We start from the raw sequence: 72,089 nt of genomic DNA, 5'->3' as shown, positions 1-72,089 counted from the left end.
ATCCCAGGAAAGTAACTACTCTTGAATAAGATGTTGTTTACTATTGAGGTGGAATATGGATCAAGCTTGAATGGTTCTTCAAGGCTTTCCTCCATTTCTAGTGTGCAAATTGCCTCCGCGACGAATCCCAGATGTCCTCTTCATCATTATCATGGTTTATTTCCAAAAGTGATTGATCATCTATCGCTATTTTAAGAGGATAAGCATGTATAGTCATAGGAAGACCTTGATAGTTAAACCTAATCATTTGGTGGAGCGAAGATGGTATTGCTCCAAGCTCATGTATCCAAGGACATCCAAGAAGAAGGTTAAATGTAGGTTTAATGTCCATGACATGGAATTCAACCATCTTTTATATTGGGCATGTGGTAATTGGTAGCTTAACGGTCCCACCCACCGATCTCCTTGAATTGTCATTGGCCCTAATACTTTGTGTTGTGGATTAAGGCCTAAATATTTCGCAGTGATGGGAGTACATTTACGGTAAACCCATTGTCAACTAAAGTAAGAGGGATGTTCTATCCCTTGCACCCCACAGTTAGATATAGTGCATTGTTGTGGGTAACGTCTTTTGAGAGCAAATCATCACTAGTAAAGGTGATTGATTTGTCGGATTATTCGCTAGTAAGAAAGCTAACGAGATCCCGTGGAGTTGTGTCCGTACTTACAGAAAAATTAGTTAGAGCATTCATAAGAGAATTCATATGTTCTTTAGAAGTACTTAGGAGTTCCCAAATGCTAACATTCGCCTTAGATTGGCAAAGCTGTTTAACCAATGGATCTTCTACCTCAGGTGGAGGTGGTATTGGATTTTGAATTTGATTTTGAGTGGTCGAAGATCCAATTGGTTGCGCTTGATAAACTCGCCTAGAACGAGTTGGATGATCTATCTCGTTTGGGTTAGTTGTAGGACTCGTGAACCAACTTTCTTCTAGAAGCTTTGGATGTGCCTCCATTTCAAGATGCTCTATGAGTTGTGCTTGATGCCATTGTTCATCTAAGGAAAGATTTGATAAATCTTGTGACTTCCCAAGAAATGATCCTAATCAAGCGCTCCACCTATTTCATTTTAGAGATAAGGTGGAGGTGGGACGGCAGCATACTTAGAGACATATAAGTCTTGGAAGTCGTCGTCCCATAACCCACACACTTCATTAGTTGCCCCTATGAGTGTTGTGGTTAGAGGGTCCCTATGGGAGTGATGTATTCAAAGGATTGAATGTGTCGCTTCCCATATGATCCTCATCAATGTGAAATAGCCCTAATGGGGATACATTGTTGTTGGATTTAGGCGTGGGAATTCCCCCGTCGTCTACTAGATCTTGAATTTTGTGCTTTAGGACAAAGCAATGTTCGGTATCATGTCCAACACCTCTATGATAAGCACAATAGGCATAGTCATCCCATTGAGAGTTTCTTTTTTTTGGATGAGTGGGTGGCGTTGACCTTGTTGGTGTGAGCAATCCTTTTTCATTTAGTTTTTCTAGCAACTCTTTATAGCTCATAGGAAATTGAATGAATCTTCTTTCTTTTGTCCATGTTTTTCAAGGGTCATTATATCGCATTATGCTATTATATTGCGTGGAAGTCGCAAATACGTCAACAGAGGATGAAGTGTTATCATTCCCCTTTTTTGTAGTTGTTCTTAGGTTGATGATGATGAGGCTTATTTGCCTTTTCTTTAGCAAGATCATCTTCAATCCTAGTAGGCACAGAATAGACCTTTTGAAAAGTGTCTAAACCAAGGTACCGTATATGTTTGTTGTAATTTTCATGACAATTGTCAATGAACTTTTGTACCAACTCGAGTTCAGGTGGCCTTTGGGCAAGGTGGGACGCCTTTTCTCGTCATCTACCATAGAAAGTAAGGAAACCTTCATCGTCGCCTTGCTTAAGCATTTCAAGTTCAGGAAAAGTTGATTTGAACTCTACATTACTCTCATATTAGGTAATGAAAGCCGAAACTACATCTTCCCATTATGTTTTGAACTTAGCATCTAGCCCATAGTACCACTCTCTCGCGGCTGGGTCTAGAGATAAAGGGAAAGTTAAAGCATAATGTTTTGAGTGTTTTTGTCCCTAGGGAGAGTTACAGCTCGAAGACTGATCCGGTGGTTCCTGTACCTGCAAAATAACGGAGACTCCGGGTGGTTGGAGCTCCACCTCCGACGATCAAGTTAGAACGTGTTGGAGAATACGAAAAGGTGCGGAAAAGTAGAGTAAGATCTTCTCGGATTCCGAGAACAGGTGCTTTCTCTGATGTAAGAGAATGTAGGGTTGTTGTAATAAATGTATCTGCCCCATAAATGGGGGAAATCTACCTATTTATAGGGTCATTGGGAAAAGTGCCCTTTCTTAGGTCATTCTGACCTAATTTGGTAGGCTGCGCCGTAATACGGCTTTCTCGGGATTTAGGCCAAAAAGGCAGCCTTTTCTCCCATTTGTTGGAGTGGCACGTGTCATTAAGTGGGAGATCCATTTGGACCTCCCGGAGGCTGACACGTGTCAGCTTCTTATAGGGCCACGTGTCTTGGGTAATTTTACCAAAAACATTTGCCCCTCATAGATGTGACGTGGCTTGCCATGGGGTATCTGTGACATTTGCCACACATGCATTGGGTGGTCAGTTTTATTGTTCACCCATCTGGGAAAATTACAGGATTACCCCTGGATTCACCCTCTATAAATATTATCATTGCCCCTCATTTTTCGCATATTCACGAAAAATTGCTTGAGAGAATCTTTGACATTTCCCAAAAGAACTTTCCTCCTGCTACTTACTTTCAATCGTCTGACACAACCAGCTCAAGAAACTTTCAACAGTACTTTCACAAGGTAACTGTCTGCTCTTTCTCTCTCTCTTTATATTTCGCTTTTCCGTCTGTGTTTATTTTTCCCTTTTTATCAATGGTATCACAAACACACACGGCACGGCCTAGGATAGCCGTCAGCCGGTCACCTGGGACGGCTGAATCTAGGACTAGGGGTGTCGCCTGCCCCAATCTGCACTCGTCCCCATATCCGATCGTGTCTGTGTCTGTCCAGGACACTATGGCCAGAACTAAGAGGACAGCTCAGGCGTCCAATGATGAAGAGGACGAGAGTCCTATTAGGGTGCCTAGGAATGAAGTCTCCTATAATCCTTCTTGCATCCCAACTACGTCGGATAACCCTATTTTGGATGAGTCATAAAATAAGTCTAGCGAAGAGACATCCGGCTCCGGACAGGGGTCCTCTGACGTAGGGAAAATGTTGGTCGTTATCTAATCTTCCCTAGAGCTAAACAAATTTATAAACACTTAACAAACCTAAATATGAGTATAGAGGCAAGTCAAGGGTCGAACCCAAAGGAACGGTAATGTTCAAGCGCTCTCAATTATGCGCCTAAGCTAGGTTGAAGCCAAAGATAAGAGAGAAAACTAACAACTAACAAACAAACAACCAAACAAATAAAACACTAGGGAATGGGGATCAACAAATAATCATGACAATTGTAGTAACTCGGGAACAACATGCAAATCAAAGGTTGCGAAGACTAATGGTAAAAGCAATCAAAAGAGCTCAACAAGCTATCTCCTAGAGGTCTAACTAGCGCCAACTACAAGAGACTTTAACTAGGAATGTCACTAACCGAACTTAATCGACAATTGTGAGCTACAAATCAATGGTTCGTATCAATGTAGACTAACAATGCAATCTAGCATAATTCTCAAGGCCTAATCGAATTACACAATCTCCATTAATCACTTTAATCTCAACAATTAATCAACACAATTCCCAAATTAAGCACAATCAATCAATCATCCAAGTTTCACCCAATCCCTAGCCAAACAACTACTTAAGAATCATCATCTAATCAACAAACAACTAAGGAAATCAAGAATCAACAATATATCATGAACAACTACACTAATCAAGCATCAAACATCAAAATCAACCTAAACAAACATGAATATTAAACAAAGCAATAAAATGGGATAGAGTTAGAAATGCTCATTGATAATAAAGAATATCTTCAACACAATTGTCACCATTGAATCTTCAATCTCTCAATCACCATTGAAATTCCTCACTTTCGCTCTCTAAATCTACTCCTAAACTAACCCTAAAACTAGAGAGATAAGCTCTCAACTAAGCTAAAAATATGATCAAAAATATGTCTAGAATTGCCTCTAATTCGGGTTACAAGTAGATATTTATAGGAGGCGTGAAACGAAACCGAGCAAAAATAGGGACCCGGAGCGGCGCGCCCGCGCCCGTGGATTGCGCGCCCGAGCTCCTCTAGGTTCCTTCAGTTCTTCTTGAGGCTTCGTGCGTTCGCTAATGGCTTCGAATGAGCGCACCGAATGATGATGATGGACACTAAGGAGGCAGATCCAAAAGAACTTGACAGTGGGTTCAACACCACTCCTTCATGAGAGCGCGGCTCGAGAGCGCAAGAGCTAGAACTTGGAGAATCCGCTTCCTTGCAACTTGAGCTTTTGCAATGCTATAAGCTTGCTCTAAATGCACCTTCTACCTTAGAAAACCATCAAAATCAAGACTCGAACCTCGTACAATACCTACAATCACGAAAAGAGAGCAAATAAAGGAGAAAAGACTAGAAAAACCACAGAAATGCACAAAACCACAAAATAAGAGAGAAAAGGTAAAACAAAGAGCAAAAGCATGAAACTAAGCATTTATTAAGAAGAAAAGCTATAAAAAGAAGGTAAAAACAACCTAAATACTCATCAAATTGGTGCCATTTATGACACCCATCATAATCCCAGTCGGATGCTATCTCAGGTAGCTCTAAGAGCGAAGAAAGGCCGCCTGAGGCTGTCGAAGTGGAATCTGAGGGGGAGGCCGCCTTTGTCGAACGAGGCCAGGAGGAGACTTCTTCCTCTCTTCAAGAGTGGTACACCCCATACTTTACTCACATTTTGGCTGCAACTCAAAGGCTCATGCGGATAGAAGAGATCTGGGATACCTATATGATGGGGGCCGGCTATAAAATAAATGTCCCAGCTCTTGACGACATAGTCGTCTGGCCGCCTGGCCAAAGCTATGGGGATTCTTGCTTTGGATGTTATGCGGCCACAATACATGCGGCCATTCAGTTCCCACTGGATCCAGTCGTCGAAAGGATCCTTGATGGGTACCACCTGGGGGTATGGCAGCTAGCACCCAATTTTTGGGTCAATATTTTAGGATACGTGTCCGCCTGTAGGATGCAGGGAGTTAAACCTTGGTTTGAGGCATTCGCCCATATGCATTACCTAAGTAAGGCTCCCAAGTCATCCGGCTGGTACACTTTATCTTGTAACAAAGGTTACATGATGACTCTAGGGAAAGAGAATAAGTGGAAAGATTGGAGGAATAAGTTTTACATTATCTCTTCCCCATACATCATCCGGAACGAAAAATTCAACTCTTGGAACCAGAACCCTTATCTTTTGGGTCAAAAAGCAATTCTCCCGCCTGTGTCTGATGAAGGCTGGGATCAGATTTTGACGCCTGGGCTGTTTAAGGTTGAAATAAAAAACGGTACAAAGGGGATCTGAGAAGGAGATCATCCCAAATAGCTACATCCCTAGATTTGAATGGCTTATGGATCCCTTTTCCTGGCCGCCTGTGGCCTAAGCACAGAAAAAGGAAGAGGTGGGCAGCCGAATAAGTGTTTTGTGGAGCATTTTGTTAAAATTTTACTTTGCTTTTTTTACTAATCACCTAGTCGACCTATTTGCAGAGGAAGCTATGTCTCAACTAGACCCCAGCAAAAAGCCCGGCAACTCAGCCACCGCATACTGCCAGATGGTCCAGCAAGAGAGCCAGATCTTCAAAAAAGATCAATTGGAGCATGTAAGCTCTCTTACATCCGCCAATTTCCTTTTGGACTTGAATTTTATGCTTTTTCTAAGTATTGTGTTTTTTCAGGAAGAATTCGTGAAACCGCCCATACTGCCGGCTTTGGAGCAGAGGCCCCCCAAACGGCCTGCTTTTGGGGAGGGGCCAACGCCCACAAAGAAACGGAAGACGACTTCTCACAAACCTTCTGCGAGCCAATTTGAATCCCACCCCTCAACAGGCGGCAAGTCGCCGGCTGCTATGGCTGCTCTTAAGTTGGCGGAGGAGTCCAAGACTTCAAAGGATAAGCCTCCGACGGGTGCTGTTGGCTCTCCAGGCAGGCTTTCCAACAGGCGGAAGGACAAGAATGCCCAAGATCTGGTCGTGATTCCAGGTACCTCCGCCTTTGACCCTTTGCCTTACCCTTGCAAGGTTAAGACTTATAGCCAGTCACCATCAAGCTCTGAAGCAAGCCGGTCTATTGGCCGAATCTATGCCAGCCTCTCACCCAATGTTGCATGTGCAGATGCTCCTCAGACACCGGATGCGCAGCAAATAGCCAAGGACATGCTCAAGGCCGTCTCTGCTGAACAGCGTGACTCCATTGAAGGAGTAGGCTCCCTCAACTTCGATGCCATTCTGGCAAATTTGGCAGAGGTAACTTTCTTTTTAAGTTAGATTATTTTTCAAATTTTGGCTTGGTGATGGCCGTTAGAACGGTCGCACATTCCACACTCAATCAAACACATTTATTAACAAACACCTTACAAACCAAGCCTAATGACAAGTAAGAGTTCGGTCCACAAGGAACGGGATATGGTTGCCAAAGATCTTAACACTTAAGCTAATTCGAAGTCAATGGTGAATTGGGGTTCGTCAAGAAGACAAACAAACTATGGTTCTAAATCAATGGATTGAGGACACTAGGGATTGGGATCCACTCGACCAAGGCAAATAGACAAACGGGGAGTGAAATTGATAAGATATAGCAAGGACTATATGTAAGATCAACCTCATGCAATTAGGAAACAACTCACACTACTAAACTTAGATTCCTCATTAATTTAGCAATAGAAGATACATAATCAAATTGCAATAAGTAATGCCATGCTTCATTTACATTTCCATGTCAAACTAAGCATATCATGCTATCAAGCTCCTAAATCAAGGGTAGCTAATCCTATCATTGAAGAACTAACAAGCAATCTCATATAATCAATTTAATTGCAATACAAGCATCAATGCTTCTCCCACATTTGCATAATTAACCCAAAAGGTTGAGCTTCACCCAACCCCTAGCAAGTAGACTACTCACAACTCATATTTATCAACATGCAAACAAGTATTAGGGTTCTAACTTCTTCAATAATTGGGAAAAATGATTAACAATTGAAATAACTATCATCCAATAACAAATTATCAAGAACTAAGAAGATTTAAATATCATGCAACAACAAATAAAATCATAAAATAAATGGAGAAAAGTAGAAGGAAGTTACTAATTGAGGCTTGAAATTGTTGAATACAAAGTGCCAATCTTGAGAAACAAACTTGAAACCAACTATTACAATGATTGAATTGATGAAAATTAAGCTAAATTAATTAAAAGGAATGTTTCAAACTAAGAGGAGTCTCTAAAAACTAGGCTATATCTGCCTAGGTTACAAATGAATAAAGGAGGAAGTATTTATACTCCCCGTAACACATAGGGAAATCCGTCAAAGAAAACGGATTTCCCAGCGAGGAGCGCCCGCTCCGAAAGTAGGAGCGTCCGCTCCTCAAGGCTGCACGCCCGCTCCTCACAGGGTGTGCAATTCTTGAAGCTTTGGCAGAAAGTTGGCAGAAATATCGGAGCGCCCGCTCCTGCTGGAGCGCCCTCTCCATTCTTTAATTCTCTTGCCTTAAACACAAACCATGCACCAAAAGCTTGCCAAATTGAGTCCATAGACCTGTAAAACATGGACAAACACAAACCAAGAGGGGGAAAGTCGAGACAAAACATTTTCATTCAAAATTGGGTTAGAAAGAGGGGAAATGATCGCAAAACCGGGTTTAAATTAACACAATAAGTGGTCAAATAAACCACTTATCACTTGGCCGACTCCATATTAACCGCCTCTTTTTTTTACCAGATGTAGGCCATGCTGAGAGTGAATGGTCTTAAAAAAAACTATTCAACGACAAGCAAAAAGAGGTAAGGGATGCCAACCTAAGGGTCGCTTCCAATCTTCACAAAGCCATGTATGATATAAATAAGACTGAGTTACTGACTCAAGATATCCTATACTCGCAGGCAGCTGCAAATTTGCAAGTCAAGAAAGATTTGGAGGCGGCCTAGAAGAAGGTGACTAAGCTAAAGGCGGAGCTGAAGACGGCAAAATTTGAGTTGGAGAAGCTACAAGATGTTGGCAGGGACACGGATAGTCTCAGGTGCCAAAATGAGAAGTTGCAAAATAAGCTTGCCAACCAGGAGAAGAAGCTCACGTCCAAGTGGACCGCCTGGGTTGAAGAAGAGAAGAAGCTACTCATACATGAGAACGAGGCCGACTGCGTCACTCGAATGAAGATGGCGTGGAAGTCTCTTTTCCCCAACGACGATTACGCCGTCTGGGAGTATCGTTATGAGCAAGCGACTGATGAGCTTGATGAGCAGGCGGACCTTGAGGCTGAGCACAGGGCGGATGTCCAGGATGAGGATGAGGACGAAGAGCACAACGAGCAGCATCCGGCCAATGATGAAATGGCGGATGAAAATGAAGCTGAGTCCACTCCTAAAGCTGGTTGATTAAGTTTTTTCTACAGCCGGATGGCCATTTCAAATACATTTCCGGCTTGCATGCCGAGTATCTTTGTTTTTACCGACTGAGGAGCTGGGTTATTTCAACAATGTCTCTGTTTCCCCCAGATGTATTCCGGGTAACAATGTTTAATTTGCTGGCCAAGGGGTTAGCTTTTATTTATGAATCAGCCGGCCATCTGGTCGGTCTTTCTTTAAAAGTTAAGCTCCTTAAATGTTTGCGTGAATGACTGCATCTTATTTGATACAGGCGGCGTACCGGGTGTTATTGCCCTTGGACGGCTATATGCTTGGGTTCAAGAGTGGGTTGATTGACTTGGAAATTTTTGATACTTAAAAGAGTATGACTAATTTCTAAGTCAATCAATCACTATGGTGATTGCCCAAACCAAGCGTACAGCCGGCCACTGACCATCCGATTATTTTAGACAAACGGCCTTGGACCTTTTTCTAGGTGGCCAAATGACTACTATGTTCGAGCCTTAGCCTTTAAATTCTCGCCATTTCGCTCGAAAGGAGCAGGCGGACTAAAATGTTTTATCTGCTTTCGCCCGCCTGCTTTGCTTCATTGCAAATACAAAAAGCCTTACAGAGGTACAGCAAGCGGGCATATAGGGGCCACCTGCCTCACTTAAATAGGTTTGTAGGGCATACTTAACCCTCATAAGTTATTAACCCAGCCGGCTATGAGTGAACCAATTAGGCTACTCAGTCTAGGCCGTCTGTGTATATTAGAAACAATGACTTCATTTAACTTATACTTGTTGCATCAAAACCACCCGGATGCATTACAAACAGGCGGGTCGTCTACTCCCAAGCGGAGTAGTTATTATCCAATTATACACCCATCCGTCTACCCCATTGGGAATACTTCGTATAGGCTAATAATTTCAAGCCGTAATCTAAGTAAGGGCAGTATGCAAATTCCGGATGTGTTATTAGACACAGCCTCTCTCAAAGTCCTCTTGTATTCCCTTTAGATTACTTTCGTCAAATGGCTATGAGTTGACCAATTTGATTGTTCAATCTTTGCCATCTTTATGCGGTTATAGAGCACTTTGTCACCCGGATAGGAGTTACTCTCCGCAATGATTCCACCCAGATGGGCGTCGCCGGACGCCTTACTCATGCTGGAGAAGACGAATTATAAAATTTAAAATCATCCGGCCGTAGGCCTCACGTCTGTTAGACATTCGTTTAGCCACCATGTTTTTAGCTCAGTTTATCATCCGGCCTTTGGCCTCGTTTCTTCAAGTTTAAGTTGACTATGATATAGTTTATTAGCAGTTTCCGTCTGTACCTTGTACAGGCGATACTTGGAAAGTTACGCTTGTATACCAAGGAATGAACAACAATACTGAAAACGAAAAGAACTTTTCATTGACAAGTTTTTCATTTACAAAAACTTACAACCTTTAGAAGTAGTACTTTTTCAAGTTTTCTACATTCCAAGTTCTGGGCAGTCGCTTGCCATCTGGAGTTTCCAGGCTGTAGGTATCGTCTCTTACTTCTTTATAGATCCGGTAAGGGCCTTCCCAATTAGGAGTCAGCTTTTCGTGCTCATTGGCCCTACCGATTGCCTCCATCTTCTGTAACACAAAGTCCCCAACTTTCAAGGGTCATTTGTATACTTTTTTGTTGTAGGCACGGGTCATTCTTAAACGGTAAATCTCATGACGCAAGGCGGCATTGCCCCTGCGTTCCGGGAGCCAGTCCAATGCTAGCCGCATGGCCTCCCAGTTTGCCTCTTCATTGTATAGCATGACTCGTAGAGTCGGCTCATAATGCTTGATGGGCAAGACGGCTTCAGCGCCGTATACCATGAGAAATGGGGTTTCGCTAGTCGCCCCTTTTTCAGTTGTCCGGATGGCCCATAAACCACCAGCTCTTTTAATTTTCTTTTTGATGCCATCTGAGATGAGTTTGCTGAAGGCTTACACTTGGCCGTTTTCTTGGGGTCGGCCGACTGATGCAAAACAATGTGAGATCCCTTGATCTCCTAACTAAGTCTTGAGCTGAGGCGTTTCAAACTGAGGGCCATTATCAAACACTATAGACATAGGTACCCCATACCTAGTGATGATATTTTTCCAAGTTAAAGAGATAACATCCTTTCTCTTAATGCTCTTGACCGCCTCTACCTCCACCCACATGGTGAAATAATCCACAACCACCAAAATATAGAGCTTTCCGCCTAGAGCAGGCGTGTAAGGACCTAAAATGTCCATGCTCCATTTAGCAAATGGAACTGGGCTGTGGATTGTTGTCAGGTCAGTAGCCGACTGATGGATGAGCTTGCCAAATCTTTGGCACTTGTCACACTTTTTGACCATCTCCATGGCGTCTGAATCAAGAGTAGGCTAGAAGTAACCTTGCCGTCTAGTCTTGACAGCCAGATATCTGCCGCCTATGTGAGAGGCGCAGTATCCCGTGTGCAGCTCTCCAAGAACTTCTTTCCCCTTTTTCGGGGTAACACACTTCAACAGAGGTTTTAGGAAACCCGCCTTGAAGAGCTCTCCATTTCTCATCTCAAAGTTTGCAGCACATTTTTTTAATACGGCTGCCTCCTGGGGTGAATCAGGAAGCGTACCATCTGTCAAATACACTCGGATGCCATCCATCCAGGTAGAGCTTCGATCAAGTACTCCAATGGGTTCTTCATCAGATATACTCCATTTTTCCATAACTTCCCAGAAGACTGACCGAGGCGTATCACAAGAGGCGAAGGATGCCAATTTCGACAGTGCATCCGCCTGGTTGTTTTCAGACCGGGGCACTTAACTCAGATGGAATTCTTCAAGTGTCCCAGCTTCAGTTTTGACCGCCTAAAGGTATTTGATCATTGCCGTATGGGTGGATTCATATTCACCATGGTATTGGCTAACGACCAACTGAGAGTCAGAGCAGGCGTCAATTTTTGTTGCCCCTTCCGCCTTGCACATGCGGATGCCGGCTAGCAGGGCTTCATATTCTGACGCGTTATTTGAGGCCTGGAACTTGAACCGTAGTGCATACTCATATTTGTCCCCCTCAGGAGACTAACAGATTACACCTGCACCATAGCCGTTCATAGTGGAGCTCCCGTCTACATACACTTTCCAAACCTGATCAAGATTGTCCGGAGCAACCAGCCTTGTCATTTCGACAATGAAGTCGGCAAACGCCTAACCTTTCACTGCCTTTCTTGGTTCGTAAGTGATTTCAAGACTTTGCATTTCAATAGCCCATTTGAGCATCCTACTGGATGACTTCAAGGTTGTCATTGGCCGCTTGAGAGGTTGGTCTGTGTAGATCACAACCAGATGTGCCAAGAAATAAGGTTTCCACTTCTTGACAGCTATGTAAAGGGTGAGGCCAAATTTATCAACCATGGGGTACTGTTCTGAGCACATGGCTAATGAAATAAACCGGGATCTGGACGTCGTCTCTCTCAGCTAAGAGAACGGCACTAAGGGCATGATCTGAGACAGCTAAGTACATGTAAAGCGTCTCCTTAGGCAGAGGGCTTAAAAGCCTTGGCAAAGAGTGTAAATGTTCTTTCAATTTTTGAAAGGCCACCTCAGCATCATTTCCCCATTTAAATCTAGTCTTCTTCATGATTGCTTGGAAGAAGTAAAGGCATTTGTCACCTGACTAGCTGAGGAATCACCCCAACGCAGCCAGACAACCGGTGAGCTTCTAAACTTCCTTGATAGTGCGAGGTGACTTCATGTCAATTACCGCCTGTATCTTTTCGAGGTTAGCCTCTATCCCCCTTTGATCAATCAGGAATCCGAGAAACTTCCCAGACTCAACACCAAAACACACTTTTTGGGATTTAACATGACCTTATGCCACCTGAGTGTGGTGAAGGTTTCTCGGAGATCATCAAGGTGATCCGTCTGTAGCTTGGATTTGACTATCATGTCATCAATGTACGCCTCTACATTCCTCCTAATCTGATTAATGAAGACTGTATTAATCATCCACTGGAAAGTAGCTCGCACATTCTTCAAGCCAAAGAGCATCACCGTATAACATAATAACCCCTGATCAGTGATGAAGGCCATCTTCTCTTGATATTTTTTCCATAGGGGTATCTGGTGGAAGCCTGAGTAGGCATCCATAAAACTCATCAAGGCATGCCCGGCTATGGAGTCGACCAGGCTGTCGATCTTTGGAAGCGGGTAACTGTCCTTTGGACATGCCTTGTTCAAGTCAGTGTAATCTACACACATGCGCCAGGTACCATTCGGCTTCTTTATAAGCACAACATTCGCAACCCAATTAGGGAAGTTACATGGCCTAATGAACCCAGCGTCTAATAGCTTTTTGACCTCGGCAGCTGCCGCTTGACTTCTTTCCTCGCTGTGATTTCTTTTCTTTTGCCGGATAGGCTTCTTTTTAGGATCCACGGCGAGTTTGTGGACAGCAAGATCCAGGCTGATGCCTGGTATCTCTTCCACTTCAAAGGCAAAGATGTCTTTGAACTCTTTTAGCAGAAGGTGCAAGTCTGCACCCAACCTTTCAAAAGAAGTCGTCCCCACCTTAACAGTTCGCTCTAGACGACTATCGTCCAGATGAATATCAATGTGCTCACCATCCGGCTGGGGGCAGAGCTCATCTGACCGTTCCCTGGTTATTGATTGCTATTTCTTCTCCTTTTTCACCTCCACAAGGTGATCATCTTTTCTTTTCTTTCCGACTGCTGGTGGGGATGAGTCGGAGTCCTTGACATCGTCAAGGTCTATTGCCTCCTTCGGCTTATCGCCTGCAGCAGCCGTTGGTTTGACGTCTGAGAGGTAACACTCCCTGGTCGTCTTCTGATCCCCGTTGAGGGAGCCAACAGAGCCATCATCCTTTTCATATTTTAACAACATGAGAGCTTGGATGATGACGGCCTTACACTCGTTCAGAGTAGGTCGACCTAGAATGATGTTATAGGCGGTCGGCTCTTCAACCACCAAAAACCGGACGATCATATGTCGCCCTTTTCCCTTCCACCCCAGCCGGATAGGTAAGCCAATCTGTCCGACTGGGTGCACGACCTCTCCCCCAAAGCCAACAAGGGGATGAGAGACATCGCGTAGATTGTCCAGCTTGTAATTCAGCTTGGACAGACACTTGTAGCTGATGAGGTCAGAGAAGCTAGCAGTGTCAATAAGGATCCGACCAACCAGCTGGTTGGCGACCTTACATTCAATGACGATCGGGTCGTCATGCGGTCGGCGGACTTTGCCCCGATCCTTCTCAGTGATGAGGACGTCTGGGTAAGTGCCACTGGTGGACGCCTGTCCATCATCAACTGAGTGGATCATCTTCTACAGATAATCCTTAGTACCCCGAATGGTCGGGCCACCACTGGCGAACCCGCCTGCTATGGTGTAGACCGGATCCTTGTCGGTGTCCGAACTACTAGCAGGCTGGGGAGTCTTTTTGGACGATTGCCCCTTGTTCGCCTTTGGGGAGGCCTTGGACTTGAGGATGTATGACTTCAACTCCCCCTGATCAGCCAGATGGTCCAACAACCGCTTGAGCCTGAAGCAATCATTGGTGTCATGGCCAATGTCCTCTTGGAACTGACAATATTTATTCTTGTTCCGATTCTTGGCAGAACCTTTCATGGCCGTGGATTTCTCAATAGTCACCCGGTCCTTTATCTCTATGAGGATGGAGTAGCAGTCTTTATTAAACTCGTACCTTGGAACGTACGGTTTAAATTCCTTCTTTTTCTTCTGGGACGGTTGATCGGAATCTTCAACCGCCCAGACTTCTTTTCTCTTTTTGCTTTGATCAGCCTTGGGAGCCGACTGAGCAGACCGGCTCTCCTTTTGTTTGTCAAACTTCTTGGAGTCTGACTGATTACTGGACGTGCAGAGGTCTTTTGCTAGTATGAAGCTCTCCGCCTCTATCAACGCCTCTTGAAGGGTGAAAACCCTCTTTTTGACAAGGTCAAACTTAAAAGTTGACCCGTCCTTCAGACCCTTAAAGAAGTCTGTATAGGAAACTTCGTCAGACAGTCCTTGAATCTGGATTCTCACCAGATTGAACCGCCTGACGTAGGAGCGGAGACTCTCTCTCTCCCCCCGTGTCGAATAGTGCTCAATTCGAGACTTGATTTCTTGGCAGGATGTTCATCAAGAAGTTGGAGGCAAACAGGAAGGCAAGCCTCCTGAAGCTATCAATGCACCCGGCTGGCAGGTTGCCGAACCATTGCTAGATTATGCCCTTCAAGGTAGCCGGGAAACATCGGCACCACATAGCATCCTCCAACCCCTGCATGTGCATAAGGTTGAAGTAGGCCATGAGTGGTCCTTAGGGTTGGAGGTGCCATCGTAGGCACCAACCAACACATTCTTAACCTTGGCCGGCTGTGCCGCCTCGGTTATCTCCTTGGTGAACGCAGATTTTTGTCTACCAAGTTTAAGCAGATGGAGCTGCTAGTCCAAGGGTTGGACATTATATGTCACCTGTCCCCAAAAGAGGGTCGGCTGCATGAAATGAGGGGCGTACGGCCCGTATGCCATCTGAGGCACATACGGGGCATTCCCAATCATCTGAGGGCCAGAATGGATGGACTTGCCGCCGGTGTGGCTCTCATGCAAGGACCGCATATTCCTTGCAGATGTATTTTTGAAACTGTCCGGAAAGCTCGACGTAGAAGCTAACTCAGACAGCTGTTGGTTCCGATTTTGCTCAATGACATGTCGAGCATCAGTAAAGGTTTTCTTGCTGTCATCCGGCTGAATAGCTCGGATGACCTTCCTTTTGCCCGTCTGGTGCAGAAGGATCTTAGGACAGTCAATGGCAGGCGTAGTCTTCTCCTTTGGATGTGGAGTAGGCTGCCTGTCTCTGACTGATTTCCTCTTCGCAGCTTAAGGAGATTTTTTGGCCGACTAACCCTTGCCAGACTCAGCCGTCCTCAGGTTGATCAGGTCCTTGATCTCACCCTTAAAACTTGTCATGAATTTCATGAGTTCGTCTCGGGTTACTGGAGCCTGACCTCCTGCCGCCTTGGTATTCCCAGGCGGTGGTCCAGCAGACTTGCTGGGACCAGCTTCATTGTTTACTCATTCCAGCTTGTCTCTAGAACGGATGTGTTTAGCAATGAGTGACCCGTCAATGGCCACATATGTTTCGACGCCCACATCGTGGTCGTTCTCATTATTTGTAAAGACCTCCCCATCAACCGTGGGACGGCTGGGGTTTGGCAGCGGTACAGACTTTTGAACCATATTTGAGGTACTCTCCCCACAGACTGCGCCAAATGTTTTGGGTGTTTTTGTCCCTCGAGATAGTAATAGCTGAAGACTAATCCGATGGTGCTTGTACCTGCAAAATAACGGAGACTCCGGGTGGTTGCCGCTCCGCCTCCGACGATCAAGTTAGAACGTGTTGGAGATTACGAAAAGGTGCTGAAAAGTAGAGTGAGATCTTCTCGGATTCCGAGATCAGGTGCTTTCTCTGATGTAAGAGAATGTAGGTGTAGGGAATATTTCAAACATCCCACACTTGAGCCCTAATGTGATCATACACTTAAGCATGGTGGCGTCCAAAGGGAAGGAAACTAGAGTAAAAGAGTCGCCAACAAGTTTTAGGAACTTGTAAATCGTTCACGATCCATGAGATCACTAACTCCATAGTGGTCTGGAACCATGACTGGATATTTGGGGATGAAGGTACAAATCTAACCTAAAAGAGATTGAACCTGCCCTAAAAATAGGCCTCTACTTTATTCTTCTCATATTCATGTGCGCTTTATGACTAACATACAATCATTAGGTTAATCCTAACCTGATTAATCTATGTTGGTTGAATATTAATTCACAAACAAATCTATTATTGGCGATCACTTGAATTAAAATCACATTAGCCTAAACAAGATTATTAATTAGCTTAAATTCCCTTTAATCCTGCAAGATAGGGCGTGATCAAACAATAACAATAACAATATATTAAGCAACATAATAACAACAATTATCATCATCATAATATTCTCAATCTCATCAAAGCACAATAATAGCAAGATCCTAGGCATGATACTAATAAGATTAATAACAAATCCTAGCATGTCACTAAACAATAAAGATCAAAGCTTTATCTCTAACATGATACTAACATGATAGAAGAAATTAGAGGCAACCTAAATATGATACTAGAAAGCAATAAAAGCATCCTAACATGACACTAGGAATTAAAATAATATAAACATGCTTTCTAAAGATATAGAGAAATTAAAACAACTTACTTTGTTGCCTCATATCTTTTTCTATCAAAACAATACACACGTTAGTAACTTCAAGGAAAATATTAAATCAAACAATTAATTTAAATAACTGAAATAGGGATTTGGGACCAAACCCTCAAAAATTATCAGCCTTTCACGTCTAGGGCGAAGGAAACTTTAAACTTGTCTAGGTGTGTCTAGAACTCGTGAATGCGGTATTGTGTTTATTTGAAAATGGAAGGCTTAGAAAGAGGGAGAAAGAATAAGCTATTAGCTTGAGAGAGAAGAGAATAGAATTAGATGATTGTTGATTATTGTGAATGATTGTTAACGGGGAAATACGACCCTATTTATAGAGAAAATAGTCCAAAAACGAAAGAAAATAGTCAGAATTTGAATCGGAATAAAATTGGTTCTGTCTCAGATCGACAGGGTCCCGCGCGGTGCGACGAGATAGTTTTTTACGGATTTTGTTTTTATCATAACTTTTTATCTAGAAGTTGAAATAAGTAATATAATATATCTTTGGAAAGCTCTTGAAGTCTACTTTTCAACTCAATTGGAGTCAAATTAAAATCCTTTGAAGATAAATAGATATGGACGAAATAGTGGAAAGGTGTTAGTTTTGGATACTGTTTTATATTTCATATCTTTTTCGTTATAGCTCAGAATTAATATATCATTGGAAAGATAATTTCAAGATCTATCCAACCATATAATATTTGGATAAAGATTATGAGGTCTGAAAATAATATCTGACTATCTTTGAACGTCTTTCATTTCGAATAGAATTAGGACATAAAAAAGGAAAGTTTTATTCAATTTCAAATTCTTTAATTATATTTTCAAAAAATATAATTAAGATCTTTTATAAACTTATAGAATCTTCTGATAAATACTAATTAGTTTAGGAATGGTATTAAACCTTTGGACCCTCCACATGATCATTGGGTCGTAGGTAAAATCCGGTTTGAGCCCAGTTTAATATTTTGGCCATAACTTCCTCATTATTTATCGAAATTGGGCTTATAATATATCGTTGGAAAGGTCTTTTCAAGACCCATCCAACTACACCATTATTGGACCATTATCATAGACCAAACTAAAAGTAACTTGACGTTTTTCATAAATAGGGTACAAAAAGGAATATTTTCAAAAACAGAAAGAAATATTTTTGTTAAAACAGAAGCATTCACAAGTCTCTTTCACATTTCACCTTGTTTGATAATCAATGACGTGAAAGATATTCATCACTGGGTTTGGTTTTTGGGGAGACACAATTAGGTGTCGACAGAAGCCCCCACTTTGACTGAGTTTGGAGAAATGCATGTTTCGAAAACAAAAGTCAAAGTAGCGATAGGGACGGAGAATGATTCAGAACGTTCTGTGATCCTAAATCATTCTTGTAACGCCGATACCTGCAAACTAGCGTTAATCAAACAGATAAAAGAGTTAAGAAACGCGTATCTTGCACCGTCAAGCACACGTCTCTAGGGTAACCGATTTTATTGCTACATTTTTGTTGTGACGACCTTCCTCAAGCCAGGGGACATCGCCTGAAGACCGCTCTGCTTGTAGCTGCCTTCAATTTCCGCTGTGACTGTCTTCCACATCTTAGGGAACACTATCAAAGATTAATTTGCTTGTAGCACTCTTCTGTCGTTTTGTGACCATCTTCCGCAAGCCAGGGAACATAGTCAAAGATAACTCTTCTTGTAGCCATCTTCTGCTTTTATGATAACTTCCATCGTCGAAGGTGACTCTGCTTGTAGTCATCTTCAGTTGTTTGTGACAACCCTCCACATGCTAGAGAACGTCGTCAAAGACCATTCTGCTTGTAACGATCCTCAGTTTTGCGTGATAACTTTCTTAGGAAATTTATCGAAGATCACTGCTTGTTGATCCTCAGTTTGCTGCTGCTTTGTTGGAATGCTTGTTGTGCTGATGCTTTAGGGGTGATGACAATCCTCTCTTCTTTAGGAATAGTTGCCAACACAACTCTTGAATGATGTACGACAATCCGAATCCATGAAGCGACAATCCATATCTCGGAAATTTTGCCAAAATCCAATTTTAGGAAAAGTTGCCAACGCTTCGTAACAATCTGTCATAAGAACCTTGCTACGATCGACAATCCACGTCTTAGAAAATAACTCTTGAAAGCAATTCACCTTGGAATTTTTCCAATGCTATGCGACAATCCTTTTGGGAAAATATTGCCACAATTGACAATCTGCGTCTTGGAATATTTGCAAAACAGAGTCGATCGACAATCCCCTTCGGGAAAATTTGCCACTTACTGAAATGAATGACAGTCCACGTTGGGGAACCTTTGCCAAAATCTTAAGATGAATAGAGACCTACGAGAATCCTTTGGGAAATTTTGCCATAGGGAACTGGGTGTATGACAATCCAATCTCGGAAAAATTGTCGAGGTTTCTATGAATATATGACAATCCGAACTTGGAAAATTTTGCCAAATAGAGAAGGAGTACGAAAATCCACGCTTGGAAACTTTGCCAGAGGTGACAATCCAATCTTGGAAATATTGTTAGTTTGAGATGACAATCCAATCTTGGAAAATTGTCGTATAGGTGATGTACTTGCTTTTGAACCAATGCCTTGGTGCTTATAATGAGCCAATGTTTAGGTGCTAAGTGAGATGATCGTCGTCAGGCCGATCACTGATTGTGATTGTAATCGAGTCGAATATTAATGATGTCAATTTTCTTATAGGGGCTAACCAGCGTACCAAGGAACCCAATCAATCAATATGACCGTCTGACTCCAGTTGATTTGCTAAGTTGTTTGCGTCCTTTTGCCTCAAAATTTTTTTTGTAAAGTCGGAGACTTAGTGTACCTGCATCTATATTTTGGACTATAGGACTTTGCTCATGTTTTTAGCGTTGACCCAAGGTTTGGTATACTTGACTCTTGTGATTTAATGTGTTTTGACACATGTGTTAGACTCAACTCGATGTGATATGACACGACATGACTCAATGTGCATGACTCGTGTTTGCGTTGTATTGTGATTGTGCTCGTGCGACTCGAAAATGCAGAAAAAATAAAACTTTCCCGTCAATTTTGTGGAGGGTACCGACTTTCTCCCGAAAAAGAAAGACGCGAAAAATAATCAAAGCGAGTGTTTGAGTGTTTGATGGTGCATGTTGAATGAGCTTAGTCAATGTATGTGTTGATGTTGTATCTCATAGTGCAAGGATTAGTTCATCCTAGGCTATTTCAATTGTTGGCTCGATGATGAAAGTATTTAGATAACTTAGGCGCGGAGGCTAAGTACTTCATACTTTGTGATGCAATTATGATTAGAGCAATGAGTGATTTTGATATCACAAAGCATGCTTCAACGTTGTGTTAAGATTTCATGACAAAGGGTTCCTAAAGGAAGGATTATTTGGTTAAGTATCTGTGATGTGTGTGAAAGTGACACTAAGGTTAGGCCGCAAAGGCTAACGGTGTGGAAATATATTGAAAAGAGTCAAATAATGGTGACTCTTAGGCTGGGTAGGCTAATGATGTAAGGATCAAGCCCCCAAGTCTAGCTCTAAGTGGATAGGGATGAACATTGGAGATCCCTTGATATAATCATGTATGAATGTGAATGCATTTTTATTACGACCGCACCCCAATGTGAGGTTGTCTACGTATCCGTTAGGAATCAGGCCGAACGTAGCTCTAGCCAAACCTCGCACAAGTGTGTGTATACCTCAAAGAGGTCTTTTAAGGGTTGTAACGTGGTTAGGCTAAAGGTTGAAGAAGAAGGAAATAAAGGCTCAAAACCCTAAATAAGTACCCAAGGTGTTCAACCTTGCTTTTGAATCTTTATATTTGTACGCTCGAGATTTCTCACTTTTGAACTCTCTTTTGTTTATATTTTTGCTCTCCTTTTTAGCTTCATCGTTTTTTTATTTTGATAAGTGTGGGCAATCCCGATCATGCGGTCTATCACTCACTTGGAATTCATGTTTCTCAGGCACAGTACCGAGCATTCGATAAGAGACGCAATCTGAGACGTGTTCATATCAAAGACATGTTCATATCAATGACATTGGAACACTTGCCCTTTTGCACACTATTATTAATTTTTGCTTTTTTACTATTTTAATATTTTGAAATTTCTCAAGCTTTTAAAATTGCATAAGTTGCACACCATCCCATCCCAAGGTTAGGTAGATATAGGTTGAAAAAAAAGAAAGGTCTATCATTAGACGAGGCTCAAAGTGTTTTATCGAGAAAGGATTGTATATTTGAAAAGGTGAAAGGTGATATGATGTGGCTACAAGGGGTGCCTCAAATCATTAGTATACCTTATGCTTAGTCCGGCATAGATTTTTTTTTTTTATGATGTAATGCAATGATCATATGCAAGGAAATAAATGCTCATTTTATTAAAAGGAAAAAAAGAGAAAAAAAACCTACAAAATAAAATCTGAGGAAAATAAAAGGTCTATACTAGGCTTATTGGAGAAAAAAGGAATAAAGAAAAAGAGGTCACGAAATCTTGTCGTTGAAGCTCACCTTATGTCTTTTACTTTATCATCAACTGGTCTTCTTGCTAACTAGAGGCAATGGGATCTTGTTGTTTCTATGAGATCTTGAATGAGATTTTGAAATCTGTAACATTCATCTATGGTATGACCATTTCCTTGATGGTACTTGTAATAAGAGTTGGGATTCCATCTTGAAGATCATTTTTCTGGCGTTGGATCTTCAGTAGGGACTATAGGTTTGATTAATCCTTGATCATGGAGACGATCGAAAGCAGCATCATAGGTCATTCCAATGGGTGTGAACTCTCTTTTGGGTTTCTTTTTAGGTCCTTGATTATCCATGGCTAAGACATCGTTAAGGTCAAAGGTACTGACGTTGTTACTAGAGTAGGTGTTTTCGGAAGAAGAAGGATTGTCGTTCTTTTTTCCTTTCCAACCACTGTTGTTACTATTGTTATTAGCTTTTTGCTTTGCAAGGTCATCTTCAATGTCAATGCCTATGTCATAGACAGCCTTGAAAGTATTCAAGTTATGTTATATTTCAAGTGCTTTGAATACTTTTCTTGGAGGTTCTTGATGAACATCCTTACAGACTCCTTTTCAGTAGGGACCTCTACCATATTAGTAGAAGTCTTCCTCCACTTGTTGAAGAAAAAGGTAAATCCTCCGTTTTCTTTTTGCTTTAACATCTCAAGTTGTCTATGATCTGTGTCGGCTTGGATGTTGCATTTGTATCTATCTATGAAAGCGTTTATTATGGTGTCCCAAGAACAGGTCTCCTTCTTTTCAAGGGAAAAGAACCATTATTGACAAATGGTTTCTAAAGATAGTGAAAACAACAAGTGGAAAGCTTTCCTATCAATTCCCTTAATATTCATTATAGTTTCGAAAGCTCGTAAATGAAAGTAAGGGTTGTCAGTTGGTTTGAATTAAGGGATGTCATTGGCATTGAACTTCTGCAGAAGAAGTTCCTTGTCCACTGAGACCCCTTGTGAGCTAATCCCCTGAAACTTGTGCTCATTGGAGAATTTGCTCAAACTTTCCTCCATTCGCTCCATTTGTTGTTGCTTCGCAAGGTCATTGACTTGAAGAGCAAGGGTCTTCATCATCTCGGTCAAACTATCAAGGTTTTGCCTAAGCTCATCAACTTCTTGTTGGGTTGCCATTAGTATGAACTTTTTTCTGTATCTGATGGGCTTCTCGAAGAGTATAACTTGAATGAATGTGTTGTCCTTAATTAAGCGCCCTTCTCTTCTTGACCAAGTACTGCAGAAAAAGGAAGTTATTGATACTTTTTTGTTAATTATTCGACTCAAACTCGATGCAACATGCATAGATGGAGAAAGATCATGGAAGAATGAGGGGAATGACATGTATAGAGAAAGCATGTGGAGAGTGGAAAGATGATGTAGATTGAGAGATGTGGAAGAATTTAGGAATAAAGTGGACCCCCAACTCAAATGACGGAAAGAGCGACTCATGCATGGACCTAAGACATGGTCATGGTGTGGAAAGAGTATTTACAAAGTGTGTGAATACTTATGAGTGTAAGTGATATGTTCAAGACTTGTGTCATGACCATGTGACTAGACTCATACAATGACTAAGTTAAGACTACACGTATGTGCACTAAACTGGACAGGCTTTAGTATTTTAGTTATAAATTTTTATCTGTGACTTTGAATTGGACGAAACCAACGCCAAATGAAAGATAAAACTCGAAGCTACAAATCCATAGTTTTTACGACTCGTAACTCTTCTTAGAACTCCGGCTATGACCAAAACAAGTTGACGCTTGAGCAGTATACGGGAATAAAAATCCGGGTTGACTAAAAGGAACTATGACTCGATTTTAGACATATTTATTAGCTCAAATTAATTAATCAATTAATTAAGAAAATTCCTTTAGTCATTGGTTAGCTTATTTAATCATATTCATAATCACAAGTCAAACCAAACGGTTAGTTTAATCACATGTAAGTATGCACAAGCAAGTAATGCACAAGTAGTCAAATAGTCACAATATGATGCAATGAGTTTGCAACCTAACCATGGCTCTAATTCTCTAAAGTTCAAGGATTATGGGTTAGTCAAAAAGGGTCCATGGTTATGAGTCCGGATGCATCGCGCGGAAGCCTTACCTTTGGAAGGGTTGGCGCGTATGGATGGGACCCCGCAAGTTAAACTTGCTTCCACGGTTTGGTGAATTCACAAACTCGGACGTTCCCTTCGTTGCCATAAGCGTTCGATTGTTTAGATGGAGCGTGAATTCCCAAAGGGTTATGGACATATGTAGAACACATATGGGTTCAGAAAAGTGAGAAAAACTCAATCAGGAAGTAGAATCGAGCAAACAGTACTAGAACTGGTCAAAACACGAAGGTAGATTTCTGGCTCGGTATTGAAGAACATAGCAAGAGACAACAGGGCATGTCGCGAGACGATGACCCGGTCGCCACGCGACATTGCTATCGCACTGCGACGGGCACTGTTTTCTCAGCGCCAGTTCCTACATGCCTCAGCAGCTTTCTGCTCTTAGAATTTTCCAATTTTTCGTAGCGTTATTTCAATTCTAGTTGTGAAAGATATTTCCCAAATTTCCTACGTGTAAAAATCCTATGTTTTTAACGCATTGCGGATGGTCTATCCAATGCGGACCTTTTTATGCATATGCCAATAATGTCAATCAAAATTACGCACATGAATACTTAGAACTTTTCGAGTCTCATCCACTCATTCTATATTATTGCCAAAATAAATTTTAGGAATTAAAATAGAAATCCTCCCCAGTGGAGTCGCCAAAAAATTGTAGGGAATATTTCAAGCATCCCACACTTGAGCCCCACTGTGATCATACACTTAAGCATGGTGGCGTCCAAAGGGAAGGAAGCTAGAGTAAAAGAGCCGCCAACAAGTTTTAGGAACTTGTAAACCGTTCACATGGAGAAGGTTACACCCCTTCACGATCCATGAGATCACTAACTCCACAGTGGTCTGGTACCAATCCAACCTAAAAGAGGTTGAACCTACCCTAAAAATAGGCCTCTACTTTATTCTTCTCATATTCATGTGCGCTTTCTAACTAACATACAATCATTAGGTTAATCTTAACCTGTTTAATCTATGTTGGTTGAATATTAATTCACAAACAAATCTATTATTGGCGATCACTTGAATTAAAACCACATTAGCCTAAACAAGATTATTAATTATCTATTATTAAGCGTGATTACAAGTACAAATTCCCTTTAATCCTGCAAGAGAGGGCGTGATCAAGCAATAACAATAACAATATATCAAGCAACATAATAACAACAATTATCATCATCATTATATTCTCACTCTCATCAAAGAATAATAATAGCAAGATCCTAGGCATGATACTAACAAGATTAATAACAAATCCTAGCATGTCACTAAACAATAAAGATCAAAGCTTTATCCCTAACATGATACTAACATGATAGAAGAAATTAGAGGCAACCTAAATATGATACTAGAAAGCAATAAAAGCATCCTAACATGACACTAGGAATTAAAATAATATAAACATGCTTTCTAAAGATATAGTGCAATTAAAACAACTTACTTTGTTGCCTCGTATCTTTTTCTATCAAAACAATACACACTTTAGTAACTTCAAGGAAAATATTAAATCAAACAATTAATTTAAATAATTGAAATAGGGATTTGGGAACAAACCCTCAGAAATTATCAACCTTTCACGTCTAGGGCAAAGGCAACTTCACACTTAGCTAGGTGTGTCTAGAACTCGTGAATGCGGTATTGTGTTTATTTGAAAAGGGAAGGCTTAGGAAGAGGGAGAAAGAATAAGTTATTAGTTTGAGAGAGAAGAGAATAGAATTAGATGATTGTTGATTATTGTGAATGATTGTTAACGGGGAAATACGACCCTATTTATAGAGAAAATAGTTTGAAAACAATAGAAAAGAGTCAGAATTCGAATCGGAATAAAATTGGTTCTGTTGCAGATTGACAAGGTCCAGCGCTGCGCGATAGAGCTGTCGCGGCGCGACGAGATAGTTTTTTGCGGATTTTGTTTTTATCATAACTTTTTATCCAGAATTTGAAATAAGTTATATAATATGTCGTTGGAAAGCTCTTAAAGTCTACTTTTCAACCCAATTGGAATCAGATTAAAATCTTTTGTAGATAAAACGATATGGCCGAAATAGTGGGATGGTGTAAGTTTTGGATAGTGTTTCGTATTTCTTTCATATCTTTTTCGCTATAGCTCAGAATTAATATTATAATATATCATTGGAAAGATAATTTCAAGATCTAATCCAACCATATAAGATATGGATAAATATTATGAGGTACGAAATCAATATCTGACTATCTTTGAACGCCTTTCATTTCGAATAGAATTAGGACTTAAAAAAGGAAAGTTTTATTTAATTTTAAATTCTTTAATCTTATCTTTTCAAAAAGGATAATTAAGATCTTTTAGAAACTTATTGAAGCTTCTAATAAATTCTAATTAGTTTAGGAATGGTATTAAACCTTTGGACCCTCCACATGATCATTAGGCCGTAGGTAAAATCCGGTTTAAGCCCAGTTTAGTATTTTGGTCATAACTTCCTCATTATTCATCGGAATTGGGCTTATAATATATCGTTGGAAAGCTCTTTTCAAGACCCATCCAAATAAACCTTTATTGGACCCTTATCATTGACCAAACTAAACTGGAAAGGACGTTTTTTATAAATAGGGTACAAAAAGGAATATTTTCAAAAACAGAAAGAAATATTTTTGTTAAAACAGGAGCATTCACAAGTCTCTTTCACATTTCACCTTGTTCGATAATCAATGACGTGAAAGATATTCATCACTGGGTTTGGTTTCTGGGGAGACACAATTAGGTGTCTACTATAGGGTTGTTGTGATAAATGTATCTGCCCCATAAATGGGGGAAATCTCCCTATTTATAGGGTCATTGGGAAAAGTGCCCTTTCTTAGGTCATTCTGACCTAATTTGGTGGGATGTGCCGTAATATGGCTTTCTCGGGATTATGTCCAGAAAGGCAGCTTTTTCTCCCATTTGTTTAGAGTGGCACGTGTCATTAGGTGGGAGATCCATTTGGACCTCCCAAAGACTGACACGTGTCAGCTTCTGATAGGGCCATGTGTCTTGGGTAATTTTACCCAAAACACATAAAGCTTAGGATCAACTCCCTTTAAAGCCATGGTGCCAGTAAAACTCATTAAATGATTTTTTGGATTATTGGTCACCTTGAATATTGGCAAGTTCGTAGCTACGAACTTTTCTGGTAAAGTGAGTCCTGTAGAAGGAGTTAACTTTTCTATGTCAAAGTACTTGTTCCCCATTGTGGAATGAAGAACAAGCTTCTCCAACGACTTCTCTTTTATGGATAGTTCATCCATCTTTTGTTGCACAGCCAAGGCTTCGGCATTTTTCTTTTCAGCTTTTTCAAGTTTCTTAATTCTTCTCTCTTTGGCCTCTTAAGCCTTTTCCTCTCTTAGGCGAACAATATCTTCTTGGAGTTGCTCTATGGTTGACATCGTTGTTGGACTAGAGTAAGTTGTTGAGGGAAGGTGGTTTGAAGGAGGTGAATTGCTTGATGGTAATTGTAGAATGCGAGTGCCCGGGAGTCTTTGTTCCCAAGCATGGAAACCGGCCCTAAAGGAAGTACAAAAAGTTAAGAAAATCGATACGCTTGTTTAGAAGACAAAAAGAAGAAAAACAAAGGAAAAAAGGAAAAAGACGCAAGATGCATTCGAATGGATATAATCGCCTTTAAACAATTTATTAATAATGATATTGTTTGTACGAGTCAATTGTTCTTAAGGAATCAAAAGGATCTCATAACAATAGGTGCGCACAAGTAACCAGGTTGCGCGCGGAAGGCGCGTGCATCTCTGGATCTTGCGCTGGTCGTAGTCGCGCAACTGTGTGAGTTGCGCGCGCCACCTGCTCGTGCGATTTTTTTTTTACAAGCAGTTTTTTTTACGTTTGTGTTTTTTTTTTATGATACCCTTCGAATGCGACTCAAAATTACGAAGGGACAACTTCGCAATTAGGAACCTAACCAAACTAAAAAAGCTATCCTAAACACGTTGCATATAGTCATATAATCACATAAGCATACCATAAGCCAAGATTCACATAATGCCTTTCTAAGGTCAAAAGCTTGGGTATCTAAAGGTACCATATCTTAAGGAACGATGCACAAATCAATCACTCAACGTGTTGACTCATGACATAACCCTCCCAACATTTTGTTGGTGATATGGGTGGGATGATTGTTATTGATTTTGGGATAGAAACCTAGTGTTGGCAACCCCTAGTCAATGAGCCAATCCCCAAAGGTTATAGTGTGCTATGATTATGCATGATGCAATGTTGCTTGTTTGGATTTTACTTTTGTGAAAAAGGAAGATATTATGAGTTCAAGTCTCGCTCTCTAACTAGAGATTATCCAAGTTAATTCCTTTCACAACCCATAGGCAACCTAGTGTTGGAAACCTTGGACCATAACTAAAAATTAATCTTGTAACCTCTAAGTCCCAAGCGAGTCACCACTGTAAAGAGGGTGTGCCCATCGTAGGGGATCCTTCTCCTTAAATGCCCATGGCCCTTTAAAAGCCTAGGACTTTACACTTGTTAGGGTGTATTAGGATTTGAATTCCTGACTGTTTGGGAGACCTTGAATTAGAATTGATCCTATCATTACGCTTTTTTTAAGAAACAAGTAGGAGTCTCCAATGATATTTAGGAAAACTCATAAACCTCGTTCATGCCTTTCTCCCAAGTAGAGTTCAAGGGATATTTAGCACGAATCGTAATTTTACCCATGCCCAAATTGATCTACGTGTACCAGAATTGAGTTCGGGAGCGAGGGTACTAAAATAACGTTCCCTTTAAGGGGGAATCGTTATCCTAGCCCTAATGCAGCCTCTACTAGCTCTTCCTTTTTCATAATTTCATCACCAAACAATATGTGTAACATGATATCTAAAAACTAAGTTAGTTGATTTTATTTACACGCGTCAATCATGTAGGAATTATATTGCTAAAGTCGTTATTCTTATTTAATCAATATTCGTGAAAAGAACAATAAATAAACAAGATTCGCCTTGACTTACGTGATCAATCAACAATTAATTATTCAATTCTATTCTTTATTTAACACAAGATACTATGTGGAATTAATTAATTAAAAGTTTGTTTAAAGTGATCAAACAACACTAATTAATTGATTAAAAGTTATTTAAACAAGAAAAGTAAAGGTGATTGATCTAAGTGCTCGGGAATTTACCACTTCTCCTTGCTAGATCTTCGTTTAGAACACTTATGGACTCCTTGTTGTTCGGGAACCTCCACCGTAGTAACAAGTATTGAGGGGGTGAGTGTTTACGACAAGAGGGTTAAGAGTACACAAGTTCACAAAGTTTCTACCAAAGTTTCGGGTGAATTTCTGTCTGTTTAAGCCTCGTATTAAGCTTCTATTTATAGGAAATGGATACATTTAGGGTTTCGAGTGTTCTACCACAGCAGGTGTCGCACGCATCTAAATGGGTTGCACGCGACATCCTAACGCAAGTGATTTAGATGCGCTGCTCAGAGCAGCGCAACTAGATGTCTTGCGCGCGGTATTATGGTAAGATTCGATTTTATATTTTTATGAAATTCTGAATCTTCCGCAAGCGCATCACTAGACGCTGGTTGTCATGTGTAACCTTGTGAGTTGCGCATGCTAGACCAACGCAACTCATTGAGATGCGGGCGGATTTTTCTGCGGTAGCTTTAATTTTTAATCTAGGCGCTTCTAAATCCGTCAAAATTAGGTTTTAACCTCGGGCTTAAGCCTAATTATGATCAAGCTTAGTTAATTTAGGCTTTTAATTCATTTTGGTTTGGGTTAGGCTAGATGTTTTGCATTTTTATGGCTCAATTAGTTGTCTATAAGCATTCTTCACATTGCTCCAACACAAAGATGATTTTATTTATCGTCATAGCACATCATGTCGGGACAGGAGGCCAAAAGTAGATGTCTACAGCTGTGTCAACAGTGGTGCGGCCTCTTTAATATTTATTTGGATTGCAGAATTTTCTGACGGAATTTCCATCGGAAATTTCCAACGGATACAATTCCATCGGAAATTTCCAACGGACTTCTCCGGTGCCGGAAAACCTCTTCCGCGAAAATGTGTTTCCGACGGACGAATTCCGTCGGAAAAGTGTTTTCGACGGAATTTTTGTCGGCATATGTCATTTTTCCTACCAAACCTTTTCCAACAACCAATTCCGACGGAATTTCCATCGGAACTGTGTTTTCCGACGGAATTCAAGGTGCTACCGACGGAATTTTTCCGTCGGAAGTAGGTTGGTTCCCTAGTAGTGAAGGGTTATGAAATTGATGTGAAATGTTTACAACTATGACATAATAGACCCTAAATCAGATAAGTGGTTCTTCGTGGGTTTTCCCATGGAAACTAAAAGGCATTATTCCTACAATTGCGTAGATAACAAAGTGTTTGTTGTTCGTGATAATGTCTTTATAGAAAGAAACCTCTTCCTACAAAGCCAAGTGGGAGTAAAGTTAGATCTCGAAGAGATTCGAGATGAGCAACAAATGGATGTGAATAACACCACAAACATTAGAGACGAGGGCGCATGAAGTCAGCTAATTTGATAAATCATGTGTCGAAGCAAGCTAATTCAATTAGCAAGACTTCTACCGTCCCACTTGAATGAAAGACTTCAAAGAGTTGAAGAGGATAATTCTATGGAAAAATTGTCAAAAATAAAATGACCTTTAGGCGATCTTCCAAAAATAAAACAACCTTTTGATTAGTCCAAAATAAAACGACCTTTGATGGACATCTACCGAAAATAGAATGTAATCGGTTGGTAACCAGTTTAATAGGTTTATATTGACATGTGTCGCAATGCGATTGGTAGCTTTTTTTAAAAAAAAAAAATTCATTTTTCATTTTTATAAAAATGAAATAAACTAAAAAAATAAAACAATAAGCACCCAACCACAAGGCCCCTGCTCACGAATCCCCAGTCCCTACCCCTACTGTCTTCGCCAGAGCCAACTTAACACCTATGTAGGCGAACCCCTACTCCACCCTTCACCTTCACCTTGCCACCGCATTATTTCCCCCAGCTGCCCAAAACCCACCTATAAACCCCATCCTTTAAACACCATCTCAAAAACTGCCTAAAACAAAACTATGAACCCTCGAAACCCCTCAAAATCACGGCCACCCCACCCTTTTTCACGAGGATTTCAACGATTTGGGGTTTGTGGGTTCGCTAAGGGGGTTGTTTCAAGGTGTGTGGGATAGGTGAGAGGAGTTTTGAGGTTGTTTCGGGATGTATGGTGCGGATGAGGGAGTTTTGGGGTGCTTTTGAGGGGGATGGGGAGGCTGCAGGGTGGGTTTCAGGGCGGTTATGGGGTGAGTTTCATGGTTGTGGGTGGTTGTGGTTTGGCTTGGGAAAGACATGTTGTGATGGGATCGGCATTATGGTGGCTACGGTGGGTTACAGGAGGAAGATGGCTGACATTGAGGGGAGGGGAGGAGAGATAAAGAATTCTTTTTTTTAAAAATTAAAAATCAGTTTTTTAAAAAAGAAAAATGTAAAAATAATTCTAACCTATAACAACATGACACGTGTTCAGGCTTAACCTTTAAAACAGGTTACTGGTTTCTTATTCTATTTTGGGAAGATGTCTACAAAGGTCACTTTATTCTGGAATAATCAAAAGATCGTTTTATTTTTGACAATTTTTTTCTAATTATATTGTTGCTCATACCTATCGTAGGTTACTTAGGATCAAAACAAACAGTTTGTTGAAATTCTGGTAGAAGGTGGATTCTAAAATTTTCTTATTGGAATGGTTGGAACTCACAGCCTACAAGCTTTGGTAAGTACCAACTCAGGAAATGGCTGAAGGCCATGAGATCCAGAATGGACTCCATGTCTATAAAGATGTGTTAGTCCTTGATAGACTTACAAATGGGGATCAAACCTACTAGCTGCGTAGGCCTATTTGGATTATTCCAGTGATTGCTGAAATCTTTAGATTACGAAGTTTAGCAATTGGAAAAATCGCCTTCTGACAAGGGGAAAACTAGGTCGTTGATTAATCCTCCCTAAGCTAAAGGTGTCAATTCGGATAATCAGATGGATTTTGGGTCGGGTCTGTTCGGGTCGGATATGTTCGGGTCAAAATTATTTTTATAATTCGGATCGGGTCGGGTCAGGTCAAATTCGGGTCGGATCAAATTCGGGTCATGGTCTATCGAGTCCGGGTCAGATATAGGTCGGATCAACTCCAGATCGGTTCATGTTCGGTTCGGATAAATTCGGATCAGGTTTAACCAGGTTAATTTCGGGTCGGATGAATTTGGTTCGGTCAAGTTCGGTTTGATAAAGATAATGTTGATCTGTTGATTCATTAAATTGGTCAATTTCAATTCTATTCCTTTTTGTGTTTGGCTGAATTTTAATTGAGTTGACCCAATGCATATTTAAATAAGGTTATTTTTAAACTAGAGTTATTATTGAGTTTTTACCTTATTATTGGGTCAATATCAAGTCATTGATGTATTATACGGTATATTTTATCGAGTTAAAAGAAGAGGTTTTAATGTTCAAGTAGTACAAACTATTTGTAGCAAATTTTAGATGAGATTAACATAAAGCTTAGAAAATAATTTTATATAATTGGTATATACATGAAGTAAACTTGTTACTCCGGATCATTTCTTTGTAGTAAAAAACGTAAACTTATTAATAATAACGGAGCAGTATAAGAACTTGAATAAAAAGGTCAAAAATTAATTATGGCCTGGTTAAATTCGAATCGGGTAAAAATCAAATCGAGTTAAAATCGGGTTGGGTTAATATCGATTCGGGTCAAAACAGATCAGATTAGATCGGTTATTTGCCGGACCAATTTCGGATCGGGTTGAGCTCGGGTCGAATCAAATCTGTTCGGTTAGAGTTCCAGTTGGGTCAAATCGGATTCGAGTTGAGTTTTGGTCGGATCAAATCGGTGCTGGGTTAAGTTCAGATCGGGTCAAATTCGGATTCGGGTTCAGTTCAGTTACAGATCGGGTTTGGGTCTTGAATTTCTCGGATCAAATCGGATCGGTTACATTTCGAAACAGATAGCTTTTTTCGGGTCGGTTCGGTTTTGACACCTCTACCCTGAGCCAAATAAAATTTATAATCACTTAACAAACCTAAATACAAGTATAAAGGTAAGTCAAGGGTCGAACCACTAGGAACGGTTTTGTTCAAGTGTTTCCAATTAACGCCTAAGCTAAATCGAAGTCAAAGTGAAGAGGTAACACTAAACAACTACTAAAACAAATAATCAAACAAATAAAACACTAGAGAATGGGTATCAACAAGTAATCATGACAATTGCAACAAATTGGGAAGAACATGCCAATCAATGGTAGTGAAGACTAATGATAAGAGCTACCAATTGGAATCAAAAAGCTATCTCCTAATCGTTAAACTAGTGATCTCTACGAATAACAAACTAGGAGAATCACGATCCAAATCAATCGACAATTGCAATTCCTAAATCAATGGGTCGTGTAATTAGAAATCACAATGCAATCTAGCATAATTCTCAAGGCCTAATCAAACTACATACATGCAAACTTACATTAATCACTTTAATCTCAACAATCAATCAACATAATTCCCAATTAATCACAATCAATCAATCATACAAGTTTCACCCAATCCCTAGCAAAACAACTACTCAAGAATCATCCCCTAATTAACAAACAACTAATAAAATCAAGAATCAACAAAGTATGAAGAACAACTACACTAAACAAGAATCAATCAACAAAATCAAATCAAACAAACATGAAATTAAACAAAGCAATAAACACTAGTAGAAAAATGTAAAAGACCACCGATTCAAAACCCCCCTATAGCACCGGTTTTGAATCGGTGTTCATTTGAGGGATGCCAAAAAGTGAGAGTTTTTGCCACCGGTTCAAAACCGGTGGCAATAACACAGTTATTAGCACTAGTTCGGTTCAGAACCGGTGCCCTTAATGCCCCAAAAAATAAAAAAAAAATAATTAATATAAAGCTGTAACATTACAATTTAATTCAAAAAAAAAAAAAATAACAGAACATAGTTTTATATTGTAAACAGACCGCCTGTAATAATATTACAACAGTAGCGTAGAGCAGATCAGCAGCATCAGGAGACCAGAACAGCAGCAGCATCAGGAGACCAGAACAGCAGCAGCCTTGCGAGGCAGCACTTACAGCAGCAGCCTTGCGAGGACAATGAAATGATATCTACAAAGCATTGTATTTGTAAAAGTCGAAATAATACATGTACAAGAAGTGAATGCTAGCCTTACACACTTGAAAATTTTCACTTATAAACTCTTTAAGCACATGATCTCAAGGCCATGATAGAAACATCAAAGTAGAGCTGATCAACTATCTATTGTTCTTTCTAGTATGAAGATGTTGCCTTTATTATCTTTTCCTATCTGCATCGTGTCATCTACATATCTGTCATCTGTATCAAGGATCAACATTTCTCTTTCAACATTGACCTTTCGTGCCAAAAGATCGGATATTGGATAGTCTCATTTAAGCAGATAAATCAAAAAGGATACGTGATCTCCATCCAACCTTCCGGATTGAATATGCCAAGTAAAAGGTTATAATTTTTCTTGAATAAATTCATCAGCTTGAGTTTTTGTCATCATATCAGGAAAGAAAAAAAATATCACTTCAGTTAGTTTATTGCTATCTAAAATTTGTACAATTACAGAGCAGTAAATGACGTACATACCTTTTCTGGGGTGATTTGTGAATTGTCATACTTGATATTTACTCTCTGTACATAACAAAAACAAGCTCAATAAATTCATACACACCAAATTATAATGGTCACTTCAGACAGATTAGTAAATTTATCAGAGAGTGTAAGGAGATGTGTAGGCTTACCGATGGCGAGACAACACTGAAAGAGGCCTGAACTGTCAACTGACCATTTAGCAGAATCAGTCATCTTACGCTGAACTTGATTATGTTAACTGCTTTTCCCTCCATTATTTTGGCATCAACACAAAATCAATAGCTTAATAAATGTTTCATAGGCAAACACAGTATTTATTGAACACAAAAGCAGTAATCTTATAAGTTATAAGACCTCTAGTTAGCACTGAACTAGTTTATGCCAAAATTCAGACAACACTCCCATATTATCCACAATCTTCAACTATAGATTACTCAAAAACTTGTCGTTTTTTCGATTCTTGCTTCCAAAATTTAAACCCTTACAACTATTATTGTGCAATACTGCAATCTATGATATGCAATATAAACTTTAGTTCATTATTGGAGTAAAACCAAGCTAAGCAAAGTACAACCAAACTATCCAAGCTAAGTCGATGAGACATTCGTGTAGCGGGGTTGTTCGTGATCAAGTGCAAGCATTCCAATCCCTCAAAATAGGTATAGATTGCTAATCCCTGAAACCCTGCTTAAATTAGATTATGGGACATTTTATACAGTTTTTCTGAAGGCTAATTAGTTATCCCCTTTCTTCGAAAGTTTTCTCTTAAAATTATACAACATTAACAATTAATTCATGCCTAAAACATGATAAATTACTTGATGTTTGAATAAAAGAGTAAGTCTGTAATAAGTGATAAGGTTTCTAAAAAAAGAAAGTAGCCATACCTCAGCAATATCAAAATTAGCTCCACGGACATCCCAAATTCAACAGCACGTCGAATACGAGAATTAAATACAATATAAAAAATTAACCATCAAAAATTGAAAAATTAATTGAAATCAAAACCCTAAATAACTTGAATTAGGGAATTGAAAAATGATTCTTGAATATAATCAGCAAATCTTGAGGTAATTTGACAAAAATAAAACGCAAAGCTAAATAAATTAGAAACCCTAACCTCAAATTTCTGATTTTTTGCTCGAAATAAATTTGTATTTGTTGTTGTTGTTGAAGAAGCACGAACAACCAACTGATTCGAAATAAGCGCACCCACGAACCCTAACCTCCATTATTGTTGATTCAACATATAGACGGTGGCGGCGATGATGGTTGTATTTGGTTCGAATCGACGCCGTTCTTCGAAGGGGAACGAGAACGAGGACGCGGTGGTTGTATTTGGTTCGTAGGGCTTAGGGTTTAGAGCAATTATTCGCAGTGGTTGTTGGAGGACGCGACTGCGGTGGAAGGGATGGGTTTTGGTGCAGGTGGCGGCAGTGGTGGAGGGGTACCTGTCCGCGCAGGTGGTGGCTGTGAAGGAGGAAGGTGGTGGATTCAAGAGAAGGGTTAAATGAAGAGGAGGGAACCAGAAAGAGAAAGAGAAAGAGAAAGAGAAAGAAAAGGCTCGACGAAAATGAAAACAGAAAGGGGAAAGATAAAAAAGGGGGGGGGGGGGGGGGGAGGGGAAGGAAAAGGGGTAAGAAAAAAAGGGCATATATTTTTTTATTAGCACCGGTTTGAACCGGTGCCATTTTAGTAATTTTGCACCGGTTTGGATTGAACCGGTGCCATTTCTATTATATTTAGGTCATATTCTTTTGATCTTTTGGACAGAACAGAACAGAGCAGGGGTCAACAGAGTAGAATAGAGCAGATTTCAGGATAGCGGAGCCGAGCCGAGCAGAGCAGATTTCAACATTATTATTATTATTATTATTATTATTATTATTATTATTATTATTATTATTATTATTATTATTATTATTACTATTACTATTATTATTATAAATGTTTCGGGTGTTTTTGTGTCCCTTGGGAGAGTTACAACTCGAAGACTGGATCCGACAAGGGCGCCTATACCTGCAAAATGAACGGAGCTCCGAATGGTCGGAGGTCCGCCTCCGAAGATTAAGTTAGTACGGATTCGGAGTAAAACGTGCGGAAAGTAAGTATCTTCTCGGATTCCGAGATCAGGTGTTCTCTGTTTTCGAGAGCAATAAATGACGTAATGATCAAGACGTTGCCCCAATTATGGGGGGAATCTCCCTATTTATAGGGTCCTAGAAAAGTGTGCCCTTTCCTAGGGTTTGATGACCGAGCCACGTGACGCCCGTGAGAGGCAAATGATTTGGGTATTTATACCCCGCCAAGTGGCCCAATGAGCGTGTGACACATGTCGCTTTAAGAGGCGTCCAAATGGACTCCTCAAATCCTGACACGTGTCATACAGATATGGCAACTGGGAAATGGCGGCCTTCAAGGCCTAAATCCCAATGTAGCCGCAAAACGGCGCTGCCCTAATTCCTAGGTCATCAAACCCTAGGAAAGGGCACACTTTTTTAGGACTCTATAAATAGGGAGATTCCCCCAATAATTGGGGCAACGTCTTAATCATTACATCATTTATTGCTCTCGTAAACAGAGAACACCTAATCTCGGAATCCGAGAAGATACTTACTTTTCGCACATTTTACCACTACAAGAAAAATGGGTTTGGGCGACGAGTCATATTAACATGGGCGACTAAATTTTTTTCCGAAGCCCAATACTGATGAAATGGGCTTCCAGTTCAGTTTCGTTGCCCAAATCTGTGTTTTGGGCGACGACATATACACTCGTAGCCCAAAATAGGTTTTGTGCAACGAGTTGATTTATATAGGCTACTAATTTGTTTTTCCTTGCCCCAAACCTGATAAGGCGACGAAATATTATAATTTTATCGTTGCCCAAAATATAAAAAAAAAGGCGGAAATTTTGTTTTTATTTTGCAAAATTCCCACGTTTAGAGTAGTACTAGTAGGGTTATCTCACGGTTTCTTTTCCAAAAAAAGAACTCTAATTCAGTTTTCTACTCCCACCCCACCTCATATTCCTTCTTCCCCTCATATACTCAATTATCAATATCAATTTTTTTTAAGCTATTAAACCCTCTCATGAATATTACCCCTTACATCTGCCATCAAAGACCCTCGTACTTCTGCGACTTCGGTGATTACTCTGACTGGGTTCTCTCCGGCAGCCTCAAGCGTCTTATACTAGTAGTAGCGACGGCAGCGTCACCTTCTTTTTTCCTAGGTAATTCGACCCTTTTATCTTTTATTTTATAATTTTTTTTGTTAAATTTGGTCTTACTGCTTCACAAATACAATTGATGGTAGTTTGGAACATATTATTTTGTTTGAATTGATTGATCCCAATTCAATTGTTGGTTGATAATTTAATTGGAGTTTGATTTGATGTTAATCGACACTTACTAATTTGGGGCATTTGATTTATATTAAATCAATTACTGATTGGTATTTTGGAGCAATTACAGGTAGTATATGATTTTATTTGTTGGTAATTTAGAGTGTTTGACCTGTTTTAATTGGGAAATTGAGAATTAGAGTGTCGTAGAACCATTTAATTATATGGTCTCACTGTTAATGTACAAAGTATATGTTTTTCAGAAAGAATTTTTCAATATATCTTTGCATGCATGTATGATATCTTGAAAATATAATATGATATAGAAGGCTATTTTTCATGTACTGTCAGTCATTGTGCGAACAAGAAATACAATACAGAGTAGTTGTATATTGTTGTTGTCAGGGATAATCATAAAATTAGAGCTTAGATATAAGGATATGCATAACCTTTATTTAAAATAAGTAACTTTTTGTTAGCTTAGGTTTGATCTAGATTCTTAACTGATGACAAGTAACTTTTTGTTTTGTTTGATAAAAGAGCTTAATCAAATAATGTCAGCTACAACATCCCACGAGATAAGTACCAAGGAATCTACATCTTATTATTGACAATTTAGCTTTAAAATATTGAAGCATATTTAAAGCAATTAAGTGGTAAAATTTCTTTCTAGTACCAATTCCATTCTTCTTTTTATCTTATACAATATACCTGTATTGTTATTTAATTAGTTTACCCATCTAAATTTATTTTTTAAATTAGAAAATCTAGAATTGAAATCACCTTAATCTACTTACTTTCTTTTAAAATTAATTTTACATGTATAGGATACCTTGTAACTGTAGTTTATACAGAAATAACATAATTTTATTATATGTAAAATAGTGCATTCTCCTCCATACTTTTTTCATTTTCCCGCTTTCAATTCTCTTTTAATACATCATATATAAATTCATATTTAAACATAAATCTGCTAAATAAATCATTATAATTTTCTTATTTGTAACCTTTTCTTTTATTGTGTTTAAGAATGAATATGGATCAAAGTTGGATGAATCATAATGGTGTAAAGGATAGACAAAAACCGGAGTACATAGCTGGTGTTAATGAATTTCTACAATATGCTTTTAGGGGGAAAAGTAGCGAAACAATGCTGAAATGTCCTTGTCTTAACTGTCGGTTGGTTTTGTCTCAAATTCGTAAAAATATGCAATGTCACTTACTAGTATATGGCATCGATCATACTTACAACCCATGGGTGAGTCACGGAGAGAGTGTAGAGCAAATTGATAATAATGAAGAACAATATATAGGGGAGGTTTCAGATAATGAGAATGATGAAATGCCTTTTGATGACATGGCCCCGTTTGTTTTTGATGCAACAAATGCGTGGAATTCTATAAATTCTACATCTATTAATGAAAATGAGAGAACTACAAATTTAGAATCAAATAATGGCACTAGTGAAACACCTATGCTGCTCCAAAAATTAATGGAGGATATGGAGGCTGATTTGTATGCGGGGTGTAAAACATATAAGAGATTGGAGTTTATTATATCATTGTTGCACATTAAAGTTAGTAACAACTGGAGTGACAAGTCTTTTTCAATGTTATTAAATGCGTTACATAGGGCATTTAATTATGATAACAATTTTCCTTCAAGCTCCTATGAAGCAAAAAAATATACAAAAGCGCTAGGCTTAGACTATGTTAAGATTGATGCATGTGTCAACCATTGTGTTTTATTTCGAAAGGAGTATGCAAATGAAGTTAATTGTCCTAAGTGTTCAGCACCTAGATGGAAGCAGGATGTATGTGAAGATGATGAGAATTCAGATGAGGTTGAGGGTGTCAAGAGAAAAACACGAGTACCTCAATTAGTATTACGTCATTTTCCACTTATTCCAAGGCTCCAAAGGATGTTCATGTGCTCCAAGCTAGCAATGCATATGAAGTGGCATAAGAAAGAACATCCTGGTGATGATGACGACGGCATTATAAGACACCCAAGAGATTCGAAATCGTGGAAGTCTTTAGATGAGCTATATCCTGAATTTGCCGTCGATGCACGTAATGTACGCTTGGCTTTAGCTAGTGATGGGTTTAATCCAGGGGCAAACATGAGTAGTAGATATAGCATATGGCCTGTGATGTTAGTACCTTATAATTTACCTCCCTGGATGTGCATGAAAAGTGACAACATGATGTTGTCATTATTAATTCCCGGTCCTAAATCTCCTGGTAATGACATAGATGTATTTCTACAACCTCTAATAGATGAGTTGAAGGAATTATGGGAGAGTGGGGTACAAACTTTTGATGCACGCACTAAGGAGACATTTAATATGCGAGCTGTGTTAATGTGGACAATTAGTGATTTCCGGCATATGCTAATCTGTCTGGCTGGAGCACTAAAGGGGCCATGGCTTGCCTTAATTGCCATAAAGACACAAATTCTGAATGGTTGAAGAATGGCCACAAATGGTGTTGTATGTGTCATCGTGTGTTTTTAGAACCAGATCATAAATGGAGACTTAATAAGAGGCTCTTTGGTAAAAAAGTTGAAAGGCGTCCACCACCTAATCCATTATCAGGGAACGATGCTTTGGAGCAGCTACATGGATACCCTAATGTGGAGTTTGGGAAAGATGATAAAGGAAAACGTAAAAGAGGCGAAAGATATATTGTTCACCAGTGGAAAAAAATAAGTGTTTTTTTCCAATTGCCATATTGGAGACATCTGCTAGTTCGTCATAACTTGGATGTAATGCATGTGGAAAAAAATATTTGTGAAAATATATTAGGCACATTGCTTGAATTACCTGGAAAGAACAAAGACTCCTTAAATGCTCGGTTGGATTTAGAAGCCATGAAAATGCATGATGATCTTCGACCAAAGAGTGTAGGGGACAAATATGAAATTCCACGAGCCCCTTTCAACCTGACCTTAAATGAAAGGAGGAAAATAGTCACATTTTTATTGAAATTGGCATTTCCGGATGGTTATTCATCTAATATATCTCGATGTGCTTCTTTGCATGATGGAGAAATCATAGGAATGAAAACTCATGATTTTCACGTTTTCATGCAAGATTTGCTTACCCCGGCCTTTCAAGGTGTCTTAGATGAAAAAGTTTTAGAACCTTTAAGAGAGATTAGTTTGTTTTTCAAGCAACTATGTGCCAAGACCTTAAAAGTAGCTGACTTAGACCGAATGGAAGCAAACATAGCAATCACATTATGCAAGCTGGAACGTATCTTTGTTCCAGCTTTCTTTGATGTCATGATTCATCTTCCCATACATTTAGCTACAGAAGCAAAATTGGTTGGGCCTGTGCATTATCGTTGGATGTATAGATTTGAAAGGTCAAGTATACTTTTTTTTTAATCTCAATATGTAAATGTAACAGTTATTGTTATTAAACTAATTATAATCTTCATTTTTAGAGCAATGTGGACATTTAAGTCATTTGTAAGAAACAAGGCTCACCCTGAAGGATCAATTGTTGAAGGGTATGTTCAGAAAGAATTCTTGGCATTTTGTGCTAGATATCTTTCTAAGATTGAGATACAATTCAATCGTTTAGATCGAAATGAGGACATAAACTATCCACGACTTCATACTCTTTCAGTGTTTTATACCACTGGCAAGCCACTAGGAAAGCCAAATTTAAAGCAATTGAGTATTGAAGACCGAAGAAAAGCTCAATTATATGTTTTGTAGAACTGTGATGAAGCACAACCTTTCTTTGAGCAAGTGTGTGAAATTATAAATATATAATTAAGCAAACAAAATGTTGCTAAACAACTTTTTTTTAATAGTGAATATGAGAACAGTATAGGTCATCAAGACGTTGAATTCTGCCAGTGGTTTGAGAATAGAGTAAGATAGTGTGTTATTCATATATTTATGATGTATAAATACATCAAATTTTAGCATACATATTTATTTATTTCTTTCTTATTTACATTGAAAAATAGATTACACAACTTTGGGATGATAAGGATGATAGAGTTACAGAAGAATTGTTGTGCCTAGCATGAGGACCAATGAAGAGTATTGTGACTTTTGATGGATATGTTATTAATGGGTTTAGATTTCACACTAAAAAGCGGCAAAGACATCGTAAAACTCAAAATAGTCGCGTTATTGTGAAAGGGGATGCAGAGAGTGGAGGGAAGGAATTTTACGGGAATTTGGAAGAGGTTATTGTGCTGGAATATGATGCCTTAGAAAACCGAACAAGTCCTAAAGTGGTATTGTTCAAGTGTAAGTGGTTTGATGTATTTAGTGAAGGAAGGGGGATTAAAAAGGACAAATTTGGGTCTATACTTGTCAATGTTTCTCGTACATTGCAAACAAATGAGCCTTTTGTATTAGCTTCTCAGATTGAACAAGTTTTCTATGTCTCTTCTCATGATGAAAGACATTGGAAATTTGTAATTAAAGCCAATCCACGTAACTTTTTTGATTTCCCAAATGATGAAGACACTGAACAAGATGAATCTCTATGGAATATTGTTGAAGAAGGAGAAACTAACCTTGAAGAGTTCGCTGCATTGAGTGATGAGGAAATCAATATGGTTAGAGATGATTTAAAACCAGAGTTGGTTGACGCAGAGGTCATCTTAGAAGCTATTAATAATGCTGACATGGATAATGACGATGAGCAAGATGCAGAAAGTGAAGAGGATGATGAAGATGATCTGGACACAAGCTCTAGTGTGCATGAGTTAGATGAGGATCTTGATAATGTAGAATATGACAGCGATAGTTCTACAGATATTCCCTCTTAGTTCTTGGTAATTGGTGTTATCTAAACTAAATAAAGTAAATGTGTCACTTGACCTCATGTTTGTCTATTTTAATAAATTTATTGTGTTAATATCATTGTAGGCATCAAGCAGCCGCGGAGATTGTTGCATTTTTAGGCGCTATTTTGATTTTTTATAAAATAAGGGTTATCACATATATTAGTTACTTGATTGATTTTATTTTATATATAGATTGTTGATTATTATTGTATTAAGAAAGTGTTAATGCTAATAAGCAAACTGCAGTTATTTTATCAGCAATTCTCTAATGCTTATTTTAATATTACTAATATCATGGAAAAGAAATTATTACAGTGAAATGGCAATTCAGCAAGTGCAGCAGCATGCATCGCATTTGCGTAAGACAAGGCAAGTGTCAAATGCAGGGCAACAACTGAATGAGCAGTAGGTGGATGATGTGCAACAACAACATCAAAATACAGAGCAGCAACATCAACAAGAACAAATTGAACAACAACAACAACAGATTGTGGGGCAGCAACAATAACAAAATGTGCAGTATCAACAAAAAACAAATGAGGAGCAGCAGCCTGATGCAGAAGCAACAACTAGTGAACAAACTAGAGAGACTAGGTTGACAAATCGAGAGAAACGAAGGCTTGAACAAGCTGAACATCGACTAAAATTTCCTGATCGTAAGAGGCGTGGGCCAACTAGGGGTAAGAAATATGTTACTAGAATGTGGAATCCTAATTCTGAAGAAAAGATTAAAATAAATTTCATGGATGAGCTTCGACGCGTGGTTGGTGAAAAGGCAGATGAATTCATATCTGATTGTAGCAATTGGGTGAAAGAATTTTGTCCCCTCAAGTCATTGTATGTGCTATAACTTATAAGTTTTTTTAATATATGCTGCAAAAGTTATGTTTATGACTTTGACTTTACTTCATTCTTGACAGGAATTGGGCTAAAATGGATTCAGGTTCAAAAGAGAGGTTGTATAAAAAGTTTTTAAGTATTTGAGACCATTTAAAATGTCTGAATGTGTTTAGCATGGATGGATATTTATTATGATTTACGTTGGCAGGGTAAATATGATTTACCTGATAAAGTTGCTGGTGTTGATGTTACTGAAGCGTTGAGCTTTCAGTGCTCCATGTTGTATAAACATTGGAGATTCAGGCTTAAAGAGCAATACTTTAGAAAAAAGTCCATTGCAGATGCAATAAACAGCAAACCAGATAATATTGATGCTAACCAATGGACATGGCTAGTATATGAGTATTGGAATGATGAAAAGCAAAAGGTAAAATTCCCTCTGACTCTTTTATTTTTTTTACCTGACCATTAGTTGAAGTTATATTTCGATAATCTGCTAGTGCCTTGTTTTTTATGGCTTGTAGCGTATTAGTAAAGTTAACACGGAAAATAAGCTTAAGAAAACTGAAACTCCTGCAAATGGTGCAAGGTCTACCGCAAGAATTTTCCATGAACTGGTACGACCTCTATATTTTTGCAATGATTTATATTATAATTTGTATAAAGTGGTGCATATCTGCTTTAGGAGAAGCTCGGAAAATGTTTATAAACTAATTTATGCTTAAAGGCGAATGAATTATTTCATGGTAGATCAGTTCTGCTAGCTTTTGGACTGTTACTATTATTTTAGCACTGATCACATTTCATTGTATAATTTGGCATTGCTTATCATAAATGCAGATGAATGTGCAACAAACTCAAGGTAGTCAAGAAAATGAAGGATCATCAGATAATCCTCTTGAAACTCAACAGGATCCTCTGTACATCACCTTATTTGAGAAAACTAAAAAGTACTCAATGATCCCTTGGTGGTTTTTTTTAGTATCTTTTTATATAAGTTTTTTATTAAAAAAATTTTAAAAATTATTTAATTAAGTTGTTTATTGTTGTGCCTGATTTAATATGCTAGGCATAAAGACGGGGGATTTGAACCTAATGCTGAAAAAGACTATGAAGCGCTAAGAAACCTTCATGAAAAAGACGTGGAGGAGCATGGTGAAGATACACTAAGTGTCAAAGCAGCATACATGGAGGTTTTCAAACCAAAGTCTAGATATGTCAAGGGACTTGGTCTTAGAGCTCGTCCACCAAAGAAAAGAAGAGTTGAAGGAGAAACTAATGAAGTTAGAGTGGAATTATCGGCTGAGATTCAACAATTAAAAGAGGATGCCGCAACACGTGAGGGTGTACTTGTATCTCAAATTGAAACCCTGAAGGAATCTAATGAAGAGCTTAGAACCTCAAACGAAGAGCTTATAGCAACAAATGATGAACTTAAAGCGGTCGAATCTAGAATCAACATAGAAGCTCAAAAACGTGAAAAGAAGCTCAGAGATGATATGATGAAAATGTTTGAACAACTTAGGTATGACACTTTCTCATCTTCTAAATGAGATATATATATTAGCTATTATCAAAACAATATGTTGCTGCGTGTTGTTACTGTTATGGTTCCTTTTAGTGTCTATTAGCTATTTCTTTTCCACCAGTGCACTAAAGATTAGAATTGACGATGACAAGTCACTATTGAACATCAGAACTAAATTAGGACTGAAATTTAGAAATAAATGAATATTTGAATAGAATATCAGAATTATATATGGATGAGGTTAGATGACCTTAACTATTGAACTTAATAAGCTTAAGAAAACTGAATGCTTGGATGGAGTATTCTGTCAAATAGAATTGATATACACAGATGATAACATATATTCTATTGGTCATGTAAACCTATAATATATTGTTCTAAAACTCCCCACTATGGCTTCTTCGTATTCACCCAGGAAGCTTATAAGATCAGTCCATCAGAGGCAACTACCACCAGTCCATTACCACCTGTTGTTAAATTAGGTTAATTAGCCTGCTAAAGCTAGGTTGAGGGAGATTACATAAGCTTAGTAGAGACATTGTTTTAATTACCTTTAGAGTTCTTTCCTGATGAGTATTGGTCTGTCATTGTATTTTTCCAGATTTTTTTTTGTTTTTTTTTTTCGTTATGGTTTTACATATCACCTAAAGAATAGTCCAAAGTTTCTATCTCCTCTAAACTAGGCTCGTTTGTTCATCGTTCAAGGTTATGCACATATGATAATAACTTGTCCTGAAACAAAACATCAGGACGGATCTGATTCTTCATTCCTGCATAAGTTCTGTGTTGTTGCTGAACCTTCCTTATCAAATGCCATTTAGTTAGTTCTCCATCCTACAAAGTGACTTGCATGTGATTGTTTAAACTAAAGAGGATTGTCATGTTAACTATACAGAAGAATATGAGAATATACTTGAGGCATTAAATCATCCTTTTGCTTTATATAAAGTGTGACTATGATTAGCTTGATGTAAGGCTTCAGAATTAGGAGTTTGAAGTGCTAGCATTTTATTTTATACTGTTATCATAGTCTTGTGACTACTGACTAGTGAGTGGTGACTTTTTTCCACCCCATTTTCTTAAGTTTTAAGATCCAAGTGATTTGTTTTTGCGTAGTAGTTCATGACTAATAACTTAATAAGACTCCCGTCAAAAAAAAAAAAAAAAAAACTTAATAAGACAAGATAAGGTAATTGAAATTCTGTCGAGAACACTACCTGCTAGTCTGATATTAGCCCACTATTGTTCTAAAACTCCCCACTATGGCTTATATATATATATACTCTTTTCTCTTCTAACACATTTTTTATTTCACTCTATAAATTGTTCATAGTACAAAAATTGAAATGGTTCATAGTACAGAAATTGAAATTGTTTCTGATGGGTTTTTCGTTTTATGAATGTAGTTAGTTTTGTCAAATTGTTAGTTGTTTTCAAACAAAAATTTGCAGTAGTATGAGGGAAAATGACTAGTATATATTTTTGGATGCAGCAGTTTTAATACTTTTGTGTAATAAAGTCTATATGAAGTTTATATTTGTGAAAATTTAGGATGCTCTCAATAATTATTTTGATGTTACTGACTTATGTTTCACTTACATAGGAATAACATGGGCTAGCAATGAAAGATGGATGATCGCAACTATTGAAGGTGAAATATATGAGCAGCGTTGAGAAGGGGCCGATTGAATTAAGTCTGTAAATAGTGTTATGTTTCTGTTATTTAATTTTTAAAGGATCATGTACCTTGTTGACAAAGTGGGATTATCTTATAGTATGCACATTTCTTAGTATGTTATTTATAAAATAAACTATTTCATTTAGTCATTATTCAACATGTTTGGTATTTGAATTATTCAGGTTAATTTGATTTTTAATAGGTTATACCCATATAAAAAATATATTACTAAAAAAAACACATAAAGAAAGCATTGTATGATGCCAACAAATATGGGCAACGAGTAACTTCGTTGCACAAAGTACTATGGACAACGAGGTAGCACGTATGGGGCACAAAGATGGGCGTCGAATAGGTTCGTTGCCCAAACTATTATGGGCAACGAAAAACACTTTGTCGCCCAAAGAATCAAAGATAGGCAATGAACTTCTTCGTCGCCCAAAATATTATGGGCAACAATATAGACAGCACATAGGCAACCAATAAGTTCGTCGCACAAAATAACCTTTGTGCAACGAAATAGAAATTCGTCGCCCAATATGTAATGGGCTTCGACCTTTGGGCGTCGAACCCATGTCTAGGCCCAATTTGTCGCCCAAGACTTTGGGTGACAAAATATTTGTTTTGGGCTTCGAGTATACTCCGAATTCGTACTAACTTAATCTTCGGAGGCGGGCCTCTGACCATCCGGAGCTCCGTTCATTTTCCAGGTACAAGCGCCCTTGTCGGATCCAGTCTTCGAGTTGTAACTCTCCCAAGGGACACAAAAACACCCGAAACATTTGGCGCCGTATGTGGGGAGAGTACCTCAGAGATGGTTTCACAAGAACCTGTACCGCCTCCAGAAACAACTGGCCTACGGTTGAAGTAGAGGTCCATTCGAACCATGACTCTAGTGACGATGGAGACATCGAAACCTATGTGGCCCATGATGGGTCATTCATCTCTAGACGCATCCGTCACAAGGACAGACGGGAGCGGAATGCTGACCAGGCGAGTACGAGCAAGCCCCCTGGGCAGCCGTCTGATCCTACTCAGGCGGCAGGATCAGCCCTAATCACCCGAGATGTGCTCATGAAATTTATGAGCAGTTTCAAGGGTGAAATCAAATACTTAATCACCAAGAGGACGGCTGCTCCTAGCAAGGAATAGTCGGCCAAAAAACCAGCCCAGGCTGAGAAGCAGAAGCCGGTTAGGGACCGTCAGCCGACTTCTCACCCTATTTCGAAGGAGAAGGCTCGGCCCCAGATCGACTTCTCCAGACTCCGTTTCCTGGAAAAGATAAAAAGAAAGACCATCTGGCATGTACAGCCGGACGGCGGTAAAAAGACATTCTCTGATGCTCGACTCTACATCGAGCAAAAGAAGAACCATGATGAGTGTCATTTATGGCACTCATAGGGTAGTCTTTTAGGGTTATTTCTTTCCCTTTTTTCATGCTTTCTTCTCTTATTTTTGGTCCTTTTTCCTTAGATTTCTCTTCCTCCTTTTTTCTTTATGGTTCTCGTTTTTTCCTCGTGTTTTCCTTTTATTTGGCTCTTTTTCCTTTTATTTCCTTTCTTTGTTTACTTGTGTAGGTATTTGGAGAATCACCTTTGCAAAGGAATCAAGTTGGGACCTTAATGATCAAGTAAGGAAGAAGCATTTGGCTAGAGAGGGCTTAGAGAGGCCTTAGAGAGGCCTCGGAGAGGTCTCCAAGGGCTTAGAGAGGCCTTAGAGGGCGCGGGTCAGTGTAGCCGCGGGCGCGGGTCAGTGGAGCCGCGGGCGCGGGTCAGTGGAGCCGCGGGCGCGGGTCAGTGGAGCCGCGGGCGCGGGCTCAAGAAGAGCAAATTGCAAGATTTTGGCAGGAGCTTCCCGCGGTTGCCCCGCGGGCTCTCCGCGGGCGCGGGAAATCTGGAGAGGGCGCTCCATCTCAGAGAGACCGCGGCCCCCTGATTGAGTTTTGGGAGCAGGGGATTAGCCACGGGCGCAGCATCTTTGGCCGCGGGCGCGGTTTTATCTTGCCGCGGGCGCGGGTGTTGCCCAGAACGCCCGCGGAGGGTTCCGTACCCATTTCTCCGCGGCCGCGAATTCATCGAGAGAGGCCGCGGGATTTGCCGGTTTCTTCTTTACCTATAAATAGAATTGTAATTCCTTTTTGAAAGGAACTTTATTTAATAATTTTTCATTAGCTTAGTTTTAGAGAGAGAATTTAGAGAGAAGTTAGAGAGAAGTTCTTGGTTTTGGATTTGTAACTCAACATTTGATCAATCAAGTTTGGATTTCTTCATTTTCAATCATCAATATTAGTGAGAATCTCTTCCTTCTTTCATCTCTTACTTACTTGCTATTTGATTTATGCTTGTTGCTTGTTTTTCTTTGGATTTGAATTTGATATTGTTGAATCTTTTTTATTTCTCTTAGATTTTGATATAGAATGATGATTAATGCAATTTCTAGTTATTTGTTCTTGAATTTCACCATGATTAGTGAGTAGATTAGTTGTTAGGGAAAGGGGGAAGCATGTTTGATTAATGAGATTGCTAGTTGATGCTCTTTGATTGATTGATTTTTTGCAATTAAATTGGTTGACATAGTTTTGCATGTGATTGATTAGACTAGGAGTGATCAACCTATAAGATTAATCTAGATTGCATTGCAACTCTTAATGACATGAACAATTGAATTGAAAGTTGCTCTAATTGATTGGGTTTGCTTGTGTTTCTTCTTGATTTGCCTTTCATAGTGATTTCTAGATTGGCCTATAGGAGATAGCATTTGAACTCTCTTGATTGCTACTATTGTTTGTCCATTGCAATACTTGAATTAATTGATTGAGCTCTAAATTAGCATTATCATTGAACTTGCATGTGGAACCCATATCCCTAGTGTTTAGACCTTTGATTTACTTGATTAGACTTGTTTTAGTTTACCATAGTGCCAACCATAATCTCAACTCCATCTTCGAGGTAGCTTGACTTAGACTCTAGTTTTCATCATTGCATTCCCTAGGGATCGACCCTTAACTTGCCCTATATTCATATAAGGTTGGTTAGGTGTTTACAAATTTAGTTTGACTTGGGGGAAGGGTAGATAACGACATACATTTTCCTCTTGTCAAAATGGCGCTATTGCCGGGGAATGCTATTGGTGCTTAGCTTTTGTTGTTGAGTCTACTTCATTTTAATTGAAAATACAAAATGATTTTGTTTCTTTAGGCTACACTTGTAGCCGTGCTACTAATATTTTTCTTTGAGTTTTGCATGCATAGAGCTCGTGATCGATCCATTGTGCCTTTTGACCCGGAAATTGAAAGGACTCTCTCAAGGAGAAGAATAGCTAATCGATCCTTGGGGTATAGTTCTTCAAGTGAAGAAGAGATTGAAGAAGAGCAAGGCATGGGAGAAAATCCGAGAGTGGCCTTGAAGGAGCTAGGAATACCCGGTGCTTATAGGTTTGAGAGCGGCATAGCTCCGCCTATAACACCGGCAAATGATTTCGAAATTCGGTCGGCCATGATCACCTTAATTGAGAGGAGGCAATATAGTGGGGCTAAGAATGAGAGCCCGTTGAACCATCTTAAAGAATTTGAGAAATATTGCAACACCATCAAAGTTAACGGAGTTTCTCAAGAGTTCATACGCCTCAAGTTGTTCCCCTTCTCTCTCATAGGAAGATCCTTAGAGTGGCTAGTAAAGAAGTGAAGCCTAACTCCTTGAGAACATGGGATGATGTTACAAAGGCCTTCTTGTCCCGCTTCTACCCTCAAAAGAAGACGGCGGAGGCAAGAGCCTTGATTCAAGGGTTCAAGCAAAGGCCAAATGAAAGCCTTTACGAAGCATGGGAGAGATACAAAGAGTATCAAAGGGAGTGCCCTCACCACGGAATCCCAACATACCAAGTGGTCCAAATCTTCTATGGCGGTTTAAGTCCCCAAGGCAATTCATGCCTTGATGGGGGGGGGGGGGGGGGGCGGGGGTCCTATCATGAACAAGACCGAAGAAGAAGTGGTGGACATTATTGAGGACGTGGTGATGTACTATAGAGATTGGCAAGATGGGAAGAGGGACTCTTCAAGCAAGCAATCTTCATTGTACTCGGTGGACCATCTAAATGCGATCAACAACCTTTCCTCCCAAATGACAAACTTGGGAAAGGAGATGACCGCAATCAAAGTCAAGTTGGAGAGCGCTTCTTTTTCTTCCCAAGCTTTGAATCTTCCCTCCCAACTTAAGGGGAGAGGTACTCTTTCTAACTCTTAACCCTCTCCCTCTTCACATAATATGCCTATGGGTTGTTTGTTTAGTGATGCATGTGGATCGTATGATCATGACTCTAGTAATTGTCCTAATGAATGTGTCGATGAGTTTGATAACAATGAGAGTGAGCATGTGAATTATGTGTCAAATAATAATGCTCAAAGGTTTGATAATCAAAGAGGTAAATGGAATAGGAACTACCAAAACCAAGGCAATTTTGACAACTATAACTAAGGTGGTGGTTATAGAAATCAAGGGAACCAAGGTTCTCGTGGTAGCTATAATAACCAAGGTTATAGTAGCCAAAATCAAAGCCAAAATTATGGTAATCAAAACCAAGGTTATGGAAATCACAACCAAGGTAGTGGTAACCATAATCAAGGTAGTGGTAACCATAATCAAGGTTATGGTCAAAATCAAAATAGGGGTACTTGGAACAATCAAGGGAGGGGCAATTTTCAAAATAATGCTCAAAGAGGTCCCCCACCCGGATTTGTTACAAGGACTCAAGGAGAACATTCCTATTCACAACCTTCTTCACCAAGGACCAATTTGGAAGAAATAATTGAGAATCAAACCAAGTTGTTGAACACATACATGGCCGTTAGTGATAAAAAGTTCAATGAAATGATGACCCACAATAAAATGCTTGAAAACCAAATTTCTCAACTTCCTAATGCTTTGAAAGATCATGCAAGCCCTTCTTCTTTACCTTCCCAAGGTCTTGATCCTAAGAAACACGTGAATGCTATTGTTACAAGGAGTGGTAAGGTTCTTGAGGAGAGATTGCCTAGAAAGGGTGAAGATAAGGAGATTCCTAGGGAAGCCTTGGTTGAAGATGAGGGGAGTAGGGCATCATTGGATGAGGTTGTGGTTGAGACACCTAGAGAGGTGAGAGTAGAGAAAGAAATTGTGAAACCCAAGCTCCCTTACCCACAAAAATTCATGAGACACAAATTGGATGAACAATTTGGGAGATTCATTGATATGCTAAAACAACTTCATCTTTCTCTACCTTTTACCGATGTGATTAACCAAATGCCAAATTATGCCAAATTCCTCAAGGACATTTTAAGTGGGAAAAGAACTTGTGAGGTTGTGGAGACTATCAATTTGACCGAAAATTGTAGTGCTATCATCATGAACAAAATGCCACCCAAATTGAAAGACCCCGGAAACTTCTCCATCCCTTGTGCCATTAACAAGATGCAAATTGATAATGCCTTATGTGACTTGGGAGCTAGTGTGAGCATAATGCCATATTCGGTTTATCAAAGACTTGAGCTAAGGGAACTCTTACCTTCTAACATTACCTTGCAATTAGCCGATAGGTCAATCAAGTTTCCAAAAGGTAAGGTAGAAGATGTTCCATTGAGGGTTGGGAAGTTTGTGTTCCTGGTGGATTTTATTGTGCTTGAAATGGATGAAGATGCTACCATTCCAATCATTTTAGGTAGACCCTTTCTTGCTACCTCGGGGGCTATGATTGATGTGAGGAGTGCAAAGATTTCCCTTAAGGTAGGAGATGAGGTCATTGAATTTGACTTGAATGAAAGCATGAAGTATCCATCTTCTTCTCTAGAAAATTGCATGATGATTGATTCACTTGATCATGTTGTGTCTTCCATACATGAGCACTTGCTCACCTCTAACGATGCTCTTGAGAATGTTTTGTTGAACAAGGACAAAGTAGGTACACCATGCAAGGAAATGGCATTCTATGAGGAATTGCTTAATGGAAGCATGGAGGAAGTGGATGAGCAAATGTGCTTGAAAATCTCAAGCCAAGAAGCTTTGCAAGCGGGCACATCAAAGGAAGGTAATGGTGTGCCTATGGTAGAGCTCAAACCTCTACCATCACACCTTAGGTATGAGTTCTTGGGCCCTCATTCCACTTACCCCGTGATAGTTAGTGCATCCTTGAGCGTGAGCCAAGCTCAAGCGTTATGTGGTGTTTTGAGAAAGCACCAAGGTGCTTTGGGATACACAATTGATGATCTTAAAGGTATAAGCCCCGCCTTGTGCCAACACCACATAACACTTGAGGAAGGCGCCCTTCCTTCTATTGAACGACAAAGAAAACTACATCCCCAAATGGGAGAGGTAGTAAAGAAGGAGATCACCAAGATATTGGATGCGGGAATCATATTCCCCATCTCTAGCTCAAGGTGGGTCTCCCCCGTGCATGTCGTTCCAAAGAAGGGGGGCATGACCGTGGTTGAGAATGAGAAGGGTGAGCTCATTCCAACTAGGACGGTCACGGGTTGGCGGATGTGTATAGACTATAGACGTCTAAACACATCCACCAAGAAGGATCACTTCCCTCTTCCATTTATTGATCAAATGCTTGAAAGACTAACTGTTTCCTCGATGGATATTCGGGATTCTTCCAAATCCCCATCCACCCCGATGATCAAGAGAAAACTACCTTCACATGTCCTTATGGGACCTTTTCCTATCGAAGAATGCCCTTTGGGTTATGCAATGCACCCGCTACATTCCAAAGGTGCATGATGAGTATTTTCGGGGACATGTTGGAGGAGGAAATGGAGGTCTTCATGGATGACTTTTCGGTGGGGGGTGTTTCATTTGAGGAGTGCCTTGTGAACCTTGAGAAGTGTTTGGAAAGATGTGTTAAGGTCAATCTTGTTTTGAATTGGGAAAAATGCCACTTCATGGTGGAGGAGGGTATAGTGCTTGGGCACAAGATTTCAAATAGAGGCATTGAGGTGGATAAGGCAAAAATAGAAGTGATTGAGAAACTTCCACCTTCGGTGAATGTCAAGGGTGTGAGATCGTCCTTGGTCATGCGGGTTTTTATAGGAGATTCATCAAGGATTTTTCACTTATTGCTAAGCCCCTAAATGACCTTCTTTAAAAGGATGTTGAGTTCATTTTTGATGGCAAATGCTTGAAGGCATTTGATAGATTGAAGAAGGCCCTAATCTCCACTCCTATTGTTCAAGCCCCAAGGTGGGATCTTCCTTTTGAATTGATGTGTGATGCGAGTGATTGGGCGATTGGAGGTGTTTTGGGACAACGTGTAGAAAAGAAGCTTCATGTGATTTATTATATGTCCAAGACATTCAATGGGGCTCAAAAGAACTACACAACAACGGAAAAGGAATTTTTAGCAATTGTGCACTCTTTTGAGAAATTCCGTTGTTACTTGTTGGGTTCCAAGACCATAGTCTTCACGGATCACGCGGCCCTCAAGTATCTCTTTGCCAAGAAAGAGTCCAAGCCTAGATTGATTCGATGGGTGCTTGAATTGCAAACTTTTGAGATTGAGATTAGGGACAAGAAGGGTGCGGAGAATGTTGTGGCGGACGATCTTTCTCGCCTTGAGGGTGATCAAATTCATGATGATGGTTCACCAATTGAGGATAGAATGCTTGATGACTTCTTATATGCCATAGAGGTGAAGGAACTCCCATGGTATGCCGACTTGGTGAATTTTCTAGCATGTGGGGAGTTTCCACCCTCCTTCTCAAAGAACCAAATTAAAGGAAGAAAATCAAAAGGGAGGCAAGACATTACTTGTGGGATGATCTAATCTTATACAAACGAGGGGTTGATGGCTTACTTAGGCGTTGTGTTCCAAATGAAGAGGTGCCTAGTGTTTTAAGGATGTGCCACTCGGACCCTAATGGTGGGCATATGGGTGTTTCCAAGACCGCTACCAAGGTTCTTCAATGTGGTTTGTGGTGGTCGAATCTCTTCAAAGACTCATGGGGCTTTGTGAATTCATGTGACCGATGTCAAAGGGTTGGGAATATCTCCAAGAGGAATGAGATGCCTCAACAGCCCATTCTTGAGTTAGAGGTGTTCGATGTTTGGGGGATTGACTTCATGGGACCATTCCCATCTTCATATGGTAATAAATTCATACTTGTGGCTGTGGACTATGTTTCTAAATGGGTAGAGGCCATTGCCTCCCCTACTAATGACCAAAAAGTAGTGTTGAAGTTGTTCAACAAAATCATCTTCCCAAGGTTTGGCATGCCTAAGGCTGTGATAAGCGATAACGGATCTCATTTTGTTCATAACGCCTTCCAAAAGATGTTGAGGAAACATGGAGTGCATCAACGGTTCGGCCTTCCATATCATCCTCAATCGAGTGGCCAAGTCGAGGTCTCCAATCGTCAAATAAAGCTCATTCTTGAGAAGACGGTTGCAAGGAATAAAAAGGATTGGTCGGACAAGTTAGATGATGCTCTTTGGGCTTATAGGAAGTCTTTCAAGACGCCTATTGGTACCACTCCATATCGCCTTGTCTATGGCAAATCGTGCCATCTCCCGGTAGAGCTTGAACATCGTGCCTTGTGGGCCATCAAGAAGATAAATTTTGACTTAGCTAGTGCGGGGGAGAAGAGGTGGTTGGATCTTCATGAGTTAGAGGAACTTCGACTTAATGCTTACGATTGTGCTAGCACCTATAAAGCTCGCTCCAAGGAGGTTCATGACAAGTTGATTGAGAAAAAGGAGTTTTGTGTAGGTAACAAAGTCCTCCTCTACAATTCAAGGATGAAGTTGTTCCCCGGAAAGCTCATGTCAAGATGGAGTGGACCATTCTTGGTGAAAGATGTTTTTGATAATGGTGCCATGGAGATTTCTCCTTTGAACTCCTCATCTTCATTCAAAGTTAATGGTCATTGGCTCAAGAAGTACTATGATGGAGTGTTTGTTGGACTTGTTCACAAAATGATTCTTTTTAAGCCACCTTGAGATGGTGGTGCACGTCGAGCTAACGATGTTAACCAAAAGCGCTTACGGGAGGCAACCCGGATTCTCATCTCATTTCTCTTTCCTTTCTTTTCTTTTATTTTTCCTTGATTGGTTTTTGATTTTATTTTGAGTTGGTTTTGTGTTTGCTTTGTAGGTCACCTATTATCATCACTTGTTGGAAAGAAGGGGTTTGAAGAAGAGTTTAGAGTGCAGGGGAGAGGGCTCCTCGAGGGTTTGGAGAGACCTCGGGGGCCTTTTCACCTCTTTGAGGCATTTCGATCCAGGGACTTCCCGCGGTTGCCCCGCGGTCTCTCCGCGGGCGCGGGAAGTTTTGGAGAGGCCTCGGCAAATCTGGAGAGGGCGCGGCCCTCATATCAAGCAAAATTGAATTTCATTCCAGGGACTTCTCGCGGTTGCCCCGCGGTCTCTCCGCGGGCGCGGGAGGTTTTGGAGAGGGCGCGTCATGTTTGGAGAGGGCGCGGCCTATATTCAAGCTCATTTGGAAATCCATTCCAAGGACTTCCCGCGGTTGCCCTGCGGTCTCTCCGCGGGCGCGGGAGGTTTTGGAGAGGGTGCGGCAAATCTGGAGAGGGCGCGGACCTCGTCAGGTATAAAAATTCTAAAAATTCCAGGAGGTCCCCGCGGTTGCCCCGCGGTCTTTCCGTGGGCGCGGCATATTCGGGAGAGGGCGCGGCGATCTGGGTTTATTACCCGGGCGCGCCCCTCCTTTCTCTCTCTTCTCTCTTATTTCCTCTTCTTCTCCTTATTTTTCCCCTTTCTCTCTCTACCTCCTCTCAACCCCTAACCCCAAAACATCAATTTCTCACAAATTTCTTCACCTTTTGCCTAAAATTTTCACAAATTCTTCCATATTCCTCCATTTTCAACACTCCTACTCTTCTTTCTCATGGTTTTTCGGGAAATTTCGGGTCTTTGAAGTGCCTTGAGTTTAATTTGAGTCTCCAATCTTGGTACCTTGTAGTTTTGTGGTGGTTTGGTTGGATTTGTAAGGAGGGTTGTGAGTAATTTTGGTGGAAGTTGTTTTGTTTGAGGGAGTTTGTTGTGTTCTTGTGAATTATGTGAATTTTGTTAAAATGGATTTGATAAGAAGAGTCAAAAGTAGCAAGAAGCGCTCAAACCAATCCCCCGGCCAATCTTCTCAAGGCCAATCCTCAAACCCTCAACCCCAACCGCATTCCGCAACTCAAGATGGTGCTCCTCCTCCTCCTCTTCCCCCTCTCAAGTTTTGGAACCGGTCTAAACAAACCCCCATCTATAACAAAATGAAAGACCGGAAGTTTAGACCCTCCCGCCATTACTTTCGTAAGGACATGGCCAAGCTAGGAATTGAAAATGACCTTGACATCCTGCTAAATAACCTAAGCTTGGGTGAGTTTCTAAAGTCGGCCCCTAGAACCTATTTGGAGCCTTCCATTGAGTTTTTCTCCACATTTGAGTTCAATAAGGTGGGGGAAACCGACTTTATTATTTCCTTCCAACTCTTCAATGTCAAACACACCATGACCCTAGCCGAGTTCAATGTAGCCCTTGGTTTCAACCCCAATGGTGATATCTTCGAGCCCCTTATCTCCCTAGTCCAATCTGAGTATAATGAGGTTTCTTGGTGGAGAACCATAGCCAACAAGAGGGAGTTTGATTCGAAAAAGTCTCTTGCTAGTGAGATTATCCATCCGGCCCTTAGGATCCTTCATAGAATTCTTGGGTATTCGGTTTTTAATAAGCAAGATTTGGGGAAGTTGTCTCGAGAGGAGATTATGGTGTTATGGATGGCTACCAAGCCGGAGTTAGGGTCAAGGATTAATTTTGGCTATATCTTCATGAATTGTTATAAGGATATAATGCATGGGGTCAAAACGGGGGAAATTCATTGTGGGAGCATGGTGACACGTCTTGTGTCGTATTTTAAGCAAGAGGGGTTCTTGAAGTCTTGCACTCCGGTTGGAAGGAGTGAAGACGTGTGGATTAGTTTGAAGCAAGTTAACACTTTGCGTTTCATAACTAGCACTAGGAGAACCGGCACTTACTCTTGGCTAGTGAGAAATATCCACCATTGCCTTCTCCCTAACCCGGCCGCCACCTCCATCCTTCGTGAGGCTAGACACATTTGGATGGTCCCTAGGGACAATGGGAGGATTGAAGATGAGATGGAGGAGGATGATGAGATTGATGGGAGCGATGAGAATGATGAGGAAGAGGAGGAAGGAAGAGGAGAAGAATATGATGAAGAGCAACAGCAACCGCCACTACAACAACAACATGAGCATTTTCATGATGATGCTCAAAGAAGAAGAAGAGAAAGAAGACATCAAAGACAACAACAACAACAAGATTTCCAAGGAGATGCTTATCTCCGAGAGATGGAGGCCATGAGAGACAACATGGAGCGCATGCAATTGAGCATGCAAGGTATGTATTCGGACCACCAAACTTTGTCTTATCAAACTAGCGCCTTGTATGACGCTAGTGTGCGTAGGGGGGAGGTTACACATCCGGTCAACTACCCCTATGTGCCGCCCTAATTAGGGCCGGTACCTTCCTGGGGTGGTGACAACCTCCCTACGTACCCTTATTGGCCCGGGGTTGAGGACCCCAATGTGCCAAGGCGCGACTTCCCGCCTTATGATTATAGGGTCTCGGGGGGGAGTGATTATCGGGGTGATCCCGCATACTATTATGTTCACCCCCATCACCCCGAGCCCCTTGTTCAGCGTGAGCCCTTCGACCAATTGACCCGATCCCAACTTGACCTATTCAAGGGTCACTATGGTTTTCCTCCCGGTTACACCGGAGGTTGGGATACGGGAGATGATGGTGCCGGCCCTAGTGGCCAATAGTCCCCTTATGCATGTTTGTTTCCCTTTTTGTTCTCCCCCTTCCCTATTTTGCATATTTGTAGGCATCGCGGTCGATGCCTTCATTTTGTGAGGGGGGAGGGTCAAAAAGGATGTTTTATGTTGGTTTGGGGGAGGCACCTTGGGCTCGATGGGAAGTCTTTGATAAGGCTTTTGGTGGATTTTTGCTAATGGTCTCGTTGGTCTGTTGCTTGTTGTTGTTTTGTTTCATTTCTTGATGTTTTTGGGAGTATTTTCAAAAAAAAAAAATTTATTATTAATTTTGATGATGATGGTTTCTCTAGGTTTTTGTATATAGTTTGTGTCTAAGTGTTTTATCGTTTGCTTTTGTTTGGAAGTTACTAACAATTTCATTTTGTATACATATTTTTTTTTCTTTACCTCACCTTGCTCGTAGCCTATGCTTTGGATTGTGGAACCTTTTGGAGAAGCACGTTCCTACTCCTTGGGTACTTTAATTTAGCACGGATGCTTGGTGAGGCCTTTCTTATTTTACCTCTATATTTTCACTTCTTCATTTTCTTGGTTGCTTAGATTAGGATTAGATTTAGGAGAAGTTGAACGGTTCGAGGATGTATGAATTTAACACCTAGTGTGTTTGGGGTCTTTGGCGATGTGGCCATTAGACCGCTTGTATGTCGATTGGGATAAACGTGTTATGATTGCATCTTTGCCCTTTTCCTCTTTCCCCTTCTTGTCCTTATCTAAGTTTTTCCACCTTCTCTTTTCTTTTCTTTCCCTTTCTTTTATTCTTGTTTGTGTGCGTAACTTTTTGAGGCTTTATTTTCACTCTTTCTCTTTTTGAAAATTGGACTTGTATGCAATGGACTTTTGCTTTTGAATAATAGTCTTCATAGGTAATAATGGTATGCACGGTTTGAGATTACGTTTGGTTGATTCTAGGATAAAGCATGCTAAGATAGTTGTCTAGAACTAGGGGGATCATGAAACCGGATTCTACTCGTTTGTGGCATGTTGGTAGTTTCTCCCTATCTTTGATTTGACAACCTTAGTGAGTTTTTGCTACAACCATGTAAGATGCATATTTGTTCAAGCTTTCATCAAATTCTTGCATGAGCGGCATAAATCCTTGATTTTCACAAACCTAATCTAGAATCTTAGCGTATGATTCCTAAGACCGTGACCGAACTACCTAGGGAGGACAAAGGCAATTTTTCGGGGAGGTATTTTCTTTTTTCTAGGATAGTCCCTTTATGTTTACTTTTCTTTTATTGGTTTGGGATACATTTGCCTACTTGTTACCCCTTTGAACCTTTTTCCCTCTTTTCAAGCCGCATAATTAGATATCTTGAGCCTTTTGTTTCGTTCTCCTTCTTTTTGGTTTTTGTGAAGCAAGGGTCAATGTTTGGTGATTGTGGTCTATGAAGTTGGAGTTTGGTTCGAATTGGTACACATAATTGAGTTGTTTATATTTGGTAAATAATGGCAAATGCTTATGTAAAAGTCGTCCTTAGTAAAAGAGGCAAGGATGTTAATAAATGCATATTTGAAAAAAGCCGTCCGAATTGAAAAAAGGCAAGGACTAATGCTTTTAAGGAGTACGAGAAAATACAAACAAATTTTTAAATGAGAAAATGCAAAAAAAAAAATATATAAATAATAAAAAGAAAACCATAAATATTCAAGTGTCTTTCTCCTCTTTATGCACTGAGGACAATGTTTCTTTTAGCTTGGGGGGAAAAGCGTTTGCGCTTTTTGTTCTTATGTTTGTAGATTGTTGCTTTAAATAAGCTTGGGGGTGTTAATACGTTTTTGTTTGGTGATTACTTAAGTTTGGTGTTGAGATTTGGCCGGTCTTTGCTTCACAATTTAGGATAACCACCAAATTTTAAATTTTAGCCTACCTTAACCCTTCTTGCCTTACGTTACAACCTTGGGGAAGACCTTTGGACCTAGGAGTTAAGTCTTTCATCGGTGGAGGGAATCATGGGTTGTAGATTAAGGAAAGGGGATGCGAAATCAAGATGTTAAGTAGCCCAAAATGTTGATCTTTTTCCGGTTCCTTCGCGGAATCTATGAGATGCTCACTAAGGGGAGACATGAGATTAGTAGGGGGAACGCGGTAAGACCGTTTGGATGAAAGTGGAATGTGATAACTAGTTCCTATGCTTAGCATATTTATGTTTCAATCAACCTTAGGTATCTTATAACGTGCATACCATAATTCACTTTAGAAAGGTTGCTATTCATTTGAATTATAGTCTCTTTGTAAAGTCCATTTCGTAAAGATTTTGTTTCCTTTTTCCTCTTTATTTTCCTTTTCTGGTTTGCCTCTTGGGGGTTTGGTGGAGAGTTATGGGTAAACTCTTAGGATACCCTTACGAGAGCATCACTCGTCCTCTAGGGCGATCTAGGGGTTTAAATGGCTTGTTGTAGCTAAAAACAACTGTGATTCCTACGACAGTGAGTCTTAGTGTAAATCCTCGCCCCTCTTTTTCTTTTTGCTTTGAATAAGCCCTTCTTATTCCTTTTTAGCCTTTGTTTTGCTCGGGACGAGCAAAAGTCTAGCTTGGGGGAATTTGATGCGTGTAATTTATGGCACTCATAGGGTAGTCTTTTAGGGTTATTTCTTTCCCTTTTTTCATGCTTTCTTCTCTTATTTTTGATCCTTTTTCCTTAGGTTTCTCTTCCTCCTTTTTTCTTTATGGTTCTCGTGTTTTCCTTTTATTTGGATCTTTTTCCTTTTATTTCCTTTCTTTGTTTGCTTGTGTAGGTATTTGGATAATCACCTTTGCAAAGGAATCAAGTTGGGACCTTAATGGTTAAGGAAGAACCATTTGGCTAGAGAGGGCTTAAAGAGGCCTCGGAGAGGTCTCCAAGGTATTTCCAGCAGGCCGCGGGCGCGGGTCAGTGGAGCCGCGGGCGCGGGCTCAAGAAGAGCAAATTGCAAGATTTTGGCAGGAGCTTCCCGCGGTTGCCCCGCGGGCTTTCCGCGGGCGCGGGAAATCTGGAGAGGGCGCTCCATCTCAGAGAAACCGCGGCCCCCTGATTGAGTTTTGGGAGCAGGGGATTAGCCGCGGGCGCGGGTTTATCTTGCCGCGGGCGCGGGTGTTGCCCAGAAAGCCCGCGGAGGGTTCCGTACCGCGGCCGCGAATTCATCGAGAGAGGCCGCGGGATTTGCCGGTTTCTTCTTTACCTATAAATAGAATTGTAATTCCTTTTTGAAAGGAACTTTTTTTAATAATTTTTCATTAGCTTAGTTTTAGAGAGAGAATTTAGAGAGAAGTTAGAGAGAAGTTCTTGGTTTTGGATTTGTAACTCAACATTTGATCAATCAAGTTTGGATTTCTTCATTTTCAATCATCAATATTAGTGAGAATCTCTTCCTTCTTTCATCTTTTACTTACTTGCTATTTGATTTATGCTTGTTGCTTGTTTTTCTTTGGATTTGAATTTGATATTGTTGAATCTTTATTATTTCTCTTAGATTTTGATATAGAATGATGATTAATGCAATTTCTAGTTATTTGTTCTTGAATTTCACCATGATTAGTGAGTAGATTAGTTGTTAGGGAAAGGGGGAAGCATGTTTGATTAATGAGATTGCTAGTTGATGCTCTTTGATTGATTGATTTGTTGCAATTAAATTGGTTGACATAGTTTTTCATGTGATTGATTAGACTAGGAGTGATCAACCTATAAGATTAATCTAGATTGCATTGAAACTCTTAATGACATGAACAATTGAATTGAAAGTTGCTCTAATTGATTGGGTTTGCTTGTGATTCTTCTTGATTTGCCTTTCATAGTGATTCCTAGATTGGCCTATAGGAGATAGCATTTGAACTCTCTTGATTGCTACTATTGTTTGTCCATTGCAATACTTGAATTAATTGATTGAGCTCTAAATTAGCATTATCATTGAACTTGCATGTGGAACCCATATCCCTAGTGTTTAGACCTTTGATTTACTTAATTAGACTTGTTTTAGTTTACCATAGTGCCAACCATAATCTCAACTCCATCTTCGAGGTAGCTTGACTTAGACTCTAGTTTTCATCATTGCATTCCCTAGGGATTGACCCTTAACTTGCCCTATATTCATATAAGGTTGGTTAGGTGTTTACAAATTTAGTTTGACTTGGGGGAAGGGTAGATAACGACATACATTTTCCTCTTGTCAAACCAGCAGCTGTCTAAGTCGGCATCCACGTCGACTTATCCAGATAGTTTCAAGAATACCTCAGTGAGGAATTCACAATCTGTATATGGGACTCCGTCAGGCGACCCTTCCGTCCATACGGGTCCCCATGTAATCAACTCGGCACAGTATATGGCCCAGCCATTATACAGGCCACCTACTTTGCCTTACGTCCAGCCTGCCTTCTTTGGAGGACAGGCGGCATACCATTACCAGCCTATGGACTGGCAGCTTCGGCTACAAAACCTTGGAGAACAACCCTCTACGTTTTCCAAGGAGATAGCCGAGGCCGAACAGCCAGCCAAAGTTAAAAATGTGTTGGTGGGGACCTATGACGGTACCTCCAACCCAGAAGATCACCTTCTGGCATACACCCAGCTCATGTACTTACAAGGGTTGGATGATGCCGCATGGTGTCGCTGCTTCCCAGCTACCCTGAAGGGCATATCCCAACAGTGGTTCGGCAATCTGCTGGCTGGTTGTATTAACAGCTTCAAGACGCTTGCGTTCTTATTTGCTTCCAACTTCTCTATGAACATCCCTGCAAAGAAAACAAGTCTCGACCTGAGCAATGTGCAGCAGGGAGATAGAGAAGGGTTGCGCTCCTACGTCAGGCGGTTTAATCTGGTGAGAATCCAGATTCAAGGGCTGTCTGACGAGGTAGCTTATACAGACTTCTCCAAAGGTCTGAAGGACAGGTCGACTTTCAAGTTCGACCTCGTCCATAAGAAAATCTTCACCCTCCAAGGAGCCCTGATGGAGGCAGAAGCCTATATATAGGCGACCGAACTTTGCTCCTCAAATAAGCAGTCGGACTCCAAAAAGTCTGACAAGCAGAAGGAGAGTCGGCTTGCTCAGCGTCTCTAAAACCTGAAGAGAGCAAGAAGAAAGAAGAGATCTAGGCGATTGATAACTCCGATCAACCGGCCCAGAAGATGAAAAAAAGTGGAAACCGTACGTTCCAAGGTACGAGTTCCACAAGGACAGTTACTCCATCCTTATGGAGATAAAGGATCGGCTGAATCTAGAGAAGTCGACTCCAATGAAAGATTCCGCTGAGAATCGAAACAAAAACAAGCACTGCCATTACCATGAGGATGTCGGCCACGACACCAACGACTGCTTCAACCTCAAGCGGACACTTGATCGTCTGGCCGACAAAGGGGTGTTGAAATCCTATGTGAAGTCCAAAGTGACTTCCAAAGCGAATCCGGGGCAGTCCGGCAAGAAGACTCCCCAGCCTACTGGTAGTTCCGAAACCGATGAGGAGCCGGTCTACACTATAGCAGGCGGATTCGCCGGAGATGGCCCGACCATGCGGGGCACCAAGGACCATCTCAGAAAGATGGTTCATTCTGTTGAAGAGGGACAGGCGGTTAGCACATCCGCCTTCCCCGAAGTCATCATCACCGAGAAGGACAGGTGCAAAGTCCGTCGGCCGCATGATGACCATGTGGTCATAGAATGCAAAGTGGCCAACCAAAAAGTTGGTCGCATCTTGATTGACACAGGAAGCTCCTCAGACATCATTAGCCGCAAATGCCTATCCAACCTCAAATATAAGCCAAATAGCATGCATAACGTCTCCCATCCACTTGTTGGATTTGGGGGAGGAGTTGTGCACCCAGTCGGACGGATAGATTTACCTGTCCGGCTGGGAGAGAAGGGTGACGGTCGGCACATGACCATCCGGTTTCTGGTAATCGAAGAGCTGAGCGCCTACAATCTCATTCTTGGCCGACCAACTCTTAACGAGTGCAAGGCCGTCATCATCCCTTCTCTTATGTTGGTCAAGTATGAGAGGGATGATGGAACTGTTGGCTCCCTGAGCGGGGACCAGAAGACGACTCGAGAGTGCTATCTCTCGAACGTCAGACCTGCGACTGCTACAGCCGGTCAGGGCAAAGAGCCAAAAGATCTTGATGAAATCAAGGATGATCTTCGGCCCCACCAGCCGCCAAGAAAAGAAAAATTGACCAGCTGGTGGTGGTCAAAAAAGAAAAGCAATAGCAATCACTAACAGTGGATCTAAAAAAGAAGCCCATTCAAAGACATTTTTGCCTTTGAAGTGGAAGAGATGCCAGGCATCAGCCCGGATCTTGCTGTCCACAAACTCGCCGTGGATCTAAAAAAGAAGCCCATTCGGCAAAAGAAAAGAAATCACGGCGAGGAAAGAAGTCAGGCGGCAGCCGCCGAAGTAAAAAAAGCTGTTAGACGCCGGGTTCATTCAGAAATGTAACTTCCCTGACTGGGTTGCGAATATTGTGCTTGTAAAGAAGCCGAATGGTACCTGGCGCATGTGCGTTGACTACATTGACTTGAACAGAGCATGTCCGAAGGATAGTTATCCACTTCCAAAGATCGACAGCCTGGTCGACTCTATAGCCGGACATGCCCTGATGGCTTCCACCAGATTCCCCTGTGGAGAAAAGATTAAGAAAGACGACATTCATCACTGATCAAGGGTTATTCTGTTATACGGTGATGTCGTTTGGTTTGAAGAATGCGCCGGCTACTTTCCAACGGATGATTAATACGGTCTTCATTAATCAAGTTGGGAGGAATGTGGAGGCGTATATTGATGACATGATAGTCAAATCCAAGCAGCAGGCGGATCACCTTGCTGACCTCCGAGAAACATTTGCCACATTCAAGCGGCACAAGGTCATGCTCAATCCTAAGAAGTGTGTCTTAGTGTTGAGTCTGGGAAGTTTCTCGGATTCCTAAATGATCAAAGGGGGATAAAGGCCAACCCTGAAAAAATACAGGCGGTCATTGACATGCAGTCGCCCCATACTGTCAAAGAAGTACTAAAGTTAACAGGTTATCTAGCGGCCTTGGGGAGATTCCTCAGCCGGTCAGGTGACAAGTGCCTCTACTTCTTCCAGGCGGTCAGGAAAAAGACTATGTTTGAATGGGGGGATGATGTTGAGGCGGCCTTCCAAAAATTGAAGCAACAATTGCACTCTTTGCCAAGGTGGTCAGCCCTCTGCCCAAAGAGACGCTCTACATGTACCTGGCTGTCTCAGATCATGCCCTCAGTGCCATTCTTCTTGCTGAAAGAGACGGCACGCAGCTCCCGGTCTATTTCATTAGCCACGTTCTCAGGAACGTAAAGCTTCAGTACCCCATGGTTGAAAAATTTGGCCTTGCTCTTTACATGGCTATCAAGAAGTTGAAGCCTTACTTCTTGGCACATCCGGTAGTGGTCTACACTGACCAGCCGATCAAGCGGCCAATGACAACCCTAGAATCATCAGATCGAATGCTCAAATGGGCTATTAAGTTACAGGGACTGGAAATCACTTTCGAACCAAGGAAGGCAATAAAGGGACAGGCATTCGCCGACTTTATTGTCGAAATGACAAGGCCGGCTGCGCTGGATAATACTGATCAGGTTTGGAAAGTGTATGTGGATGGGAGCTCCACTATGAACGGTTGTGGTGCAGGAGTTACATTAGTCCCTTGAAGGGGATAAGTATGAGCATGCACTACGGTTCAAGTTCCAGGCTTCAAATAATGAGGTCGAATATGAAACCCTACTAGCCTTCATCCGCATGTGCAAGGCGGCAGGGGCAACTAAGATTGACGCCTGCTCTAACTCCCAGTTGGTCGTAAGCCAATACCATGGTGATTATGAAGCCACCCATCCGGCTATGATCAAATACTTGCAGGCGGTCAAAGCTGAGGTTGGGACACTTGAAGAATTCAATCTGAGTCAAGTGCCTCGGTCCGAAAACAATCAGGCGGATGCTCTGTCTAAGCTAGCATCATCCGCCTCATGCGACACACCTCGGTCAGTCTTTTGGGAAGTAATGGAAAAGCGAAGCATTGAAGAAAATCCCATTGGAGTACTTGACCAAACTTCTACTTGGATGGACAGCATCCGAGCATATTTGCTAGACGGCACGCTGCCGGATTCAACTCTAGAAGCCGTCGCACTGAAAAAACGTGCGGCCAATTTTGAAATTCGTAAAGGAGAGCTTTTTAAGAAAGGCTTTCTACAGCCGCTCTTAAAATGCATCACCCCCGAAAAGGGGCAGAAAATTCTGGAAGACCTACATGCGGGCTTTTATGCCTCACATATAGGAACCAGGCGGCAGGGCTATTTCTGGCCTACCCTGGAGAAGGTGTGATAAATGTCAAAAATTCGGCAAGCTTATACATCGTCCGGCCACCGACTTTACGGCCATCCATAGCCCAGTTCCATTCGCCAAGTGGGGCATGGACATCTTAGGGCCCTATACTTCTGCATCAGGCGGACGGTGGTGTATCTTTGTTACCGTAGATTATTTCATCAAATGGGTAGAGGCAGAGGCGGTCAAAAACATCAAGACAAAGGACGTCATCTCCTTCATCTGCAAGAATATCATCACCCGGTTCGGGGTGCCTATGTCTATGGTTTTTGACAATGGTCCTCAATTTGAGACGCCTCAACTCAAGACTTGGTTGGGAGATCAAGGGATCTCAAGTTGTTTTGCATCAGTCGTCCGGCCCCAAGCAAACGGCCAGGCCGAAGCCTTCAACAAGTTAATCTCATACGGCATAAAAAAGAAGATTGAAAGAGCTGGCGGCCTATGGGCGGATGAGCTTCCACACGTCCTATGGGCCATTAGAACAACAGCGAAAGGGGCAACTGGACAAACCCCATTTCTCATGGTGTACGGTGTAGAGGTTGTCTTACCCATCGAACACTATGAGCCGACTCTTCGAATCATGTTGTATGATGAAGAGGCAAACTGGGAGGCCATGCGCCTGGCATTGGACTCACTTCCAGAGCGCAAGGGCAATGTTGCCTTGCGCCATGAGATCTACCGTTTGAGAATGACTTGGGCCTACAACAAGAGAGTACACAAGCGACCCCTAAAGGTTGGGGATTTTGTGCTACGGAAAATGGAGGCAGTCGGTAGGGCGAATGAGCAGGGAAAGCTAACCCCAAATTGGGAAGGCCCCTACCGTATCTATGAAGAAGTAAGAGGTGACACCTACCGTTTGGAGACACCAGACGGCAGGCATCTACCTAGAACTTGGAATGTGGATAATTTGAAAAAGTATTACTTCTGAAATCTTGTAAATTTTTCTCATTAATGAAAATCTGCTTTCTTTCCCAAACTATGTCTTTTCATAGAGAGTCGCCTACACAATGTGCAGACGGACCATGCTCAAAATTTTATCACAAAGTGCCGCCTGCACAATGTGCAGACGGACATATATCACGATTACATTGTAGAACACTGCCTGCACAATTTGCAGACGGAACGAGTTTAAAATTTTATTGTAGGGTACCGCCTGCACAATGCGCAGGTGGCCTTATTCACTTAGCGTTTGGTTCAAGTACCTTATAAAGGGACCACCTGACCAAAGAAAAGTCGTCCCTAAACTTACTCACCTTTATAAAAATAAAAAAATAAAAAAGCTAAGTGCTAAAAACTTAGCGGCTACCTAATCTTCTATTAAGAGGCCGAAGGCCGGATATATTTTATTTAAGAAGTCATTTGCTCTAACATGAGTATGACTGTCTGCTCCAACATAAGTCAGACAACCGGCGATGTCCATTTGGGCGAATTCGTCGAAGAGTGCATCTCCCATTTGGGTGGTACATTGCTCTATAAACCAAAAACAAACGGCCCTACCGTCTGCGTTAAGGCAACGCTCGCAGTCGTTTGATTTAATCTAACTCGAAATCTAAAAAGCGTTAAGTTTTCCAAATTGTTATAGCACGGACGGAAAGAAGCTGTTTCATTTTAGAGGCTATACTATGTAAATTTTACCGCCTGTTGTTGCTTTGGGGCAATACAGGGGTAAAGATTATACTTATGATTATAAGCTAAGTTCAAAAACTTAGTGGCTTAAATAAAGTCTAAACATCCAGCTGAGGCCTTTGGCCGGATACTCTCAAAGCTTTAACCGACTTCTTAATATGGTCGTCTGTCGTTTAGTTTGGGGCAATCACCATAGTGATTTATTGACTTAGAAATCATGTATACTCCTTAAAGTATCTATAATTTCTAAGTCAATCAACCCATTTTTTAAACCAACCGACATCCGGCCAGGGGCAAGGACATTCGGGAAAATAGGCAATCGCATAATATACAAGTTATACTTAGCTAAAATCTATGCATATAATGTCGAAAAATTGAAAGCTTTAAAAAAATCTTAAAGCACAACGCCAATATAAACAAAACGGTCAAAACGATCGAATGCTGCATTCACATGAATAACAGCCGTCACAATGGACGATTGCAAAAGTTAGCTGGCTGAGCTAGAAATTGTTGATTCACCCGACCCCTTGGTCAGTAAAAATACATGGTTACACGGCATGCAGGCCGGAAAAGAAAATATTTGGCCATTCGGCCGCAGAAATACCATAAAGCGTAAAAGATCAGGGGAGGCCTTCAGCATTGGCAGCCGCATCCTTGTTTTCCTCCGGCGCCTGCTTATCATTCTTCTCATCCTCTTCCTGATCCTCATCGGACTCCTCAAGGTCCCCGGCCGCCGCCTCCTCCGCCTGCTTCATGAGCCAATCGTTAAACTCATCATTGGCTACGTCAAACTTGGCTTTCCAAATTTAGTAGTAAGAACCCGGCTGTAATGATTCCCAAGCCATCCGCATGATGGATTCATAGTCCTCCATCATTTGTTTGACTAGGTCCTTTTTCTCCTCCTCAGCTAGGGACTTGTATTTAGACCTGAGCTGGGTTTCTTGGTTTTGCAGCCGGCCCTTGAGTTTGTCAACCTACCCCTGCAGGTGGTCCACCTTCTTGTCCGCTTCCTCGAGGGGTCCCAGCTTGGCCTTGAGGTCCTTGACCTCATTTTGGAGCTCGGTTACCCCCCCCCCCCCTCGCTGCATCCAAGTCCTACTTGACCTGCAGATTAGCCGACGCCTGGGAATACATCATATCAAGTGTCAGTAGTTCATTTTGGGCAATCTCAAACTGAGCAGTGTCTAAGAAGGAGGCGGCCCGAACTTTAGTAGCCGTTACCTTTTTAGACTTTTCGAGGATTGGCTTTTTAAGCCCGTTCACACGCAGCATAGCCTGCATTCGGCCAACGGTAAGAATGGTCAGTATCAAGCGGTTGTACTCATTATTCAGGATAAAAATCACAAGTATCCTACCTCACAAAGAAGCGCCAAGATGGCGTCGAGGTTGAGGGAGCCGACTCCTCTGATAGACGCCTTGTTTTCAGGCTCAAGCGCCCTCAACATCTGTTTGGCCAGCTGTAGGACAGTCGACCTCTGTGGAACCTCTTCCAAATCAAACAAGCATGAATTAAAAAATCTTAGCTTATGGTCCAGTGCCCTTTTGGCGACTGTTATACCAACCATACTGAAAAATGGGTAAAGCTATGATACCTTCCGCCTCCTCCTCCTGGGCGGCTTTCTTCCGCCTGCTGCTGAGCCGATAGTAGCATTGAGTGGCTTGCCACTCTTTGATACCCTGGGGGCATCCGGCTTTAGGGTTGACCTGTTGGGGGTGGAGTCGTCATAAGCCTTCCCAAGCTTATGGGCGATGTGCTTCCTAAGCTTCCCGAAAGTGCCCACATTGCCACCCGACTGCTTTTAAAGCTTCGGGTCCGGCTGTTTAGAGGGAGAGGACTTGGACGAACCACCCTGCATGGAATGCACAAGTTAGTATACCGGTGATCTCAATAAAACTCAATCCAAGTATAGAGAGAAAGTTCCTCACCTTAGGAGCACTGCCTGACGGTTGTTCCTCGTTAGTCCGTTTGCCCAAGAGGGACGAACAGTAATATGCTGCAGAATGTGCAGCCGGCTTCTTGGTAGCCGAGAGTTTCTCCATTGCTTTGTCTGCACAGAAAGTAAGGGTTACAAACTAAAGAAAGAATCAAGATCAGCAAAGTAAAATAAAGTCAAGCAGCCTACTACCTCTCGGCCTCTCAATACTAAGACCACAAGTGGCCAAAAACGTCCCGTCAGATAGCCATTCATGATGGGGAATGTAGCTTTGCGGGGTAACCTCCTTCTCCCCCGTCTCTTCATTGGTTCGAATGGCCACAGTAAATAGGCCTCAATCCAGTATCTCCTCCTGCTCCTGCCTTGGGACAAGCGATAGGGCTTTCTTCCCAACAAGGAGAGGAGGGTTCCAGTTCCACCGGTTGTATCTCTTATTGCGCAGGCGGTCGGAGGAGGAGACTATGTAGAATTTCGTCCTCCAGCCTTTCCATTTGTTCTCCTTTCTGACCGTCATCATAAAACCCTTATGGCTAGTGAGGGTGAACCAGCCGGCCCCACTTGATTGGGGAGTCTTGCTCAAATAGTGCATATGAGCGAACGCTTCAAAGCTGGGGTCCACCTCCAGCATCTCACAGGCGGCAACATAGCCCAAAATATTTACCCAGGAATTGGGGGCTAGTTGCCAAATACCCAGTTGGTATCCATCAAGAATTCTCTCCACTGCCGGATGGAGAGGGAAGCGAAGACCAGCTAGAATGGCCGCCTCGTAGTAGCCGAAGCATTGATCGTCATAGCTGGCCTTCTCTAGCCAGACGACTATATCCTCAACGTCCGGCATAGAAAGAAGAAATCCATGTCCCATGATATGCTTGGAAATGAACTTCCCAAAGTCCTCCGTCATTTTCTTCCGCCTGCCTTTGGGAACATGCAAATAATAAAGAGCACGTTCCAGCCGGTGCGAAGCAGACGGCTCTACCCAACCTTCTCCCCTATCCGCTGACAAGGACTCTCTGGCAACAACTAATTTTGAGCGCGCCTCCTCCGAGTCAATGGAGGCGCTGTCAGAGGATGATGACCCAGAGTCATCATCAGAATCTTCTTCAAAGCTGGGGGGCCTGCTAACTAGTGCCAGCAGTGTCCTCCCCCATCTCTACATCCGGCACTAATCCACTTGGCCTGGGGATTTGTTGCTCGTCATCAAACTCCTCCAAAATCGAGGAGCCTGGGGTGCTAGTAGCACTAGGCGGATTCTCATAGACTTCGGCAACAAACGCCTTAATGGAGCCTTCTGAGTAAACAGTAGAACTCTCCGAATGGTACCAGGAACCATCCGTCCTATACGTCTGACTGGTTTACTTGGTTCTAGCCATGGTGTCCTGTAGGAGCACAGACACTGTCGGATTTGGAGAAGTTCTCAAAGGGGAGTCCTCGAACGAGCATTCGGCACTCCTAGTTCTAGTGTCAGCCGTCCCCGGTGACCGGCTGATCGCTAACATAGGCCGTGCCAGGTGCGTTTGGGAAACCATTTTTGAAAGAAAATTAAAAAAAGAAAAGAGAAGATCATGCGGTTACCTTAGATGAAGGTACGAGAGTCGCCTGGTCTGGATGTCTGCTTACAGGCGGACGAACGGCCGGGTGTCGGATGCTGTCAGGAAGAAGACAAGTTCTTTAAAATCAAAGATTCAAGATTCTCTTAAGATTCACGCAAGTGTGAATCCAAGGGGGAGGTCAACCTCTATTTATAGAAAGGGTGAAAAGTCTAGGGTAAAACCCTAGATTCCCCAAACAGTAAAAAGTAAAAGTCCACCCAATGATGGGGCGACACCTGTCATAGGCGTCACGTGGCGAGCCACGTCAGCCCTATGAGGGGAAAATGATTTGGGTATTTATACCCCGCCAAGTGGCCTAATGAGCGTGTGACACATGTCGCTCTAAAAGGCGTCCAAATGGACTCCCCGGATCCTAACAGGTGTCATACATATATGGTACC

The 72,089-nt window shown here is 41.1% G+C and overlaps 2 protein-coding genes, 1 long non-coding RNA gene and 1 pseudogene across 7 annotated transcripts; 2 read left to right on the top strand and 2 right to left on the bottom strand.

Moving 5' to 3' along the window:
• Nucleotides 1–33,440: 33,440 nt before the first annotated feature.
• LOC145568758 (uncharacterized) lies at nucleotides 33,441–35,764 on the bottom strand. Of its 4 annotated transcripts, none has more exons than XR_014095931.1 (5): nucleotides 35,315–35,764; nucleotides 34,344–34,442; nucleotides 34,189–34,233; nucleotides 34,010–34,083; nucleotides 33,441–33,902 (listed from the first exon to the last, which is right to left on the bottom strand). It is a non-coding gene; the product is annotated as an uncharacterized LOC145568758 (long non-coding RNA). The 4 variants fall into 4 exon arrangements; XR_014095930.1 differs by lacking the exon at nucleotides 35,315–35,764 and adding an exon at nucleotides 35,082–35,302; XR_014095929.1 differs by lacking the exon at nucleotides 35,315–35,764 and adding an exon at nucleotides 35,082–35,299 and having other exon boundaries at nucleotides 34,344–34,432.
• Nucleotides 35,765–37,222: 1,458 nt separating this feature from the next.
• LOC145568757 (uncharacterized) lies at nucleotides 37,223–46,554 on the top strand. 2 transcript variants are annotated; one of them, XM_081628172.1, is made up of 8 exons: nucleotides 37,223–37,428; nucleotides 42,672–43,193; nucleotides 43,277–43,312; nucleotides 43,405–43,623; nucleotides 43,721–43,813; nucleotides 44,037–44,146; nucleotides 44,266–44,721; nucleotides 46,328–46,554. In XM_081628172.1, exons 4-8 carry the CDS (start codon nucleotides 43,474–43,476, stop codon nucleotides 46,341–46,343), a joined length of 825 nt encoding a protein of 274 aa, XP_081484298.1. In that variant the 5' UTR covers nucleotides 37,223–37,428; nucleotides 42,672–43,193; nucleotides 43,277–43,312; nucleotides 43,405–43,473; the 3' UTR covers nucleotides 46,344–46,554. The 2 variants fall into 2 exon arrangements, with proteins under 2 accessions (XP_081484298.1, XP_081484297.1); XM_081628171.1 differs by having other exon boundaries at nucleotides 43,277–43,623.
• LOC145566485 (uncharacterized) lies at nucleotides 38,570–40,009 on the top strand. The gene has a single exon (XM_081625892.1). It carries the CDS (start codon nucleotides 38,570–38,572, stop codon nucleotides 40,007–40,009), a length of 1,440 nt encoding a protein of 479 aa, XP_081482018.1.
• Nucleotides 46,555–50,170: 3,616 nt separating the features above from the next.
• On the bottom strand, nucleotides 50,171–50,269 carry LOC145569734 (small nucleolar RNA R71; annotated as a pseudogene).
• Between the last annotated feature and the right edge of the window lie 21,820 nt (nucleotides 50,270–72,089).

Source organism: Chenopodium album, chromosome 11, assembly GCF_948465745.1.
Source record: "Chenopodium album chromosome 11, dcCheAlbu1.1, whole genome shotgun sequence".
NCBI classification, from domain to species: domain Eukaryota; kingdom Viridiplantae; phylum Streptophyta; class Magnoliopsida; order Caryophyllales; family Amaranthaceae; genus Chenopodium; species Chenopodium album.
This window is presented reverse-complemented; position numbering and strand designations above follow the sequence as displayed.

What these genes read in the sequence shown, in the direction of transcription:
- LOC145568757 (XM_081628171.1), top strand. Translation starts at nt 43,360, where the DNA reads ATGTGTTTAGCATGGATGGATATTTATTATGATTTACGTTGGCAGGGT. An exon ending in GGAATGATGAAAAGCAAAAG is followed by an intron (nt 43,624 to 43,720) that starts GTAAAATTCCCT and finishes TATGGCTTGTAG; the next exon opens with CGTATTAGTAAAGTTAACAC. An exon ending in CAAGAATTTTCCATGAACTG is followed by an intron (nt 43,814 to 44,036) that starts GTACGACCTCTA and finishes TCATAAATGCAG; the next exon opens with ATGAATGTGCAACAAACTCA.
- LOC145566485 (XM_081625892.1), top strand. Translation starts at nt 38,570, where the DNA reads ATGAATATGGATCAAAGTTGGATGAATCATAATGGTGTAAAGGATAGA.